This window comes from Melanerpes formicivorus, unplaced genomic scaffold, assembly GCF_026170545.1.
Source record: "Melanerpes formicivorus ecotype bairdi unplaced genomic scaffold, bMelFor1.0.p_v2 SCAF_100, whole genome shotgun sequence".
Lineage (NCBI taxonomy): Eukaryota > Metazoa > Chordata > Aves > Piciformes > Picidae > Melanerpes > Melanerpes formicivorus.
Genome location: NW_027142452.1, coordinates 27,062 through 91,466, shown reverse-complemented (window position 1 = coordinate 91,466; position 64,405 = coordinate 27,062). Strand labels below are relative to the sequence as shown.

At 65.6% G+C, this 64,405-nt stretch overlaps 6 protein-coding genes across 10 annotated transcripts in view; 2 read left to right on the top strand and 4 right to left on the bottom strand.

Moving 5' to 3' along the window:
• Positions 1-8,027, bottom strand: part of NFE2L1 (NFE2 like bZIP transcription factor 1) — a 15,564-nt gene extending 7,537 nt beyond the window's left edge. The window contains exons 1-4 of one of the 4 annotated variants that reach the window (XM_068166340.1): positions 7,948-8,027; positions 7,394-7,549; positions 2,901-3,098; positions 1,953-2,464 (exon numbers count right to left, since the gene is read on the bottom strand). In XM_068166340.1, the coding sequence (XP_068022441.1) occupies positions 1,953-2,462 (510 nt within the window). In that variant the 5' untranslated portion in view covers positions 2,463-2,464; positions 2,901-3,098; positions 7,394-7,549; positions 7,948-8,027. Of the gene's footprint in view, positions 1-1,952; positions 2,465-2,900; positions 3,099-3,421; positions 3,503-3,548; positions 3,651-3,806; positions 3,902-7,393; positions 7,550-7,947 lie in introns of those variants that run through there. The other 3 variants (XM_068166339.1, XM_068166341.1, XM_068166342.1) reach the window with 3 other exon arrangements.
• Positions 8,028-18,816: 10,789 nt separating this feature from the next.
• On the bottom strand, positions 18,817-26,333 carry CDK5RAP3 (CDK5 regulatory subunit associated protein 3). Its single transcript, XM_068166306.1, has 14 exons — positions 26,278-26,333; positions 26,025-26,082; positions 25,499-25,630; positions 25,183-25,283; positions 25,041-25,089; positions 23,894-24,072; positions 22,376-22,512; positions 22,064-22,214; positions 21,751-21,867; positions 21,079-21,154; positions 20,705-20,793; positions 20,398-20,603; positions 19,177-19,348; positions 18,817-19,058 (listed from the first exon to the last, which is right to left on the bottom strand). The coding sequence occupies exons 1-14, from the start codon at positions 26,281-26,283 to the stop codon at positions 18,993-18,995; spliced, it is 1,539 nt and encodes a 512-aa protein (XP_068022407.1). The 5' UTR covers positions 26,284-26,333; the 3' UTR covers positions 18,817-18,992.
• A 1,460-nt stretch (positions 26,334-27,793) lies between these two features.
• Positions 27,794-29,963, top strand: PRR15L (proline rich 15 like). The gene is made up of 2 exons (XM_068166307.1): positions 27,794-27,949; positions 28,903-29,963. The coding sequence occupies exon 2, from the start codon at positions 28,915-28,917 to the stop codon at positions 29,212-29,214; it is 300 nt and encodes a 99-aa protein (XP_068022408.1). The 5' UTR covers positions 27,794-27,949; positions 28,903-28,914; the 3' UTR covers positions 29,215-29,963.
• Positions 29,964-31,166: 1,203 nt separating this feature from the next.
• Positions 31,167-35,675, bottom strand: PNPO (pyridoxamine 5'-phosphate oxidase). Of its 2 annotated transcripts, none has more exons than XM_068166330.1 (7): positions 35,568-35,675; positions 34,758-34,882; positions 34,562-34,661; positions 33,746-33,799; positions 32,987-33,044; positions 32,119-32,189; positions 31,167-32,031 (listed from the first exon to the last, which is right to left on the bottom strand). In XM_068166330.1, exons 1-7 carry the CDS (start codon positions 35,610-35,612, stop codon positions 31,633-31,635), a joined length of 852 nt encoding a protein of 283 aa, XP_068022431.1. In that variant the 5' UTR covers positions 35,613-35,675; the 3' UTR covers positions 31,167-31,632. The 2 variants fall into 2 exon arrangements, with proteins under 2 accessions (XP_068022431.1, XP_068022432.1); XM_068166331.1 differs by having other exon boundaries at positions 31,774-32,031; positions 32,987-33,115.
• Positions 35,676-35,808: 133 nt separating this feature from the next.
• Positions 35,809-42,333, top strand: LOC137455530 (uncharacterized). The gene is made up of 7 exons (XM_068166472.1): positions 35,809-35,869; positions 36,295-36,445; positions 36,558-36,970; positions 37,500-37,570; positions 37,714-37,959; positions 38,735-38,981; positions 40,418-42,333. Exons 2-7 carry the CDS (start codon positions 36,351-36,353, stop codon positions 40,525-40,527), a joined length of 1,182 nt encoding a protein of 393 aa, XP_068022573.1. The 5' UTR covers positions 35,809-35,869; positions 36,295-36,350; the 3' UTR covers positions 40,528-42,333.
• Positions 42,334-42,622: 289 nt separating this feature from the next.
• SP2 (Sp2 transcription factor) lies at positions 42,623-61,617 on the bottom strand. The gene is made up of 7 exons (XM_068166473.1): positions 61,603-61,617; positions 56,344-56,419; positions 54,315-55,277; positions 53,442-53,790; positions 48,854-49,028; positions 46,655-46,848; positions 42,623-45,155 (listed from the first exon to the last, which is right to left on the bottom strand). The coding sequence occupies exons 2-7, from the start codon at positions 56,404-56,406 to the stop codon at positions 45,055-45,057; spliced, it is 1,845 nt and encodes a 614-aa protein (XP_068022574.1). The 5' UTR covers positions 56,407-56,419; positions 61,603-61,617; the 3' UTR covers positions 42,623-45,054.
• Positions 61,618-64,405: the final 2,788 nt, after the last annotated feature.

The window sequence follows — 64,405 nt, the reverse complement described above, 5'->3', positions numbered from 1 at the left end:
TGCAAGAACTGCCCCCCTCCCAGCCCCCCAATCCTGCCCCAAGCAGCATTTGGGAGAGAAAAAGCCAGAGAAAAGCCCAGAAGCTGCCCCCTGTGTCTGCTTGACCAGCTGGGACGAGGGATGGTGCAGCCCTCCCTCTCCTCTCCCCACCCTTCCCTGAAGGAGTGAAACTGCAGCGTGGAAGGGAGCTTCTCCCCACCTGGCAGCACCCAAGGAGTTTGGCTCCCAGCTAAGCCCAGTCCGGGCTGGCTGGGCTGGCAGCTGCTGGCCGGGGCTTGCCGGTCGGGTTTGCAGCTGCGCAGGGGCAGCAGCAGCCATGGCATCTACTGCAGGGCTGGCTTTTAACAGACAGAAATAAACAGGCCTCTGGAGATCAGCAGCGTCCTGGGCCTCCTGCCACTGCGAGCTGCAGCATTTGCCTCTCCCCAGAAGCTGCTTTCTCTCCCCAGAAGCTGCTTTCTCTCCCCCCCTTAAGATTCCCTCAAGGTTTCTCTTCCCCCTTTCTCTTCCTGGTTTCTCCACGCTGCCCTGGAAAGGGCTTCCTCAAGACCCAACACCCTCGGCTGTCAGCCACCAGACTTGGGGGAGGAGGAGGACGAGGAGGAGGAGGAGGGCAAGAGAGTCTTCCACAAGCTGTGCATGACCTTGTCCGTGGCGTTTTTTCCATCACATCCTTCCCCGTTCCCAAGCCAGGGAACTGCCTCTCTGATTTCTCAGGGAAGAAGCTGCCTGTGTGAACATTTCTCCTGCCCCTGGCACCCTCACACCAAAGCTCCTCTCGCTGACACCTTCCAAGGTCGCTGCCTGCAAACCCAGAGCGAGGGTTCCCATCCCTCGGGACCCCACATCCCTCGACACCTCCAGAGCCGGGCAGGGCAGGGAGGGGGTGGAAAAAAACGCTGCCCGCCGGTAAAGCCGAAGCACCACCATCCCCCACCGTCCATCCATCCATCCATCCATCCATCCCAGCCCTGAAACTCATTGTCACCTTTGTCACTCCGCCGTGCACGCCTTCACACCGCCTTCCTCACCCCATTCCCTGCCCACCGCCGCCGCCGCGCCGAAGCCGCATGACAAAAGCCCCAGGCTCCGGTGCCAGCTGCCTGCCAAACCGCCCACCCCTCGCTGCCGCCGGGGGGGAACGCTCCTCGATTCGGCTGTCCCCATGCCTCAAGGCAAAAACGGACTGTGGGAAGGACCCCCCCCACCCCCCCCCAGTCCCGACGCTGGCAAACCGGCACAAAACGTTCCCGGGTGTTCCCTTCCCCCCCCAGCCCCCGGCCGGTTACACCGCGGCGACGCCGAACATGCCGTGACAAAGAGAACGGTGCCAAGAAGGACACACACACACACACACATATATATATATATAGGCAGGGGGGAAAGAGCAGCAGCTCATGGGGACCAGGGTTGCATCACAGCCTGCCGACAGGAGAACATAAACCTCTTTCCAGTTCACCTCTCCCCACCCGCCTGTGATGAAAAGCCCAGCAATAAACATCGCCACTGGATGAACTCCAGAGCCAAGTAACCCAACCGCCTCGCTCGCTCGACACCTGGGACCGCAGGCTGTTACCCAACGCCCCCTTGTTGATCACCCGGCCTGGTTTCAGCGGTTTCACAACCACCAAAGCTATGTGCACAGGTTGAAACGTTGACCCCGACAGCCCTTTCCTTTCCCCCACCCCCCATCCCTCACCCCGTCTCCTCCTTTCACTGTTAGGTTCAGGCTAAGAAGCAAACAAACAGAAAGCAAAAGCCACCGCACACATCCCCCCCGCGCCGTGCAGCACCCACCCTCGAAAACAAAGCCGAGCTTTACACCGTTCCCAAGCAGGGATCCACTTCCCCCAAGCGCTGAGCACACTGCTCCCAAAGGCCAAAAGACCCCAAAGCAGAGGCTGCCTTCCCTCCCACTCCCCAACCCGCGGCAAAAAGAAGCTCTTGCCTACCTCTTTGGTCAGGTCTCCGTTCGCAGGGGCAGCCACCGCTCCCAAATCTTCCAGTTCTTCCCCAAATCCCTGCTCAGCTCCGCTCTCCCTCACCCCATTGTCAGGGCTGTTGCCATCCTGCAGGCCGCCGCCGTTCTCTAGGGCGATGCCAGCGCTGGGCTGGTTCCCGGCCACGGAGCCCTCGGGGTCCCTGTGCACCAACCAGGCGCTGACCTCGGTGGTGGGCACCTGAAACCTGTCCAGGGCCCTCACTTGGTTGAGCAACCTGCGAGCAGTGAAGTAATAGTCCAGGTCTACGCTTTTTGGGTGGATGCCATATCCATCCAAGGTGTTCCTCAGGTTGTGAAACTGGGTCTGGGTGTAAGCAGAGCTCTGGCCAAGAATGATCTCCCGGAGAGGGGGGAGCTGGGAGGTCAGGTAGGTGTCCACGTCCACGCGAACGCCGATCAAGCTGAGCAGGATGGTGAACTGGATGAGGCCTTCAGTGAAGTATTTCTTCAGAGAGAGCATTTCTGGCAAGAGTGGGGGGGGGAACAAAAAAAACAAACAAAGAGAAAGAAGAGAGAGAAGAAGAGGTGGAGGGTGTTTGGGAAGAGCAACCCAACAAGCCCAGCGTCAGACAGATTCTCCACACAACAGGTTGGTTGGGTTTGGCTTTTCCTCTGCCCCACTTTCACACAAACAAAGCAACAGGCTCCAGCCTTGGTAAACAAACCACGGGGAGGGGAGGGGGGGGGGGGTGTAAAAAAAAGTTTGAAGCAGAAGGTGGCTCAAGAGAGCTTTGTTTTTCCTGGTAAAAAGCCCTGGGACTCCACGGCCCAGGGTAATTGAAGATGGGAAGGTTGAGAGGCACCGAAGTCTCCTCAAGCACACAGCCTCCCCTGCCCTTTCCCCCTCTCTCCAGAGCTGTATTTATAACAGAGCTACACGAGCCCCCATGTGACTTACTGTCCACAAACTCCACATACAGCTGCTTCCTCTCACCCCCCCCCCAGCTCCCCACGCTGCAGGACAGGGGGCTGCTCCCTCCGATTCGGCTCCTTTCTCCTTCCGCTCTTTGAAGCTTCCTGAGGCAACCGTTCACGAGTCAAAGGTCCCGACCACGGAAAGGTCCAAAGAGTCTTCTGGTTGCAATTTCATCAGCAGCTGAAAACAGAAGCAGAGCGAAGGCGATAACGCACCCGAGCGGGCACCACCCTCTCTCTCAGCGTCCCACATGGACCCACTACGGCGGCACACGGCGGCTTTTCAAGGAGCTGTGGCAATCGGCCCTCCAAGGGCTGATTTTTCCCGACCCGGGCCCGGGCACCCAGGCCGCGGAGGCTCCCCCTGGGGACCACCCCGGCCACGCTTCCCCTCCCAGAGCTATTCTTAGGCCGGTGCGTCAACTTCCCCTCTCTGAAGGAATCCAGCCCCGACTCCTTTCACTCCTTAACGCTGTTCCCAGCGCCTCTGCAAAACCTCCTCACCGGATTCCCACCGGCGACCGAGCGCTCCCGAGCCCGTCCGGGCACTGCCGGCCTCGCCCGCCCCTCCCGCCCCGACCTTCCCGGGCCACCCGCCCCCAGCCGTCCGGGGCGGCTCCCTAGCTCTCACCAGGTTCCGGCGCTCCCCGTTCTCCCCTCCCCAGCATGGTGGAGGCGGAGGAGGGGAAGAGGTCTCGGCGCTACCGAGCGGGGGCCATGTGCCTCCACCCCCCCCCTCAGCTTGGCCGCCGCCCCGGGGCCCTTTCAAGACCCGCCCCGGAGCCTCGTGACTCGCGTCCCCGCCGTGGCCCCGCCGTGGCCCCGCCGGCCCCTCAGCACCGCCCGACCCTACCCGCACCCCCCACCGTGACCACGACCCCTCCGCTACCCGCTGGCCGCCGGCCCCTCCGCCGCCGCCGGCCCCGCTCCCGCTCCCCGCCCTGGCCTGGCCTGGCCCTCCCGCTCCCCTCCCGCCTCAAGCGGCCCCGCGGCCAATCAACGCCCTGCGAGAGGGAGGAAGGACGAAGCGGCGGCCCAATGGAAAGAGGAGATGAGGTGTTTGCTCCCGCCCCCGTCGCCGCCCGGATTGGCAGACCGAGTGACCAATCGGAGCGTGGCTAGCGCAGCTATACCCGGTGTTTGGCCCGGCGGCCGCGGGATGAACCAATCGAAGAGGAGAAACACGACAACACGGCCCGCTCCCCGCAGCGATGGAGCGACAAGGTGCCCGTCCAATGGAGTGCGGGAACTCCGCCGAACGGCAGCAGCAGCCACCAATGAGACGACGCGTAGGAGCCAGACGGCCGTCTGGGCGCTTGACTGGCAGCGGCGCGCACCAATCGCTGCGACGCGCGGACCCCGCCCCTTCGCCCCGCAGCTGTTGCCATAGCAGCGGCAGCAGGCAGCCCCAGACCCCCGGCGCAGGGCGAGGCCCGGGGCGGCCGTGGACGGCGGCTCCGGCGCCCTGCAGGTCCCGGCATCTCCCCCTGCCGGAGGTCTCCTGTGTCGCGACACCCTCAGGGGCCATAGAGGAGTTTTGGGCCTCCTCCCCGCACAGCGGGGCGATGCCTTCTCGGCCTTGCTCCCCGCTTCCAGGGCGGCCCAGGGGCCTCCCCCGCGCCGCCGCAGCCCCTCGGGCTGATAACGCTGTGCAAACACAGCCCTGCCCTCACCCGCGCAGGCCCCCGGCCCTCGGCCCAGCCACGGGCGGCTGGAAGGAGTGAGTCAAAGGCAGGGCCGGAGCTTCGCCCCGGGCGCTGCAGCGAGTCAGGGGCAGGGCCGGGAGCGCAGCCAGGGCATCGCCTGCTCGCCCTGCGCTTTGCTTGCTTCCTTACTTCAGCCCTTCCCCTAATTAAAAGGTCTTTAATTTCACGCTCAGGCAGCTGCCCGGCCGCCAGGCCCCTGCTGGTTACAGCCAGGCAACAAAAGCGCTGCTGCCCGGCTGCGGCCGAGGGAGCCGCTGGAGCTGTGCCCCAGAGAGAGGGCTCCCAGCCCCGGGCAGCCTGAGAGCTGCGGGGAAGAGGCAAAAGCCATGCAGGGGGGCACCGTGCCCCCCAGGGTGCTGGTGCTAGGAGCAGGATGGGGTCGTCCCCCACCCCAAACCACAGAGCTGCTGCCTTTGGGGCTGCCCTGCTCCGCAGCCACCTGCAGCTTGTGCTGTCTGTCTGTCTGTCTCCCCTCAGCCTGAGCCGGTTGTGCTGTCTGTCTGTCTCCCCTCAGCCTGAGCCGGTTGTGCTGTCCTTGGGTCATCCCCACGACACCTCGTGGGGGAGCCCAGCAGCCGGTTTGAGCTTGACCAAGCAACCCAAGTCTGAGCCTTCAGTGCCTCCTGAGGCAGTCACCACCCAGGGGAGCAGAGGGAAAGGCCACAAACAGCTCACCCCCAGCACCCCACCCCTGCCTGGGGGTCCTGTCGTGCAGCTGGGTGGCTCTGAAGCCACTCCACAGAACACCCCAGGATCTCCTGTGAGAGCTGCAGGGGGCAGGGCTGGCAGCAGGCACACATCCCATCCATGCCTCCCCAGCCAGCAAACCCCAGGTGGGAGCTCCACAGGCTTGAAATAAGCAGAGGGCAGGCTCGGTGTCAAACCTGCCCCCTCTGAGCAGGCTGCTGCTGCTCCCACACCCACCCAAAACCCAGCGCTGGCGCCCGTGGGGTGCTGGGCAGGTAGGAGGGAAGGGCAAGGCGGGCAGCACCACCCCCTGCCTGCCTGCTATTCCTGCCGGGGCTGCAGCTGCCAAACCCTGACACCCTCTGCCCTCGCCCCAGAAACGCAAACAGGATGCCAGAGACAACAGTTCACCCGCGGAAAGACCTGTGGAAAACGAGCGTGGGGCTCGCTCCGGCGCCTCGCAGCACGGCAGAGGTTCGCCAGCTGGGAGGGGGCTTCTGCCCAGGGCAGCAGAGTCCCCTCCCCCGTCCCCTCCCCCTCCTTCTCGATGGCAAGCACGGAGCAGGGCTGAGCGATGGGGCAATCAGCTGCTTGTCCCCCCCAAAAGATGGGCAGCCCCGACGCTGGGGTGCTCCAGAGCAGCGGGGAGCAGCCGAGGGGAGAAGCTGAGCAAGGGAAAGGGACGGAAGCAGCCAGCGGGAGGGTGGGGAGGAGATTGCAAGCTCCCAGCTCCGAGGGATTTGGGGGGGTGGCTCCGCTCCGCCCCCGCTGCTCCTGCTCTCCAATCTCGTCCTGCAAAAACAAAGCAACCAAACACCCGCGGAGCTCGGCGGCGCGGCCGCAGCCGGCTCTGTGCCACCCTGCCGAGGGGAGGGCAGGCGGACGGCGCCGGCCCCACCGCCAGCGGTGTCCCCTCCGTGCCCACAGCACATGGCACCCCGCGGAGGGGGAGGAATTTGGGGGGTGCTGCCAACCCCGAGGGCCGGCAGTGGGGCTGCCTGGCTGCGGAGCTTCGCCCAGGCACCCTCTCTCCCATCTGCCCACTGCACCCCGCTGGGAAAACTCCCCCCAGGGCTGCGGTCAGCAACCCGAGCCGGGCTGCCCCCTCCTGGGGTTATTTTTAGTGTGTGTTTCCCGTCCCCCCCCCCCGACAACTCCCCGGGGACTATTTGGAGGGCTGGCAGGCGTCCCTGCACCCAGCCCTGGCAAGGAAGGCACAGAGCCCCTTCCCCAGGGCTCCCAGGGGACGGGATCAGGACTGTGCCCCACACCTGGCGTCACCTGTGATGGCACTTAGGGGGGCACCGACCCTTCCCCCCCCCCCCCCAGCAAAGGCCACATCCTGCATCAGGGATGTGCTTGCCCCCCACTGCCAGGACCCTCCACCCACCTCCTCGGGGTCACGCCAGGCGGGGGGCGACCCCCACATCAAATGCAGAAGGGATTAGGTGAGGTGTGACACCACACAGCCCCCAGCCCCACTGCTGAGCCTTGCTCCCCCCAGGGACTTCTCTCGACCCCGCAATTCGGGGTGGGTGAGGGTCCCAAGTTCCATCCCACCCCCCACTGCTACCCCCCCCGAGGTGCAGGAGGGAGCAGCCCCCCCCCCCCCCCCGCGACCCCACCTATCGCCCTCCTCGTTTCCACCCTGGGGTGCGGGACCCCCGCTGCGGGACCCTCCTCCACTCCCTCCCCTTGCTAAGGCAGGGTGGGGATGGTCCTGATCCTTACGGGAGCGGAGCCCGGCGAGGAGTCGGGGTGCGGAGTGGGGAGGGTCCGAGGCGGAGCGGAGCGGGGTCGGAACGGGCACGGCCGAGGAGGGGGAGCCCGGGGCGGCGGAGTGATGGAGCCCGCGGGGCCGGGACGGCCGGGAAAGAACCGGGACAAGACCGGGAACAGGACGCTCCGGCAGGACACAAGGACCTTCCCTGGCACCTCCCAGCCCCACTCCAGCCAGGATCGCCAGGCTGCCTCCTCGCCAGCCACCGCCTCGCCAGCAGCTCCTCGTCAGGTCTTGTGTCCGCCCCCGTCGTTAATAATATCGAGGAATAAATTGAGCACTAATGAAGGAGAATTGCTTCACCCTTCCCACTCGCTCCCAGCCACAGCTGGCTCCCGATGGAAGTTTTCCTCCCTGCTTCGGGGTCCTCTCTCCATCAGCCGCCCTGGGACGGTCCCCAGGGGTCTGTCATCCATCGAGGCCAGGCTCTGGGGGCTCCCTCGCTCCTCGCCGCGTTTCCTGTGGAGGCAAAGGTGACATTCGGAGACTCCCTTAGAGGCCACTCGCCTCCCTTCAAGCCACCGCAGCCAGCTGGGGGCTGGCAGAGGGGGGGCTGGGGCTGGTGGGGGGCTTACAGCGCCCCACACTTGCGTGGGGCTGGGGAAAGGGGAGTGGAAGCTCCCAGCCCAGTCCCTGGCCGTGCCCAGGCTGGGGAGGGGTGCGTGCAGCCGGGCACTCAAACCTTGCCCAGGTGTGGGGCAGCGGTGGGGCCAGCACCCGCAGGTGCCCACAGTCTGCTCTACCACAGCAGCCCAGGGACCTCTCCATCTCGGCATCGCCTTTCCCGGGATCTTCGCACCTTACAGGGGACACCCAGCCCAGGGACCTCCCCCCTCCCGCCCCCTGTTTAACCCTACCGTGGGGGCTCCGCCGCCTCCTGCGCGACGCTCCCTGACCGCCGCGGCCGCAGCGCAGCTCTTGCTCGACGCTCCCTGGCGGGGACACGAGGCGGCCCCCGGCCACGGCCCCACCCCTCGCGGGACGCGCACCTCATTGGCACAGGGACACGCCAATCGCTGGTGAAACGCCTTACATGGGTAGTGACCACGCCCCTTCCTGTATTGCTCACGCCCTTCAATGGCTGGCCCGCCCACCCGGCGGGCTGCGTATTCGCGGTCCTGCAGTGCCATCTGCTGGCGGCCGCGGGGAACTGGCAGGACCCCCCCCGCCGATTGGGTGTCCTCGTCCTGAGACCACTCCCTACTGACGACCATCCCTCCTGGGGACCCTCCCCTGCACAGGGAATGCCCTACCCCAGCTCGAACACCCCTGGACCAGGTCACCGATCCTGAGACTATGCCCCCAGCCCGGGATCACCCCTCCCAGAGACCCCCACCCCAGCCCGGGCAGCCCTGGACCCTCCCAGTCACACCCTCCCCACCCCCCCCACCCCGCCCCCTTCTCTGTGAGCGCCGCCAAATCCGAATGATCCTCCCCTTGAGGACCCCTCCCGCCCCGAGTTCCAACGCCCCCCTCTCACCAATACTAAGGACACCTCTCCCCTGGGACCAGCCCCCCTCCCGCGACACCCACCCACCCACGCCGCTCCCCATTCCTTTCCCCTCCCTCTTTTGGGACCTCCACGCAGGGTTTCCTACCAGCCTGAAGCCCCCCACCCGGGACAGCCCAGCCCGCGGACCCCTCCCTTCCCAATATCCCCCTTTTCCTCCCCCCCTTCCTCCTGGATGCCCCTTCCCCACTCCCCTCTTCAAAACCCCTCTCCCCACCTTCCCCAGCCCCCCCACATCCTGCAGCCACCTGAACCCCAAAGGCGCATGCCCCCACCCCCAAATACAACCACGAGCGACACCCCAAAGTCTCCCCCCGATGCCTGTCCCCACCCAGCCCAGCCCAGCTGCGGGGGATCCGAGGGGGGCGCGGGGGAGGGGGTGGGGGGCAGACATTGATGGATGTTGTCCCCCTCCCAGCCTGGGACCCACCCCCCGCCGGAGGGCCGGGCAGGGCCGGCAGCTGGCAAAGCTGCCCTTGTCTCCCCCGGGGGGGGGGGGGTCCAGGCAGATGTCCCCACAGCTGGGACCCCCCCCTTCCTGCCCCGGCTTCTTTACTGTGCCTCCCACCCAGCCCCGCGCCCCCAAAGCCTCTCCGCTCCTCTGGGCTGGGGGGAGCCCCTTTGGTGTCCCCAGGGAGGGGACAGTCCCGGCCGTACACCCTCACAACCCCCCCCGCGGCCCTCCCAGGAACCCACAGCTCGCCCCCTCCCCCAGCTGTCCCCCAAAATAGACAACAAAGACCCAACCCCACCCCCCCCCCCAGTCTGTTATTTCCCACCCTGGGGACCCCCAGACCTAGGGACTCCCCCACAAAGCCTTGGGCACCCCAAGTCTGCACAACAAAAGGCAGAGCTCCGCGGGACCCCCGCCCCAAAACTTGGGGGGCAGTGAGACCCGGGGAGGGGAGGAGGGGGGAGTTGATTTCCCACCCATGGGGACACCCAGCCCCAGAGACACCTCCCCCCCAAGCCCGGGGTCCCCAATCAGGGAGGGACCCCAGGTCCCCTCCTCCCTCCCCCAGTGCCGGAGCAGAGAACAAAGAGGAGGAGGAGGAGCAGGAAGGCTCCAGGGTCCCGGCCGACAGCTGGTGCCCCCCCAAGTGACACGGGGACAAAGGCACCGCTGCAGGCCCCGGGGACAAAGGGGCTCCGGCCCCCCGGGGGGCTGCGGGGGGGCACGAGTTGTCACTCAGAGAGGGCACAGCGCACAGGGACTGAGCCGACCCACAGCTGGGGGGGGGGGGAGGAGTACCAGCCCCATCCCCCCCCCCACTGACACACCCACAGCCCCCCCACCCCCCAAGCAGCTCTGCCAGCCCCGTGTGACACCCCCAAAACGGCCACGACACCCCCAAAACGGCCACGACACCCCCCAAACCCCCCCCCGACCCCACAGCCGTGAGCCCCCCAAACCCTGGCAGCTGGCAGCTGTGCCACCCTGAACCCCAGACCCCTGCCGGGCTGGAGGGGGGGGGGAACATCACCTCCAAACCTTTGCCACCCCCAAACCTTTGCCAGTCACCCCAAATCCTGAAGCCATGCCCAACTGCCTGCCACCCCCCAAAACTGTGACCCCGACCCCTCCCCAAACCTTGGCACCCCCAAACCCCTGCCAAGCCCTTCTCACCCTCCCATCCCAGCTCACACTCAGTACTGGCACCCCCCCCCCGAACCTCTGTCACCCCCAAATCCCTCCTCACCCCCAATCCCATGGCACCCTCCACCCCCAAACCCCCTCACCCCCAACCCCACAGCACTCCCAAGCCTGCATCCCCCCCAATTCCACCTCACCCCAACCCCCCCCAGGCTCATCTCACCCCCACCCCCCTTCTCACCCCCAATCCCGTGTCACCCCCCCACACACCCCCTTGTCACCCCCCACCCCATTCCTAACCCATTCCACCCCCCCCCAAGCCTCTGCCACCTCCAAACCCTCGGCACCCCCAGCCCCTCACACCCCCCCCCAGCCCCTCACCACCCCAGCCCCACACCACCCTCCACTCAGGGTCACCTTGTCATGTCCCCCCCCCCCGCCCCTTACTCCATCCCCGCCCCATCTGGGACCCCCAGCTCCGTGGGGGAGCTGCTGGGGGGGTCTGGGGGTGCAGGGTTTGGAGGGGGGGGGGGTCACAGACAGAGCCGTGCTAAGGGGGGGGGGGTGGCAGTGCCGGGGTGGCCGTGCTGGGGGGTGACAGTGGGGGGGGGTGGCCCTGTCGGGGGGCTGGGTGGCAGGGGGCTGGGGACTCATTATCTTGGGGGGGGGGGAGGGAGGGGAGGTGGTTCCGGCGGCCGCCTTGATTGATGGCTTGGCCTCCATCCTGTCAGGAAGGCTTTTGTCTGCTGCCCGGGGGGGGGGGGACAGGGAAAAGAAAAGGGGGGAGGGGGGAAAAAAAAAGCCCCCGAGGCTGGGTGGGGACGCGGGGGGGGGGACACACACAGAGACAGAGGCTGGGGTGGGGGTGCTGAGGGAGGGGCTCCCTCCTTGCCTGTCCCTGGGCTGTCGTGGTGATGGATGGGCCCCGGCTGGCCCCCGTCCTGCTGCAGCATCCCTGCCCTGCGGGGGGGGGGGGGACACACACACACGCAAGACCCTCCCCTGCTCCTCCCTGCTCCCCCTCCCCCCCTCCCCCCCCCAATCTGGCCGTGCTGAGGGGGTTTGGGTCTACAATGAACCCCCAAAACCCCCTGGCTGAGCTTCCCCCCCCCCCAACTCATCACACCTATGGCTGCTGCTGGGGTGGGGGGGTGGGGGGAGGGCTGCAGGCAGAATTCCTCCCCCCCCCCCCCCCCCCCCAAAATCGACTCCCAGAGGTTTGCTCTCTTCCCTTCTTTTTCCTGCTGCTGCCAAGGTTCTGGATGAGCCTCCAGGACCCCATAAACCCCCCCGGGGAGGGGGCAGAGGGGGGGCACTGGACAGCCATTCCCACCCCAAATCTGACCCCCCCAGCCCCAGGGTGGTTCATTTGTCCCCCGGGGCTCCGGGGGGGGGCTGTTTGAACAGGGACATTTGGAGCCCCTTCAGCTGCTGCAGCCTCTGCCCCTAGGGGAGAGCAGGGTGGGGGAGGCTCAGGTGGGGGGCTTGGGAAGGGGGGAGGGGGGGGGCATGGGGGGCAGGAGGTGCCCCTCTGCCCTCTTCATCCTCTGGAGACCTCGGGAACTGCTGCTGCACCCTAAACATTGGCTGGGAGGGGAGGGAGAGGGTGAGGAGAGAGGGGAGAAGGAGGGAAGGATGCCAAGGAGGGATGGATGCAGGGAAGGATGCAGGGATAGGCAGAGGGAGGCAGGAATGGAGGAGGGAAAGATGGAGGGACAAGTATGCAGGGAAGGGTGCAGGGAAGGAGGGAAGGATGCCAAGGAGGGATGGATGCAGGGAAGGAGGGATGGAAGGAAGGATGCCAAGGAGAGATGCAGAGAAGGATGCAGGGATAGGTAGAAGGAGGCAGGAATGGGGGATGGAAGGATGCAGGAAAGGATGCAGGGAGAGATGGAGGGACAAGGATGCAGGGATGGATGGAGGGAAGGATGGAGGGAAGGATGCCAAGGAGGGATGGATGCAGGGAAGGAGGGATGGAAGGAAGGATGCCAAGGAGGGATGCAGGGAAGGATGCAGGGATAGATAGAGGGAGGAAGGAATGGAGGATGGAAGGATGCAGGAAAGGATGCAGGGAGAGATGGAGGGAAGGATGCCAAGGAGGGATGGATGCAGGGAGAGATGGAGGGACAAGGATGCAGGGAGGCAGGAAACAATGCAAGGAGAGAGGAAGGGAGGGACAGAAGGATGGAAGGAAAGATGGAGTGATACAGGAAAGGATGCAGGGATGGAGGGATGGATGCAGGGACAGATGGACAGAGGGATGGAGGGAGGGACAGAGGGATGCTGGAGGGAGGCATGGAGGGAAGGAGGCAGGAATGGATGGAGGGATAGATTGAGAGGTGCAGGGATGGACAGAGGGATGCAAAGATCAGGGACAGAGAGATGGATGCAGGGACACAGGAAGGGATGCAGGGACAGCTGGAGGGAGAGAAGGATGCAGGGATGGACAGAGGGATGGATGCAGGGACAGAGGGATGGATGCAGGGACAGAGGGATGGATGCAGGGACAGACAGAGGGATGGATGCAGGGACAGACAGAGGGATGGATGCAGGGACAGAGGGATGGATGCAGGGACAGACAGAGGGATGGATGCAGGGACAGACAGAGGGATGGATGCAGGGATCCAGGAAGGGATGCAGGGATCCAGGAAGGGATGCAGGGCCAGCTGGAGGGACAGAAGGATGCAGGGATGGACAGAAGGATACAGGAAACAGTGCAAGGACAGAGGGAGGGACAGAGGGACGCAGGGATGGATGGAGAGGGAGGGAGGGGACAGGCAAGGGCGCCGGGACCGGATGGCCCGGGGAGAGCTGTGGGGAGGGCTGGGGACAGAGGGATTGGCGGGGGGGTAGGTGGGTGGATGCCCCCCTCCCACCCCCCGGAGCTGGTGGGGCCGGGAGCTGCCCTCCCCCCGCCCCGGCCGCGCTGTGCTTGGCAGCTAATTGAGCGGAATGGCTGCCAGGGCTGCGCGGGGAGTGCTGGGGCTGGCCCCGACCAGATGGAAGGGTCCTTAATTGGTAATTAAATTCCTCCCTGGCAGGTGAGATGGAGCAGCAGCCGCCCCCCCGCCCCTTCCCCAAGCCGTGGAAAGGGAGGGGGCAAAGCGGCTCCCCAGCCCCACCGGAGCCCAGGAGGAGGATGAGAGAGTTGTGGGGCTGGGGAGGGTCCCTGTCCCTAGCTCCACCAGAGCCCAGGAGGGGCATGAGAGAGCTGTGGGTCTGGGGGGGGTCCCTGTCCCCGGCTCTGCCTCTTCCCTTTGTCTGCTGCTTTCTGGAGTAACTTCGGTCCTGAGCCCCCCCCTAGGGCTCTGATCCTCCCAGTCCCACAGCCCCACTGGTGGCCCCCCCCCCACCTGGCAAGGGGGACAGGCAGGGATCCACAGGGGACCCCAATATTTTGGGGGGGGGGTCCTGGGCTGAGATTTCAGGCCCCATGGAGCCAGCCACACATCCCCCTGGTCTGTGTCCTCCCTATCCATGAGCCCACCCGGTTCCCTGTCCCCCCCCCCCGGTTTCTGGCCTCTCTGGCTGTGTGTCCCCCCCCCACAAACCTCCCCCTGACCCTCCCCCCATCCCTTCCACCCACACCTCCCCCTGACCCTCCCCCCATCCCCTCCACCCACACCTCCCCAAGCCCAGGAGACACAGACATTGGGTGCAAGGGGGCTCTAACCCCCTCCCCCCCCCCCGAACCTGCTGCTACCACCACCCCCCCACCCCCCCGGAGCCCCCCCGGCCAGGACATCGTCCCCCACTAATGGGAACAGCGAGTGGCCCCCACATTTCATGTCTGATGGGGATGGAGGGGACCCCCCCCCCCCCCCGCCCCCCAGGCAGTGACATCGATAATGGCCACACCACAGCCTAAACAAAGCCCCTAACGGGGGGGGACGGACACCCTGCGGGGGGGGGCACCCTCTGTGGAGGGGTGCAATGGGGGCCCCTTGAGTTCTTCACCCCCCAACCCCCCCGGACTCATTTAATTCTCCTTAAAGCCTCCACGGTGCCCCCCAGCTCCCCCCCTCCCAGTCCCGGCCAGCTGTGACCCCCCCGGCCCCTGCCCCCCCAACCCCAGTGGCCTGTGGGGCTGGCTGGGGGTGGAAGGGTCTGGGGTCAGAGTCTGGGGGCTGGGGGTGGGAGAGTCTGGGGTCAGAGGCTGGGGGCTGGGGGTGGGAGGGGCTGGGGTCAGAGGCTGGGGGTGGAAGGGTCTGGGGTCAGAGGCTGGGGGCTGGGAGGGAGCCCCGCAGCGCGGGGTGGGGGTGGGGCATTAGTTCCGGTGGGGTGGGTGGATAAAAGGGGGCTTTATGGTTGGGGACACCCCCCCCCTTCACCCCACACCCCCCCGCTGGATGCCTTCCTCACCACTCGCTATGGCGACGATGGTGACCCCACAGCTGCCCCCGGGTCCCCTCCAGACCTGTGGGGCCCCCTGCTCCCCAGCGCCCACCCCGTCTGGGGAGGGAGGGGGGGAGGCAGAGACCCTTCACGGTTCCCAGCTCCGTCCCCCCCCCCGCCCCGGGCGCTGAGGAGTGGCAGGCGCGGGTTAATTGCTGCGTTAATCACCGTTAGCAGCGTAATGAGCGGCGGCCGGCGGCCGCGCTGCCTCCCGGTGACCTTCACCCACGGCACCGCCGCGAGTGGGAGGGCGGCTGCGTGGCTGCCGGGGCGGCGGGATGGGGCTGGGGGCGGCGGGATGGGGCTGGGGGCGGCGGGGGGAGCCGGGACGGAGCCGGGACGGAGCCGGGACACCCCCGGGATGCACCCAGGGAGCTGCCCCCCGTTGTCCCACGGAGCCACAGTGCGTGGGGACAGGGAGCGGGGACAGGATCCCCCCCAGCCCCACGTCTCGGTGGGTTTTGGTCCTGCCGTGGGATCTTTCGTGACCCCCGGGTGGGTGAGATCCTTCCAACCCTATGGGACAAGAGCTCCCCCAGCCCCACAGCTGCACCCCACGGAGCAACAATCCCCCAGACCCTATGGGACAAGAGCTCCCCCAGCCCCACAGCTGCACCCCACGGAGCCACAATCCCCCAGACCCCATGGGATAGGAGCTCCCCCAGCCCCACAACTGGATCCTGTGAGCCACAATCCCCCAGACCCTATGGGATAGGAGCTCCCCCAGCCCCACAGCTGCACCCCACAGAGCCACAATCCCCCAGACCCTATGGGACAGGAGCTCCCCCAGCCCCACAACTGCACCCCACGGAGCCACAATCCCCCAGACCCTATGGGATAGGAGCTCCCCCAGCCCCACAACTGGGCCCCATGGAGCCACAATCCCCCAGACCCTATGGGACAAGAGCTCCCCCAGCCCCACAACTGCACCCCATGGAGCCACAATCCCCCAGACCCTATGGGACAAGAGCTCCCCCAGCCCCACAGCTGCACCCCACAGAGCCATAATCCCCCAGACCCTATGGGACAGGAGCTCCCCCAGCCCCACAACTGCACCCCATGGAGCCACAATCCCCCAGACCCTATGGGACAAGAGCTCCCCCAGCCCCACAACTGCACCCCACAGAGCCACAATCCCCCAGACCCTATGGGACAAGAGCTCCCCCAGCCCCACAGCTGCATCCCACAGAGCCACAATCCCCCAGACCCTATGGGACAAGAGCTCCCCCAGCCCCACAGCTGCACCCCACGGAGCCACAATCCCCCAGACCCTATGGGACAAGAGCTCCCCCAGCCCCACAGCTGCATCCCACAGAGCCACAATCCCCCAGACCCTATGGGACAAGAGCTCCCCCAGCCCCACAGCTGCATCCTGTGAGCCACAATCCCCCAGACCCTATGGGACAAGAGCTCCCCCAGCCCCACAACTGCACCCCACGGAGCCAGAATCCCCCAGACCCTATGGGACAAGAGCTCCCCCAGCCCCACAGCTGCACCCCACAGAGCCACAATCCCCCAGACCCTATGGGACAAGAGCTCCCCCAGCCCCACAACTGCACCCCACGGAGCCACAATCCCCCAGACCCTATGGGACAGGAGCTCCCCCAGCCCCACAGCTGCATCCTGGGAGCCAGAATCCCTCCGCCCCACAGCTGGACCCCACAGGGCTGGGATCCCCCAGCTCCAGCGGGGCAGGAGCTCTCTCTCGGCCCCACAACTTGATCCCATAGGGCTTGGAGCCCCCCCCACAGACCCCACCGGGCTGAGGTGCCCCACGCCCCCCCCCCGCTGGGGACAAACCAGCCCCCAGCTGCTGGTGATGCTGCCCCCCCCCCCGGCCCCCAGCAGCAGCAGATCCACGGCGGGGACCCCACTGGAGGACCCAGCCCTGGCTTGGGTGGGGGGCGGCGGGGGGCAGCCCCCGACCAATGAGCAGCGGGAAGGTGGCAGGGGACGGGACAAGAGAGGCGGAGGGACCAATAACCCCGCGTGGAGGGGGGGGGGGTTTGAGGGCGTGACAAACTCATGACATCAATGGGGTGGGGAAGACCCCTCCCAGATGATGCTGGGGAGACGGAGGGGGGGGCTCTAACCACGCCCAGCACAGACCAGGATATTAAAGGGGATTGGGGGGAGGGGGGGGGAAGGTTTTTTTGCCCTCCCACCGGCTGATGTAAATAGATTGAGGGGGGGGAAGGGGAGGGTCGGGGGGGGGGGGCATGATAGGGGGAGAGGGGAGGGGGTTTTTTGCCTTCCCACCGGCTGATGGGAATGGATGGGGGGGGGTGGGATGGGGAGGGTCGAGAGTGGGGGGGTATGATGGGGGGGTGGGGGTCGGGGGTTTTTGCCCTCCCACCGGCTGATGGGAATGGATGGAGGGGATAAGGGGAGGGTCGGGGGGTATGATGGGGGAGGAGGGGGTTTTTGCCCTCCCCCCCGGCTGATCGGAATGGATGGAGGGGGTGGGATGGACAGGGTCGGGGGAAGGGGGGGGGGAGAAGGGGGTTTTTGCCCTCCCACCGGCTGATGGGAATGGATTGAGGGGGAGAAGGGGAGGGTCGGGGGGGGTATGATAGGGGGAGAGGGGAGAGGGTTTTGCCCTCCCACCGGCTGATGGGAATGGACTGGGGGGGTGGGATGGAGAGGGTCGGGGGTGGGGGGGGAGAAGGAGGTTTTTGCCCTCCCACTGGCTGATGTGAACGGATGGAGGGGGTGGGATGGGGGTATGATAGTGGGAGAGGGGAGGGGGTTTTTGCCCTCCCCCCGGCTGATGGGAATGGATGGGGGGGGTGGGATGGGGAGGGGCGGAGGCGGGCGGGGGGGTGTGATTAATGGGGGGGCCATCGCTCACTGTCCGGCGGGGGGCTCGGGGCGGGGGGGGGGGTCTCCCCCCGCCCCCCCTGCGCGGCGCTAACGAGCGGCAGGAATAATGAGCGGTGTCACTCCGCTTTTCACGGGGATGGAAAGCCATTAAGCGGCGTCACCGCCGGCGACAAGCGCCCATGAATCAACTGCTCTGCTATGAAATTAAACTCGAATCACCACCCCCCAACCCCCCCAGACCCCCCCGACCCCCCCTCCCCTTCCAACAGGGGGCGGCGCCGCCCGCCCCGCTGCGCTCCATCCCACCGGGCTCGCCCCCCGCCAAGGAACCGCCCCCCGAGGGCCGCACGCGGAGGGGGGTGAGGGGCTTCTCTCTGCCCTCCCCCCCCAGCCCCCCACCCCCCCGAGTTCACATGGATGAGTGGGGGAAGGGTTTCACCCTCCCCCCCCCAATAAAGCAAAGATTTAGGGGGTCCCCACCCCCCCACATTCACACTGAGTAGGTGAAAGGTTTCACCCCCCCCCCCCACCAAAGCAGAGATTTAGGGGGTCCCCTTCCCCCCCCCAAGTTCACATAGATGAAAGGTTTCACCCTCCCCCCCCCCCTCCAATAAAGCAAAGATTTAGGGGGTCCCCTTCCCCCCCCACCCAAATTCACATTGAGTAGGTGAAAGGTTTCACTCTCCCCCCCCTCTAACAAAGCAGAGATTTAGGGGGTCCCCTTCCCCCCCCCCCCAAATTCGGATTAATGAGTGGGGGAAGGGTTTCACTACCCCCCCCAAAGTCAAGCAGAGAGTTAGGGGTTCCTCTCCCCCCTCCCCAAAGGTGAAGGATTTTGGCTTCATTCATCACCCAGCAGAGATCTGGGGGCTCCTCTCTGCCCCCCCAAGTCCAGCTCCATGCTGGTGAAGGAGTTTGGCTTCATTCAGCCCCCCCCCAGCAGAGAGTTTGGGGCTCCTCTCTGCCCCCCCAAGCCCAGATCCATGGTGAAGGGTTTTGGCTTCATTCAGCCCCCCCCCGAGAGATTTTGGGGTTCCTCTCTGCCCCCCCAAGCCCAGCTCCATGCTGGTGAAGGAGTTTGGTTTCATTCAGCCCTCCCCCAGCAGAGATTTGGGGGCTCCTCTCTGCCCCCCCAGGTCCAGGTTGATGTTGGTGAAAGGTTTTGGCTTCATTCAGCCCCCCCCAGCAGAGAGTTTAGGGCTCCTCTCTGCCCCCCCAAGCCCAGATCCATGCTGGTGAAGGAGTGTGGCTTCATTCAGCACCCCCCCAGCAGAGATTTGGGGTTCCTCTCAGGCCCCCCAAGCCCAGCTCCATGCTGGTGAAGGAGTTTGGTTTCATTCAGCCCCCCCCAGCAGAGATTTGGGGGGGCTCCTCTCTGCCTCCCCCACTCCAACTCCAGGCTGCTGTGGGTGACGGCTTTGTCTTTATTCCGCACCATCCAACCCCCCTCCTGCCAGGCAAGCCCCAGCCACGCTCCCAGCAGCCCAGGGCTGGGCCTGGGAGGGGGCTGGGCAGCAGGAGCAGCCCCTGTGCCCCCTCCCCCCGGGGGTCTCCAGGCTGGGGGGGGGGAGGGGAGGGGGTCAGAAGGAGACTCCCATCAGGTTCACCGGGCGCCCCCCGTAGCGCTTGGAGAGGTCAGCCTCGATCTGCAGGGCAGAGCCAAGGAGGGGCAGGGGGTGGTGGTGAGGGGGAGAGGGGGGAGAGCAGAAGGTGGGGGGGACACCCCCATCCCCCCCGTGCCCTCTCCCTTCCTCCCTCCCTCACCAGCCTCTGCAGCTCCTTGGTCTTCTGCAGCAGGCGGTCGAGCTTGGGCTCCAGGGCAGCCTGCTCGGCCAGGGCCTCCTCCCCCTTCTGCCTCATCAGCTCCTTCTTGGCCAGCAGCAGCTCTGCCTGCCTCAGCTTCTGCCCCAGCAGCTCGCTCACACGGTCCACATACCTGCTTGGGGGGAGGGACAAGACAGGCTCCCTGTCACCCCCACCCCCTCCCCAGGCTGCCACCCCCAGCCCAGGACACCTCCCTGCTGCAGGTCAGCTCCTCTCCTCCAGGGACAGGCTGAGGGAGCTGGGTGGTGCAGGCTGGAGAGGAGAAGGCTCCCAGGAGACCTTCTGGTGGCCTTCCAGGATCTGCAGAGGGCTCCAAGAAAGCTGGGGAGGGGCTTCTGAGGGGGTCAGGGAGGGATAGGACTGGGGGGGATGGAGCAGAACTAGCAGTGGGGAGATTCAGATTGGTTGTGAGGAAGAAGTTGTTCCCCAGGAGGGTGGTGAGAGCCTGGCCCAGGCTGCCCAGGGAGGTGGTGGAAGCCTCCTGCCTGGAGGTGTTTGCAGCCAGGCTGGAGGTGGCTGTGAGCAACCTGCTGTGGTGTGAGGTGTCCCTGCCCATGGCAGGGGGGGTTGGAAGTGGCTGAGCCTTGAGGTCCCTTCCAGCCCTGACACTGCTGTGAGGGCAAGGTCCTGCAGTGCAGGAGGAGTAACCTCCAGCAGCAGCAGAGCTGAGAGGGTGAGGGGCTGGGAGGCAGCTCCACAGAGAAGGGTCCTGGGAGTGCTGGGGGGGGGACAGCAAGGTGCCCAGGAGCCAGCAAGGTGCCCTCGTGGCCAAGAAGGCCAAGGGGCTCCTGGGGGGCAGGGAGAAGAGTGTGGCCAGCAGGTTCTCCTCCCCCTCCAGTGTGCCCTAAGTCCACATCTGGAAGAAGGGCTCAGGCTGTGGGCTCCCCACCTCACGAGGGGCAGGGAACTCCTGGAGGGAGGCTGCAGGGATGCAGAGCCCTGGAGCAGAGCTTCCAACCCCCCCTGGGCCATTGTGCTGCTGGGCAAGCTGCTGGGGGGGCCCTGCTGGGAGCCCGGGGGGGGGTTAGGGTTAGCTGCAGAGGTCCCTTCCAGCCCCCACCCCAGCTCAGGGATCTCCTCCTGCTCCCACTCTATGCCCACGGCGCGGTGCCCCCCAGCCCAGCCCAGCCCAGCCCAGCCCTGAGCAGCCCAAGGGAGGACCTGGGGGAAGCAAGGATCATGAAGAGGTGCTGCATGCTCTGGGTGCAGAGCTGGCCCAGCAGAGCCCTGGTGGTGGCCAGCATGGTGCTGATGTGGGCACTGCTCTGGCCCTGCAGCACGGCAGGGGCCAGCTGGAACTGGCTGACGGCCACGATGTCTGCCTCCTCCTGCAGCTCCACCAGGTGCTGGCACAGGAACAGCTCCAGCTGCGGGGGGACAGGGCAGAGGGGAGGCCCTGGGAGTGCCATCCCCGGGGGGGGGCAGGCTGGCAGAGCTGCTTGGCAGGCAGCCGGCCCCTGGCACCCACCTCCATCAGCTCGTCGATGAACTGGCCGCGGGTCGGGGCGTGCTCCAGCAGCGTCAGGGCATCGGCGCCACAGGCCACCCCCTCGGGCACTGCGGGTGGGAGGGGGCAGGGAAAGGACGCTCACAGCTCACAGAGTCTGGGCACAACCCCAGCCCCACCCCCAGCCCCAGCAGGCTGCTCAGCACCACCCCCCTGGCGTCCTGCAGGGGGGTTCTGTCCGCCCAAGCAGCCGGGGGGAGCCTGCCCGGCGCTGTGCTGCCCTTCTGCTGTGCCCAGCAGGGGCCCCAGGGCCACTGCAGGCAGGGAGGAGGCAGGGAGGGTGCTGCCTGCCACCCTTTGGGACCCCCCTTGTGTCCCTTTGCAGCCATGCTCACCCTCAGTGCCAGCCTCCAGCACTGTGATCTGTACCTCCGGGCTGTCCCCATCTCCCCAGTCAATGCCATCTCCCTGCTGCAGAGGAAAGCTCACTCCCTGAGATGGGGGTGCCTGGGACACCCCCAGGGGCCCAGCCTGGCTCTGGAGCAGGGCCAGCCCCCATGGGGGTGCCTGGGACACCCCCAGGGGCCCAGCCTGGCTCTGCAGCAGGGCCAGCCCCCATGGGGGTGCCTGGGACGCCCCCAGGTGCCCAGCCTGGCTCTGGAGCAGGGCCAGCCCCCATGGGGGTGCCTGGGACACCCCCCAGGTGCCCAGCCTGGCTCTGGAGCAGGGCCAGCCCCCATGGGGGTGCCTGGGACGCCCCCAGGTGCCCAGCCTGGCTCTGGAGCAGGGCCAGCCCCCATGGGGGTGCCTGGGATGCCCCCAGGTGCCCAGCCTGGCTCTGGAGCAGGGCCAGCCCCCATGGGGGTGCCTGGGATGCCCCCAGGTGCCCAGCCTGGCTCTGGAGCAGGGCCAGCCCCCATGGGGGTGCCTGGGATGCCCCCAGGTGCCCAGCCTGGCTCTGGAGCAGGGCCAGCCCCCATGGGGGTGCCTGGGACACCCCCCAGGGGCCCAGCCTGGCTCTGGAGCAGGGCCAGCCCCCCAGAAGCCCACAGCCAGGGGTCCCCCACCTGGGGCTCAGGCTCTGCTGTGATCCCCCAGTCGATCTCCTCGCTCTGGGCTGCCCCACTGGCAGTGCCACCTTCACCCCCCTGGGCTGGCTGCAGGGTAAAGTCTCCCCAGTCAATCTGTGGGGAGAAGGACCAAAGAGACCTCCTGAAGCCCTGGGGTGGGGGACACACACACACACAAACAGCCTGACCCCAACCAAACAGAGGGGCAGAAGCAGAGGGGGGCATTACCAGCCCCTGCCCCAGGGCTTGGCATTGCCCCCAGGACATGGAAGTGGGGGGCAGGGGGAGCCAGGACCTGGCCAGGACCTACTGTGTCCTCCTTGGGCTGCTCTGGCACCACCTCCTCCTGCACCTGAGGCCTCTCCACCCTCAGGGGCTGCAGCCCTGTCCTCCACTCGTAGACAGTTGTGTTGCCCTTCCTCCCCACGTGGCGCAGCATGGGCACCACCACCTCTGTGGAGCTGGCAGCCACCCCCAGGCACATCACTGCCAGGTGGAAGGGCTGGCACCTCCCCTCCCTGCCCCCCCAGCAGCAGCAACAACCCAGCACCCCCCAAACCTCCCCAGCCCCCCAGCTGTGGGGAGGGGGTTTGGTTTGCTGCCTGTGTGCCCCCACGCCCACCTCTCACACACGAACTCCACACAGGCCTGGTACAGCTCAATGGCCTCAGAGAGGGCACTGGCTCCTGCTCCCACGGCAGCCAGCAGGGAGGGCAGGTCCTGCACCAAGGCCAGCAGCTCCTGGCGCACGTTCTGGCCCTGGGCACACAGCAGGGGCATGGCAGGGAGGGCAGGGAGTGCAGCCCCGGGGTGGGGGCTGCAGCCTCTGCTTGCACTGAGACACAGGCAGGAAGGGAGACACAAAGGGTTGTGGAGTGACCTTACAGACCCCCCCCCCGACCCCCCCCCCCAGCTTCTCCCACCTGGAAGGTGGCACAGGGAGGGCAGCAGGCCAGAGGCACAGAGCTGCTGGGCTTGGGGAAGCCTTCTGAGCTCACCCAGGCCAAGAGCAACCCCCCAGCACCACACCACACCCCCTGGGCCTGTCCCCAGCCCCCCTCAGCAAAAGCCTCTCGCAGCCTCCCTGCAGGATCCCTTCAGGCCCTGGCAGGCAGCTGGGGGGCGGGGAGGGAGAGGTGCTGGGGGGAGGGAGAGGTGCTGGGGGGAGGGAGAGGTGCTGGGGGGAGGGAGAGGTGCTCCGAGGAGGGGAGGGAGAGGTGCTCCGAGGAGGGGAGGGAGAGGTGCTCCGAGGAGGGGAGGGAGAGGTGCTCCGAGGAGGGGAGGGGAGGCGCTCAGAGAGAGGAAGGTGCTGGGGGCGGGGAGGGGGTTGGGGGCAGGGAGTGGGAGGCATTGGGGGCAGGGAGGGGAAGTGCTCTGAGGAGGGGAAGGGAGATGCTCTGAGGGAGGGAGGTGCTGGGGGCGGGGAGGGGAGGCGTTAGGGGCGGGGAGATGCTCTGAGGGGGGCAGGGGAGATGCTCTGAGGGGGGCAGGGGAGATGCTCTGAGGGGGGCAGGGGAGATGTTGGGGGCGGGGAGGGGAGGCGTTGGGGGCCGGGAGGGGAGGGGAGATGCTCTGAGGAGGGGAAGGCATTGGGGGCGAGGAAGGGAGGTGCTCTAGGGCAGGGAGGGGGAGGCGTTGGGGGCAGGGAGGGGAGGTGTTCTGAGGGAGGGAGGGGAGGGGAGGCGCTCTGATGAGGGGAGGGGAGGGGCTCTGAGGGGGGGAGGGGAAATGCTCTGAGGGGGGGAAGGCATTGGGGGCGGGGAGGGGAAGCGCTCTGAGGAGGGGAGGGGAGGCGCTCTGAGGGAGGGAGGTGCTGGGGGCAGGGAGGGGAGGCGAAGTGCTCTGAGGAGGGGAGGGGAAGTGCTCTGAGGAGGGGAGGGGAAGTGCTCTGAGGAGGGGAGGGGAAGTGCTCTGAGGAGGGGAGGGGAGGGGAAGTGCTCTGAGGAGGGGAGGGGAGGGGAAGTGCTCTGAGGAGGGGAGGGGAGGGGAAGTGCTCTGAGGCGGGGAGGGGAAGGCGCTCTGAGGAGGGGAGGGGAGGCGCTGGGGGGCAGGCACTCTGAGGAGGGGAGGGGAAGGCGCTCTGAGGAGGGGAGGGGCGGCACGGCCCCGGGCGGGGGCCGAGGGGTGGGGGCAGACTCACAGCGATGCCATACTGGCGGCAGGAGCCCAGGAAGCGCTCCCGCAGCTGGGCCGCCCGCAGCTGGCACTCCTCCTGGCGCCGGCAGCAGTCCTGCTGGGCCTGCTGGCACCTGCTCAGCTGCCTCCTCAGCGAGGGGATCTCGTAGCTGATGCTGCGCACCAGCAGGCTGGAGAGCTCGGCTGGGGGGTGGGGGGCAGGGGGTGCTGGGAGCCTGTGCCAGCCCCCAGCCCGGCGCCCCCACCCCAGGGCGTCCTAACCCCCAGCAGCTCAGCAGAGCACAGGGCAGGCTGGAAGGGACCTCTGGAGCTTCCCCCAGTCCAAGCCCACTCCTGAAGCAGGGCCCCCTCCCCCCAGCAGCTTGCCCAGCAGCACAGTGCCCAGGGGGGGTTGGAAGCTCTCCACAAGCTCTCTGGGCAGCCTGCTCCAGGGCTCTGCATCCCTGCAGCCTCCCTCCAGGAGTTCCCTGCCCCTCGTGAGGTGGGGAGCCCACAGCCTGAGCCCTTCTTCCAGATGTGGACTTAGGGCACACTGGAGGGGGAGGAGAACCTGCTGGCCACACTCTTCTCCCTGCCCCCCCAGGAGCCCCTTGGCCTTCTTGGCCACGAGGGCACCTTGCTGGCTCCTGGGCACCTTGCTGTCCCTCCCCAGCACTCCCAGGACCCTTCTCTGTGAAGCTCTGCACAACCTCTCTGGGCAGCCTGCTCCAGGCCTCCAGCACCCTCACACCAAACAGCTTTCTCCTCCTGATCAAATGGAACCTCCTGGCCTCCACTTTGTGCCCCTTGTGCTGTCCCTGGGCACCCCTGAGCAGAGCCTGCCCCCAGCCTCTTGCCCCCCAGCCTTTAGCTCTTGCTGAGCACTGCTCAGCTCCCCTCTGGGGCTGCTCTGCTCCAGGCTCCACAGCCCCAGGGGCTCTCAGCAAGATGTTGCAGTCCCTTCATCATCCTCATAGCCTCTGCTGGGACACTCTCCACCCTTCTCTCTCTGGAACTGGGGAGCCCAGAGCTGGGCTTAGCTGGGGAGCTGAGCTGAGCTGGCCACCCTTTGCCTGTCCACCTCAACCCCACCCCACTTTGGAGACACAAAGCCACCCACTGACACCTGCCCAGGGCTCTCCAGAGCTTGCCCACAGCCAGAGCTGCCTTACCCAGGTAGGTGTTCTCCTTCTCATAGAGGGCTACAATCTCCTGCCAGTCCTGAGGAAGGAGCAGAGGGTTAAGAGTGGGGAGGGGGCTGCAGAAGATGCCAGCCCCCCACCTGCTGCACCTCCCCCCCCAGCCCCACCTCACCTTCATGCGCTGGGATGAGTAACGTCCAAAGAGGTTCTTGGTGGAGGCCTCAGTGCCTTTGAGGATCTCCACAATCCTCAGGCAGTGGAAGTAGTGCAGGTCTGCAGTGGAGGGAGGGGATGTGGTCAGCAGGAGGGCTGCTGGGGACAACCTTCTCCCCATCTGCTCCTCAGCCAGGGGGATAGTTGGCACAACCAAAACCTCAGGCTCCCAGTGCAACGCCCACCCCCACCATGCCCCAGCCCCCCTGGGGTTTCCCAGCCCCCCTGGGGTGTCCCAGCCCCCCTGGGGTGTCCCAGCCCCCAGCTCCACTCACAAGCCCCTGCCAGCAGCTGCTTGATCTCCTCGTTCTCCGGCATGTCCTGGATGGCCACATTGATCTTCTCACGGATGGCCAGCACCTGGCTCTGCCATTTCAGGTTGCAGTGCCTCCTGTCCACCAGCCAGTCTGAGAGGCAGGGGGGAAGGAGGGAAACTGGGGGGTCAGCTGGGAGAAGGACCCAGGAGGGGGTCGCCCCAGCCTGGGCTGCTCTGTGATGCCAGATGGAGGCGGGGAGCAAAGCCCTGGTGGCCAAGCTCGCCCTGAGTCCTGTCCCCACTGAGCAAAGGGATGAAAGCCCAGGTCCCGCCCCAGGGCTGGAGGGGAAGGAGAGGGACGTGGAGGTGAGGGGGTCACCTCCCTGCTGCGTGCTGGGACAACCCAACACGACCCCCAGCACTGGGCTCCTAGGCTGCCACGTGGCCAGGTGACAAAACCTCCCGGGGCAGAAGGACACGCGTGACGGGGGCCACCTTCCCTCCGTGGAGTCACCCTGCTGGGGGCCGGGTCAGACGTGCCGTACCCAGGAGCTTGCTGGTCTGGATGTCGATGGGCACATTCTGGTAGTCCTGGGGAGAGACCTGTGGGGAGTGCAGGGATGGAGGGGCACGGCGGAGCCCAACCGGGGGCAGGAGCCGCCTTACTGCGGCGCCCGGGTCCAGTCGGTGCCCGCTCCCTGCTCCTCCCGCCCAGCCTCCGTCCCTTCCCCGCTCCCCCTGCCCGGACACGACCTGGTCTCGCTCCTCCAAGCTGCGATCTCAACCCCCGGCCCCTACCTGCATCCCTGCCGCGGCCGCCTCTCCTCTTCCGCCTTCTCCCGCCCCGCCCCACCTCAGCCAATACCCTGCCTCAGCTCCCGCACCTTATCCAATCAAAACGCCCTCAGCCCAACAAGCCCCGCCTTCCCACAAATCAGAAGCTAGCAGCGTAGAGGCAGAGCCACGTGCCGGGGTTTCGGTTGGCTGGGAGGAGGTAGGGGGCGGAGACAGCGCTCACCAATCGGAACGGGCCTTGGGGGAAATACGGTGGGGGCTGCGATGTACGCATGCGCAGTGAGGCAGAGCGCGGGGCGCGCCGGCAGGGGTCCCCGGGGGGGTTTCGCGGTCCCATCACCGCCGATGCCCCAGCATGGAGCCAGCAGCCTCCCCCCGCCCAGCGATACTCAGCACCCCTGAGACGATCCCGGGGCCCCCAGGGATCCTTGCGAGGCTCCCAAGCAGCCCTCAGATCCTATGAGGATCCCCAGTTGCCCCCAGACGTATCTCTGGGTACCCCAGCACGAAGCCAGGAGTCCCCTGGAATCCTCAGCCACTGCTAAGGGATTCTCAGGTCCCTTGGGGGATTGCTGGGAGGACCCCAAGCAGAACCGATAGTCTTTGGTGGTCCCCAGATACTCACAGAACAGATCTCTCATCCCTCTTGGATCACCGGGTTACCCCATCGCAGAGTCAGAAGCCCCCTCTCGTCCTCACCTGCTCCCAGAGGGGTTCCCAGATCGTTTGGGAACTGATGGATGCCCCAGCATTGACCCAGGCTCACCCCGGTGTCCCCAGCCACCCCAAAGCACCCCAGCCGGGATCCCATATCCCTTGGGGATGCCCACTCGCCCGCAGAGCAGATCCCAGATCTCTCTGGGATCCCCAGCACGGAGCCAGGATCCCGCGGGGATCTCCCTTCTGGGAGCAGCCTCTCTGGGTCGCCTTGGGGAGGGCAGCTGCCGCCAACACCCAGGAACGTCGTGGCCGCGGGGGCACCGATCGGTGCCACCCATCCCCGAGCCAACACGTCCCCGTGGGACACGTCCTGGCGTGAGGGCGAGACGGTGTCTGTCCCGTGTGCCTCCCAGCGCCACCGTGTCCCCAGGCTGCCCGTGACCGAGAGCGGGGCGGCGGCAGCGTGGGGACGAGCCCGGCGCGGGCCGGCAGGTGCCCGCGGGGCAGCAGGAGCCAGCGGGGAGAAGCGGGAGCAGGAACCGGTCTGGCAGCCCCACCACGCCAGCCGCTGGTTTCGGTTAGAGCCGCCGAAAGCCACCGGAGCCACGTTCCCCCCGGCTGCCCTTAACTCCTGGCTGCCCAAACGCGTGCCCTGTGCCAGCGCCCGCTGCCCACCCTGCCCTCCAGCCCGACGGGACGGACGGGCACCGAACCGGGGGCCCGGTGCCGCGGTCGGTGTCATCACCCCGCAGCCCGTCGCGGCCCGGTGGCCGCGGTTGGGGCTCAGCCCCGGGTTCCCCCCTCGTCATGAATATTCAGGCGAGCCCTGGCCCGGCCCCGCTGTTTGCTCAGGCGAGGAGGGGTTTGCGGAGGGTTCACCTTGACGGCAGGGAGCGAACCGGGCAGCCGCAGGTAGACGGCACCTGCCCGCGCACGGCAGCCACCCCGGCGCCCCCGGGACGACCACCCCCACACCCCGGGCTGGGCGGCCGCAGCGGAGGCGTGGGAGGTGAAGGTACACGGAGGGGGTGTCCGTGGTGGGGAGTGGGACGTGGCAAGTCCCTTTTGGCAGCTCGGTGGCACGGCGTGGCACGGCACGGCTGTGGTTTGGTGATGGGCGCCGAGAGGGCAGGTGGGGACATGGTTTTGAGGGTGGGGGACACGGCAAACCTGCCCAGGGGTCACCAGCTATCCTCCCTAAGGGGGTTGGCACCAGTCTTGGTGGTCTTGTCGTGTTCCCCACCCCCCCGCCCCGGCACCCAAAAGCAATGCCAGAGGCACCGTCCAGGAAGAGCTGGGCAGAGCTTGGTCACGGCTGAGTGGTGTGGGAATATGGAGCTGGCTCTCGGGACATGGAGCTCGCTCCCGGGATGGGGACAAGGTGCTGGGAATCCCCTCCCTGCTGGCTGCCAGGGAAATGTTTGGTTCCAGCACCCAGGAGTCGCCTTCCCTGTCCCTGCCCTGGAGCCACGCTCGGTACCGAAGCCTTCCCGGAGCTTTCCCAAGCAGTGGTGGGTCCCCCACGACGTTCCCGAAGGGACAGGCAAGAGGAAAACCCCAGCCTCGGGGTGCAGCGGGCATTGACACCTTGGTCAGGACCTCGACACCTCCCTGGCTCCCACCTGCTTCCCAGTTCCTGTTTCTGTTTGCTTACCGGGCTCCCTCCCTGCCCTGCTGCATGCAGCTAACGCGGCAGCTCCTGGCAGCGCCCGCAGCCTTTCCCTGGGGCTCAGCAATCCTGATGTCACCCCAAGTGTCCCCTCGGGGTCCTCCTGCCCCGGCACCCCCGCCCCGTGCAGGTCCTCCACGAACATCCCAGCAGAGACGGTGGAAGGACTCCCGGAGCCACCCTTGGCAAACACATCACCGAGCCCGCGTCCCTTGTCCCCGTTGGCAGGGGGATGGCAGGACTTAGGGGGACTGAGGGACCCCCTCCCGAAGTTATTCTGACCCCCACCTCTATTTCAGGGGCTGGTGGCGATGGCCGACAGCCACGGCTGGTGGAAATTGACCTTCCTGCGGAAGCGCCGCTCGGTGCCCCCGGTGCTGTACGAGAGCCCCGACGGCCCCGCGGCCGCCGGCGGGGAGAGCCAGGAGGGGGCGGGTGAGGAGGGGCCGCCAGGCTTCACGGCCCGCCTGGAGAAGATCGTGGACAAGAGCACCAAGGGCAAACACGTCAAGGTCTCCAACTCGGGGCGCTTCAAGGAGAAGAAGAAAGTGAGGGCGACCCTGGCTGACAATCCCAACCTCTGTGCTGCCGGGGAGAGGGAGGAGAAATGACACACCACCACCACCCCCCCCGGCTGTCACCCTCTGGCCACCACCACTGGCTGCCCAGCCCACCTTGGCTCTGCCCCTCCTGGGGACGCTGGACCATGGAGCTTCAGGAGGAGAATGGACTCAGACTGGAGCTTATTCGAGGGAGAAGCAAAGACTCTGTTTAATTGCAGCCATCCCTCCCCGCCCCGGGCTTGCAGCCCCCCAGGGGCAGAGGGAGGATTGTCCCTTTCACTCCCCCACGGGCAGCAGGAGCCCCCCGAGGCTGACTGGTTCTGTACTGGGACGAGGATGCTCAACCCACCTTAGCTGCTTGCCACAGGCCGCTGGAGCTCATCGTCCACCCAGCTCTGCCCTGAGCACCACGGCCCCGATCCTAGCCCCCACCGTGGGAAGGGAGGCTTGGGAGAGACCCCCAGCCCGTGCGGCTGCTTGGCACCACGTCCTCAGCAGCGCTCACCCTCAGACCAGGGGGTGCGACGCTTCCCTGCCCCGAGGGAACAACCCTGCAGGGCTGCGGAGGGCTCCAGGCTCCCCAGCAGCTGCCCTGATCCCACTCACGTCCAGGAATCGCTCCTGGAGCAGGGAAAAAAATCAACCACGGAGCGCAGCGCCGGAGCCGATTCCAGGGGAAGCCACCGCGGCCGATCTGGGAGCTCCAGGATTTGTTGGGACTGTTGGAAGCTGAGCCTCCATCAGCCCTCCCCACCGCTGATAATTAACTGTTGTTAATAAACCAGGTCTGGAATCAACAGCAGCTCGGGGGGAGGGGGGGAGAGCTCAGTGGAGCCTCCAGCCCCAGCTGAAGGGCTGTGGATCCCTCCTGGGGGGATCCTTCCGGGACCGGTGCCGGCCACCAGCCACGCCAAGAGTCCCCAAGCCCGCGGAGGCGGTGGGGGACACGCAGGGGGTGGCCACCACCAGCGCTGGCAGCCCCGGGGGTGCCCTCCCTGTGGGGCAGGGTGCGGCTGTGCCTCGAGTCAACAGCAGCAGCCACTTCCCGGCTGTGACAAAAGCGGGACGGTGCCAAGCGCCGGAGTCCAACCCCCTGCTCCCTGGCACAAACGCTGTGCCAGGGCTGCCTCCCCCACCACCACCACGGCCCCCGCCCTCGGCTCTGTTTGCTCTGCTGGCTCACAGGCTGCTCTTTGTCCCGGGCTGGCAGCGCCGGATGGATCCTGCCTGGCAGGGAAGGGAGGGAGAGAGTGGGGAGGAGGAGAGGTCAGCTGGTGCCAGTCGGCTCGTTGATGCCCACGGTGGTGGTACCTGGGCTCCCATGTGGGAAGGGGAGGAGGGACCAGGGAGGAGGAGAGGTCAGCTGGTGCCAATCGGCTCGTTGATGCCCACGGTGGTGGTACCTGGGCTCCCACCGTGCTCCAAATGCCAGGACGGGTGAGAGCCCCATCAGAGCAGACCATGGTGGGCTAATTTATGCCCATTCTGGTAGTACCCAGCCTCCTGTCATGTTCTTGATGCCAGGGTGGGTGGGAGACCTGGCTGTATGGTGCTGCTAGCCCCAGCAAAGCCCCCTCCAAGCTGCCCCCTCCTTCCATCCCCCCTCAAAGCAATGCCAGAAGCCTCCTGTCCCACCCCATGGGCACCAAGGGCACCCAGCGAGCCTGCAAGAGTGGCACAAGGTGTGTGCCACCCCCCCAGGGCCACCCAGCCCAGCTCCCCTCATCCCAGTGCCACCCTCCCCTCCCTCTGCCACCCACCGCAGGGCTTTGCCAGGCCTGGCAGAGCTGGGAACCCACCCGGGGAGCCCTCAGCGTGCTGGGGCAGGATCCTGCCCCAGGATCCAGCAACTGCCAGAGCAAAGACAAGAGCCAGGGAGGGCAAAGGTTATCAGGGACTGGTTTCACTGCCCAGGGCAGCGAGGGTTGCCAGCCACCCTCTGCCAGGGCCGCCCCAGCTGGCACCCCTTGGCCCCACACCGGTAAACATTAACCCAGACCCACTGTGCCCATCAGGGTTTATTGCATCCATGCAGGGACAGGCAGCTGCAAGGGGATGGGGAGGGAGGGAGGGGGGAGAGGGGGTGCTGTGCCACCTCCCACTCAAAAGGAGCAGGGTGAGGGTTAGGGATGCCAGAGCCCCCGGGGGGGGTGGTGCTGGTGGCAACAGGCAAAGCCAGCCACGAACACTGGTGGCACAAACACTGGAGGCACAAAAGCTGCAGGGAAACAAATTCTTGCACAGAGTGGTGGTGGCAAAGCCACAGCTGAAGGAGGTCTGCCCCGGGGGGTGTGTGTGGGGGGGGCCATGCTGCATGGCTCAGGCCAAAACCCAGGGCAGGAGAGGTGGCAGCGGCAGGGCACAGCCAAGGGTAAGGGGAGGGGGGGGGCTGGCTGGCTGGGGGCTTTCTTGGTCCTTCCATTATCATCACCATGATTAATTAACCACCAGCAGCACTGGGAGAGGTCACAAAGAAGCCAAGGGACTCAGGGCCCCCCACCTGCTGCTCTCACCCACCCCAGGGAGAAGCCAAAAGGGGCTGAGGGCCTTTGGGGGCCAAAGCTCAGCGCCCAGCGCCCAGGGGAGAGCAGAGCCAGGCCGGCCCCGCTCCCGGGGGGCGAGGGGGGCACGAGGGGCACGCTCTGGTGGCACAGGAGCTGCTCCTGAGTGGGTGAAGGAGGCCAGAGGCAGCGGTGGCCTCAGGGGGCGAGGCGCTGGAAGATCCAATCCCCCTCCCCCCGGTGGGTCATGGCCCCCAGGGGGGCTGAGCTGTCCCGCAGGCGGCGGAAGACGATGCGGTCGTGCAGGCGGTTGGTTTGGCCCTGCCAGAACTCCACCACCTCTGGCTGCAGGATGTATCCCCCCCTGGCAGAGGAAACATCAAGCTTTAGAGGGGGTGGGGAGGGGTGGGGGGGCGCTGGGGGGAGGTCCCACGGCCCCCCAGGGACTCACCAGTACGCCGGCTTGGGCACCGTGCTCTCCCGGTACTGCTCCTCCAGCTCCGCGTTCTTCTTCCTCAGGTACTTGGGGAGGGGGCAAAGGGGATGGTGGGCAGTGAGGGGGCAGCCAGGGCAGCCCCAGGGGCCTCACAAATGCAGGCTGGGTGAGGAGTGACTGCAGAGCAGCCTTGAGGAGAAGGGCTTGGGGGTGGCAGTGGATGGAAAGCTCAGCACGAAGGGGAAGTGCTCGCTGGCAGCCCAGCAGGCAGCCAGGGGCTGAGCTGCAGCCAGGGCAGGGAGAGAGCAGCACAGGGAGGGGATTCTGCCCCTCTGCTCTGCTCTGCTCTGCTCAGCCCCCACCTGCAGCACTGCCTCCAGCTCTGGGGCCCCCAGCATGAAAAGGACCTGGAGCTGCTGGAGTGGCTCCAGAGGAGGCCACAGAGATGATCAGAGGGTGGGAGAGCCTTCCCTGTGGGGACAGGCTGGGAGAGTTGGGGCAGCTGAGCCTGGAGGAGGCTCCAGGGAGACCTCAGAGCAGCCTTCCAGTGCCTGAAGGGCTCCAGGACAGCTGGGGAGGGACTGCAGACAAGGGCTGAGAGTGCCAGGACAAGGGGGAATGGCTTCGAGCTGGGAGAGGGGAGACTGAGAGTGGAGAGGAGGAAGGAATTCTTGCCAGTGAGGGTGGGGAGGGCCTGGCACAGGCTGCCCAGGGGAGGCTGTGGCTGCCTCCTGCCTGGAGGTGCTCAGGGCCAGGCTGGATGAGGCCCTGGGCACCTCGTGGGAGGTGTCCCTGCCCCTGGCAGAGGTGCTGGAACCGGCTGAGCTCGGAGCTCCCTTCCTGCCTCCCGCCCCGTGCGGCTCTGTGGGTGTGCTGGGCTCACCTCCCTGTCTGGAATGATGCTGCTCTGCCTGCTGACCACGGCCCCGATCTGGCTGCTCCTGGGGCGGGAGTGGAAGTAGCGCTCCGCCTCCTCCTCCGGCAGGCGCCGCACCGAGCCCTCCACCCGCACCTGGGCCAGGCCCCCCCGCGGCTCGGGAGGGCTCCAGGCAAGGAGCACCCCCACCCCCCCGCGACCCCCCCCCCACAGCATGGCCACAGCTCGGCCTGTCTCATCCTGGGATCCATCCCAGCGGGACCCCCAGGCAGTATGACCCCCCCCAGGCAGAGTGGGACCACCCCCCCTAGCCAGAGTGGGACCCCCCAGGCAGAGTGGGACCCCCAGGCAGAGTGGCACCCCCCCAGCCAAATGTGTGGGACCCCCCAGGCAAGAATGGGACACCCCCCAGCCAAATGTGTGGGACCTCCCAGGCAAGAGTGGGACCCCCCCCAGTCAAATGTGTGGGAGCCCCAGCCAGAGTGGGACCCCACCCCAGGCAGAGGGACCTCCCCCCCCAGCTGGAGTGTGACCTCAGCCAAAGGGTGACCCCAGCCAAAGGGTGACCCCCAGCCAGATGCATGACCCACAACCAAATGCATGACCCCCCCCAGCCAAGTGTGACCCCCCCACACCCAAATGTGTGACCTCCACCACCCCTGCCCCAGGAGCTGCTGGGCACCATGCTGAAGGTCCAGCCCTGCTCCCTGTGCTTCCTCTGCTCCCCCCCTGCTCCCCCCACGTCCCTGAGGGACCTCAGCTCACCTGCCTGTTAAGGGGCTCCCAGTAAAAGACGAGAGAAGCGAAGGGGTTTGTGTCCTGGGGAGGGGAGAGCGAGCTGTCAGCAGCCCAGCACTGCCCCCAGCTTAGAGACAACTCCCCCCCAGCCCCCCACTCTCTGTGCACCCACAGCAGGTTTGCAGATGGCACCAAGCTGAGCGGGGTGGGTGATGTGCCTGCAGGGTGGGATCCACCCAGGAGGACCTGGACCCACAACAGCTTCGTGAGGTTCAACAAAGCCATTGCCAAGCCAAGCCCCAAGCACAGGGTGGGGGTGAAAGGCTGGGGGCTTGGGGTGCTGAGGGGGTGAGAATCACAGAGCTGATAGAACCAGAGAGCTGTCAGGGTTGGAAGGGACCCCAAGGCTCAGCCAGCTCCAACCCCCCTGCCACGGGCAGGGACACCTCACACCACAGCAGGTTGCTCACAGCCACCTCCAGCCTGGCTGCAAACACCTCCAGGCAGGAGGCTTCCTTCCAGCACCTCCCTGGGCAACCCGTGGGCAGGAAGCTGGACAGGAGCTGGTACTGAGTGCTGCCAGCCCAGAGCCAGCCCTGTCCTGGGCTGAGCCCCAGCAGGGTGGGCAGCAGGGGCTGGGAGGGGATTCTGCCCCTCTGCTGGGCTCTGCTCAGACCTCCCCCGCAGCGCTGGGGCAGCTCTGGAGCCCTCAGCACAGCCACAGGCAGGGACCTGGTGGAGCGGGGCCAGAGGAAGCCACAGCAGGAGGAGGAGGAGGAGGCTGGAAAGTTGCCGTCCCCCGACCAGGGACCACCCCCAGGACCCCCCGGCCGCAGCCCTCACCAGCTCCTTCCCCTTCCGGCTCTCGTGGTTGGTGAAGAAGCGAAAGCCATCAGGCCCAAAGCCCTTCAGCAGCACCATGCGGGCCGAGGGCTTCCCGTCCCTGCGGCGGCAGAGGGGAGGCCATGACAGGGAGGGGGTCATAGGCACCCCCCGCCCCCCCCCTCCCCCTCCCGTGGCATCCCCCCAACAGCCTCACCGGGTGCAGGTGGCCAAGCACATGGCGTTGGCCTCCCCAATGTCCGGGCAGCCCACAGCATCCTTGAACCAGACCTCGAACTGCTGGATGGGGTCACGGGAGGCCAGGTGCTGCTCCTCGAAGGCCTAGGGACACGGGGTGGGGATAGGGGGGCGCGGTAAGGGGGGGCGGGCACCCCGGCGTCTGGGCACACAGCGGGCACCGGTGGGGGTCGGACCTGACTCGAGGGCACAGGGGACAAGGCTACCCCAGCCCTAGGGGTGCAGAAGGTGCAAGGAGGGTTGGGGATACAGCCGGGGGGAAGGGGAAGGGGGGCGGTCAAGCCAAGTCTTTGGGACACTCTGGGGGAGGTCACCCCAAAAGCTGGGGCACAGCCAGCACGAGAAGGGGACCGCCCTGGTTCCAGGGTCAAGGGGAGAGTCCCCTGGGGACAAGGTGGGGAGGTCACCCCCGTTCCAGGGGCTAAAGGCAGCATGAGGAGGAGGAGAGCCAGCGCAGGTGCAGGGTCCCGACCAGCGCAGGTGCAGGGTCCCAGCCAGCGCAGGTGCAGGGTCCCGACCAGCGCAGGTGCAGGGTCCCAGCCAGCGCAGGTGCAGGGTCCCGACCAGGGCAGGTGCAGGGTCCCGACCAGGGCAGGTGCAGGGTCCCGACCAGCACCGCGAGCGGTCCTGGGGACACCCTGCGCAGGGTCATCCCACTTCCAGTGTCCCCACCGGCACGATGAGGTCCTTGGGGGGCATCCTGAAGGGCCCTTCCGGGGCCAGGAGAGTTGTCCCCACGCCCGCCCCAATCCCATCACCCCCTCCCCACCTCCTCGTCCCCCAGGTAGCTCTTCCGCAGCGGCCCCAGGTCCATCCCGGCGCAGCCGACGGTAGCCGAGCGGGGCCAACCCGCGCGGTACCCCAGGTCTGCGCCACGGCCGCTGCCCCGCCCCCAGGGGCGTGACCAAATCTAACCACGCCTTTCTCTCGTCCCCATCCCGGCCAATAGGAAAGGGGCAAGCCCCCCTCCGCAGGAACGGCGTGAGCCAATTGGAGGGGGCGAAGGGGGCGGGAGGCGGGAACCCGGAAGTGGTGCAGGGAGTGAGGAGGCGCATGGAGGGGCCCTTAAAGGTACAGAGACCCCCCCCAGGGCGGGGGGCGAGCGGCCCCAGGCGCCGGGACGGGGCCGGAGGTGGTCGGGGATAGGGAGAGGGGACGCTGAGGGGTGAGGGAATGGGGGACAGGCTGAGGAGATGGGGAAACAGTGCAGGGATGGTGGAGGGGGACATGGAAGTGGGAAGGGGTTTGGGGACGTCGGGGAGAAGGGAGCTGGGAGCAGGATGTTTGGGCCTGGGGGGGCACTGTGGGATGGTGACAACAGACAGGGGCTGGGAAATGGGAGCCAGGGGTAGGCAGGACGTGGGGCTGGGGGATAGTGGGAACAGGCAGGGCCCTGGTGCCGGAGAGGTGACATTGCAGGGATGAAGGGAGGGGAGCATGGGGTGGGCAGGGGGCACAGGAGGCTGCTGGGGAGCCACCCCACGTCCCCTCGTCAGGTCCCCTCCAAGCAGGCTCGGGGTCCGGGGGCCGCTGTGCCCTGACCCTGGCACCAATGGCCGACGGCGGGGCCGAGCCTTGGAACGAGGACAAGCACCCAGAGGACCCCACAGCCCCCCAGCCCCCCACAACCAGCCCGGGCCACGGCAGGTATGGGGCGGGAACAGGTGCCGGTGCCGGTGGCACCCTCCCGCCCTCAAACCGAGGAGAGGGCTGCGACCCCCGAGGGCCAGCGCCGAGCCTCTTCCCTTGCCGCCACCAGGACCCCGCAGCGCCCCGAGGACACCTCCGCCAGGAAGAGACCTCGGCTGTGCCCGGGCACCCCCCCGGAGAGCCCGCGGGTGCCAGGGGGTGCCAGGGCAGGCTGGGGGCCGCGGGCAGGCAGGGTGACAGGGCTGTACGCCCGGCTGCTGCGGGAGCTGGAGGCAGAGGTGGCCGAGCTGCAGCGGGCGCTGGCGGCCCGGGACGAAGCCGTCCTGCACCGGGACCGCCGCATCCGGCAGCTGGAGCTGGAGAACCGGCAGCTGCGGAGCCACGTCCGGAGCCTGGAGGAGGAGAACGATCTGCTGTCCTCCGGGGACGGGCAGGGGGCGGCCGTGACCACCGCTCCCGCTGCTGCCACCGCTCCCGCTGCTGCCGCCAGGACCTTGCTGACTTCGGGCAGCGGCTGCCTCGGTGAGGACAGGAGGGCAGGGGGGCAGCTGGGAGCCCCAGCCATGGGCACGCAGGGGGGCAGCTGGGAGCCCCAGCCATGGGCACCCAGGGGGGCAGCTGGTGCCCCAGCCATGGGCACCCAGGGGGGCAGCTGGGAGCCCCAGCCATGGGCACGCAGGGGGGCAGCTGGGAGCCCCAGCCATGGGCACCCAGGGTGGCAGCTGGGAGCCCCAGCCATGGGCACCCAGGGGGGCAGCTGGGAGCCCCAGCCATGAGGACCCAGTTTATGGGGTGGCACTGGGACAGAAGAGGGCAAATAGGGCCAGAGGGATGGAAGGGGACAGGGATAGAAGAGGCTGGATGAGGACAGAGGGATGGAAAGGGACAGGGTCAAGCAGGTGGCACTGGGGCAGAAGAGGCTGGAGGAGGACAGAGGCTTGGGCCACGGAGAGGCCAGCAGGGCTGCAGGGGCCAGAGGGGAGCTGCCAGGCCCTCCTGTGCCCAGGGACAGGATCTGTCCCACAGCTGAGCCCCCTCCTTGTCCCCACAGGTGTCAGTGACAGCAACATTCAGTTCCTCAAAGGCCTCTTGGGGCTGCTGGAGAGTGACAGCACAGCTCAGGTGGGTGCTGCTCCCACGGGCTGGGGGGGGGGTTGGGGACAGCAGTGTCCCCCAGCAGTGCTGGGGCTGGCAGGACAGCACTGCCCTGCCCTGCCCCTGCCCTGCCCCTGCCCTGCCCTGCCCAGCCTGCTCTGTCCCCACAGGTTGGGGGGCTCCAGCCCTTCTCTGCTGCCAGCCCTGGGGAGCAGGGCTGTGCCCCAGCCGACGTCCCCAGGAGTCCCCTGGCCTGGCAGCTGCGGGCAGGGCTGCCTGCTGGCTTCCCCCCGCCCCTGGGCACTGAGGAGAGGGCTGGCAGCCCGACCCTGCTCACCAACAGCAGCTGCCTCTGGGAGGAGAGCGTTGGGGACACGCTGCCCGATGGCACCCCGCTCTGGGCATCGCCCATCGAGGTGGGTGCTGCTTGGGGGGGGCAGCAAAGCTCCTGGGGGCCCACCCGAGATCCAGCTGAGGCTCCTGGGGTGCTAGTAAGGACCTGGGGTGCCCCTGGAGACCTGGGGTCCCACCAGAGCTCCTGGGGGTCCCAGCAGGGACCTAGGGTCCTGCCAAAGCTCCTGGGGTCCCACCAAGGCTCCTGGGGTCCCAGCAGGGACCTAAGCTCCCACCCAAGCTCCTGGGGTCCCACCAAGGCTCCTGGGGTCCCAGCAGGGACCTAAGCTTCCACCCAAGCTCCTGGGGTCCCACCAAGGCTCCTGGGGTCCCACCCAAGCTCCTGGGGTCCCAGCAGGGACCTAAGCTCCCACCCAAGCTCCTGGGGTCCCACCAAGGACCTAAGCTCCCACCAAGCTCCTGGGGTCCCAGCAGGGACCTAAGCTCCCACCCAAGCTCCTGGGGTCCCACCAAGGACCTAAGCTCCCACCAAGGTTCCTGGGGTCCCAGCAGGGACCTAAGCTCCCACCCAAGCCCCTGGGGTCCCACCAAGGCTCCTGGGGTCCCACCAAGGCTCCTGGGGTCCCACCAAGGCTCCTGGGCTGCCGCTGGTCACAGGGCTGTGGTTGGAACAGAGTGGATCAAGGAAGGAGGCTCCTTCAGGACCTGGGACAGGTGGCCCAGGAGGGTGCCCAAGGCAGGGAGGAGCTCAGGAGACCCCGAAGGGGCCTGGGGGCAGGAGGGAGCTCCCCAGCGCCCCCCCCAGGCCCCCGCCAAGAGCTGCGCCTCTCGCCGCAGGAGAACGGGAGACCCAAACTGGAGCTGGTGCCCAACTCGGGGGTCTACATCACCCACCCCCAGCTGGATGACCTCTCCCAGGTGTCCACTGAGAAGCCCAAGCTGATGACCAGGCGCCTGCTGGGTTACTTCTTCTCCCGGGAGACGCTGGCGCGCTCCTCGGCCGCGGGGCAGCGCACTGCCCACAACAACCCCAGCATGGAGCGGCCCCTGCGCCTGCCCGTGCCCGTGGTCACTGCCATCAAAGGTGGGCCGCGGGGGGGGGGTGCCAGGGGGTGGGAGAGCACCAGGGAGGGCTGCCAGGGGGCAGGGGGGCACCAGGGAGGGCTGCCAGGGGGTGGTGAGGCACCAGGGAGGGCTGCCAGGGGGTGGTGAGGCACCAGGGAGGGCTGTAAGGGGGTAGGAGGGCACCAGGGAGGGCTGTAAGGGGGTAGGAGGGCACCAGGGAGGGCTGCCAGGGGGTGGTAAGGCACCAGGGAGGGCTGCCAGGGGGGTGGGAGAGCACCAGAGTGGGCTGCCAGGGGGTGGTAAGGCACCAGGGAGGGCTGCCAGGCAGCAGGAGAGCAGCAAGGAGAGCTGCCAGGAACCGGGAAGGGCTGCCAGGGGGCAGGAGGGCACCAGGGAGGGCTGCCAGGGGGCGGGAGAGCACCAGGGAGGGCTGCCAGGCACCAGGGAGGGCTGCTGGGGGGGTGGTAAGGCACCAGGGAGGGCTGCCAGGGGGGTAGGAGGGCACCAGGGAGGGCTGCAAGGGGGTGGGAGAGCACCAGGGAGGGCTGCGAGGCACCAGGGAGGGCTGCCAGGGGGTGGTAAGGCACCAGGGAGGGCTGCCAGGGGGGTAGGAGGGCACCAGGGAGGGCTGCAAGGGGGTGGTGAGGCATGAGAGAAGGCTGCCAGGCAGCAGGAGGGCAGCAAGGAGAGCTGCCAGGCACCAGGAAGGGCTGCCAGAGGGCAGGAGGGCACCAGGGAGGGCTGCCAGGGGGGTGGGAGAGCACCAGAGTGGGCTGCCAGGGTGGTGGGAGGGCTGCCAGGGGGGTGGGAGAGCACCAGAGTGGGCTGCCAGGGGGTGGTAAGGCACCAAAGAGGGCTGTAAGGGGGCAAGAGGGCACCAGGGAGGGCTGTAAGGGGGTGGTGGGGCATGAGAGAAGGCTGCCAGGCAGCAGGAGGGCAGCAAGGAGAGCTGCCAGGCACCAGGGAGGGCTGCCAGGGGGGCGGGAGGGCACCAGGGAGGGCTGCCAGGGGGCAGGGGGGGCACCAGGGAGGGCTGCCAGGGGGGCACTTGGCCTCTCAGCTTTAGTGCATGGACCTGAGGATCTCAAAGGGCTCTTCTGGCCTCAACAGTTCAGTGCCACTGTGGGGGGGTCAGGAGAGGTCCTGGTGCCATGGTGGTCACTCGGGGGGGCAGGCAGGGTCCTGGTGCCATGGTGGTCACTGGGGGGGGGTCAGGAAGGGTCCTGGTGCCATGGTGGTCACTGGGGGGGGGGTCAGGAGAGGTCCTGGTGCCATGGTGGTCACTGGGGGGGGGGTCAGGAAGGGGCCTGGTGCCATGGTGGTCACTGGGGGGGGGGGTCAGGAGAGGTCCTGGTGCCATGGTGGTCACTGGGGGGGGGGTCAGGAAGGGGCCTGGTGCCATGGTGGCCACAGGGTCAGCTGGTGCTGGGGCTGGGTGCCCCTCTGCCCCCCCAGAGTACGTCACCAAGATGTGTGGCCGTGGCTGCAACTTCAACGCCGTCATCAACAGCAAGTGCGGCACCTCCCGGCGGGCTGTCAGGAAGAGGGTGGTGAAGATGGAGTGAGCTGAGCCCCCACAGCATGGCCACAGCCCTTGGGCCACAGGGTAGGGACAAGCCCAGAGCCTGGAGGAGCTCTCCAGTGCTGCAGCCTGGCAGAAGGGAGGAGGAAGGCCCCAGCAGGGCTGGGAGGATCATCCCCATCCTCCCCCCCGGGGAGCAGAGCCCTTGGGCAGGCGTCCTGCAGGGGCAGGACAGGAGCCAGGGAGCTGCCAGTGGCCTGGGGGCAGTGTTGTGGTGCCAGAGGGGCAGAGCTGCTCCCTCACACACAGCCACAGAAGGGTAGGGGCTGGAAGGGACCCTCTGGAGAGCAGCCAGCCCAAGCCCCCTGCCCAGGGAAGGTCACTCAGGAGCACATCCAGGGGGGGTTGGAAGCTCTCTCCAGCACCTCCCTGGGCAGCCTGCTCCAGGCCTCCAGCAGCCTCCAGCTCAGGAAGTTCCTCCTCATGTTCAGGTGGAGCTTCTCCTGGGCCACTTTGTGCCCACTGCCAACAGCCTGGCCCTAGCCTCCTGCCCCCCACCCTTGAGGTATTGATCAGCATTGATCAGGTCCCTGCCCCAGGCTGCTCTTCTCCACGCTCAGCCTCTCCTCCCCTCAGAGCTGTTCCAGTCCCTCACCACAGCCCCCCCCAGCAGGTCACAGCCCCCAGCAGCTCAGGGCTTCCAGCTCCAGCAGACCACAGCCCAGGGCCTGTTCTTTCCTCTCCCTTCCAGCAATTTGCCATCATTTGGACTCCTGGCAAGAAAGGTTTGGTGGCCAGTGGGGAGGCTTAGGTTGGAGGTTGGACTCTTCCAACCCACACAGCACAGAGGCCATGGAGCAGCTGGAGCAGGTCCAGCTGAAGATGAGCCAAGCACCTCTGCTGTGGGGAGAGGCTGGGAGAGTGGAGGTTGGTCAGCCTGGAGAAGAGGAGGCTCCAGGGAGACCTCAGAGCAGCCTTCCAGTCCCTGGGAAGGGGCTCCAGGAGAGCTGGGGAGGGACTTTGGGACAAGGGCTTGGGAGGGCCAGGCCCAGGGGCAATGGTTGGAAATGAGAGCAGAGCAGATGTGAGGAACAAGGTCTGCAGCAGGAGGCTGCTGCCACACTGCCACAGGTCGCCCAGGGAGGGGGTTGAGATCCTCCAGGGGAGGCTCAAAAGGCTCTGAGCAACCTGCTCTAGGGCAGGACTTCCCTGCTGGCTGCAGGGGAGGGGTTGGGAGTTGGTCTGGGTGGATCCCTTCCAACCCAAACCACTGCAGGATTCTCTCCCCTCCCATTTCCCTTCCTGCCCAAGAAGGCCCCCAGCAACCTCCCCTCCTTCCCCACTGCTTCCAGCACCACCACTCAGGAGAGGAAAGGACCCTTTGGGGGGGTGGAGGAGTGGTGGTGGTGGAGGGGGGGCAGCCTCTGCCCTGGGTTTGCCTTTGGCTAACTGAACTTTGTTTGAAGCAAGGAGAAGCTCCCAGCAAGGAGAAGCTCCCAGCAAGGGAAACCTCTCCCCCAAAAGGTTCCAAAGCAGCTCCAGGGCAGCAAAAAACCCCCAAAGCTGTCAAAGAGAGAAACCCAGGGAAGCCAAAACCTTGTGGGGAGGGAGGGGAAGTTAACAACTAAATCATCATCATCATTAATACTAATTAAAGGGGGGGAGGGGGATCCCAAACCCTCAAAGTGGATTTACTTTAAAAGCCCCAAAAGAGACAATAAACAAAAGAGACCAAAGCCAAGGCAGGAGGTTTTGCTTGGAGTTGTTTCTTTTTCCTCTTCTCCTTTTCTTTTAACCATGTAAAGTAAACCACAAAAAGCAATAGAATCTATGGTACAATGTACACTATACACAGGGGGAGGAGGAGGAGGAGGAGGAGGAGGAGGGAGGGCAGCACAGGGAGGAGGGAGAAGGGGAGGGGGGGGGAAAAAAAGTCCCTAAAAAGAAAAGGAAATGGAAATTCCAGGGGCTGGGGGAGAGGGAGAAGGCAGCTGAGAGGCATAGGGAAGGGTTTTGGGAGAGAAGTAAGCAGAGAGAGGGGAAAGAAGTCTTGGTAGTGGGAAAGAAAAGGCAGAAGGGGGAAAAAAAAGGGATTGAAGCCCCCAAAATCCCAAAGGGAATTCCCTGGCAGGTGGGAAGGGGGAGAGGGAGAAGGTAGCTGAGAGGCATAGAAAAGCCTTTTGGTAGTGGGAGAGAGAGAAGTAAGCAGAGAGAGGGGAAAGAAGTCTTTGTAATGGCAAAGAAGTGGCAGGAGGGGGGGAAAAAGGGGATGGAGTCCTCAAGATTCCAAAGGGAATTCCCTGGCAGGTGGGAATGGGGAAGTGAGAGAGGGAGAAGGCAGCTGAGAGGCATAGGGAAGGGTTTTGGGAGAGAAGTAAGCAGAGAGAGGGAAAAGAAGTCTTGGTAGTGGGAAAGAAAAGGCAGAAGGGGGAAAAAAAAGGGATTGAAGCCCCCAAAATCCCAAAGGGAATTCCCTGGCAGGTGGGAATGGGGAAGGGGGAGAGGGAGAAGGTAGCTGAGAGGCATAGAAAAGCTTTTTGGTACTGGGAGAGAGAGAAGTAAGCAGAGAGAGAAGGAAGAAAGTCGTCTTGGTAGGGGGAAAGAAAAGGCAGGAGGGGGGAAAAAGGGTTGGGGAAAGAAGTCAGGATGGAAAAAAGGGATTGAAGTCCCCAGAATTCCAAAGGGAATTCCATGGCAGGTGGGAATGGGGAAGTGGGAGAGGGAGAAGGTCGCTGAGAGGCATAGAAAAGCCTTTTGGTAGTGGGAGAGAGAAGTAAGCAGAGAGAGGGGAAAGAAGTCTTTGTAATGGCAAAGAGGTGGCAGGAGTGGGGAAAGGGGTTGGGAAAGAAGTCAGGATGGAAAAAAGGGGATGGAGTCCTCAAAATTCCAAAGGGAATTCCCTGGCAGGTGGGAATGGGGAAGTGGGAGAGGGAGAAGGCAGCTGAGAGGCATAGGGAAGGGTTTTGGGAGAGAAGTAAGCAGAGAGAGGGAAAAGAAGTCTTGGTAGTGGGAAAGAAAAGGCAGGAGGGGAAAAAAGGGTTGGGGAAAGAAGTCAGGATGGAAAAAAGGGATTGAAGTCCCCAGAATTCCAAAGGGAACTCCATGGCAGGTGGGAATGGGGAAGGAGGGGGAGAGAGAATTCAACAGAGAGACAAACATCCTTCAGGATTGGGAAAGAGATGGCAGGAGGGGGGAAAACCAAAGGGGGGAGGAAGAGGCAAGGGGCAGGGCAGGGCAGGGGAGCTGCAAAGCAGCGCTCAGGACCCAGGGTGCTGGTTCGGGGGGGGGTTGGGGAAGCATAAGGCAACGATCTCCATAGAAAACCTGGGACCTTCCCAAGGGATTGGGAGCTACTTAGAGACTTTAAATAGAAAGTTAGGAATGTGCTGTGCAGCCTCTCCCAGGCCAAGTCCCCTCCAGCCCCAGCTCCTGGCAGGCTCTGGGCTGTTCCACCGAGGAGCTGCAGGATCAACCTCCTGCATCCATGCTCCAAGGAGCTGCAGGATCAAACCTCCTGCATCCATGCTCCAAGGAGCTGCAGATCCATGCTCCAAGGAGCTTCAGGATCAAACCTCCTGCATCCATGCTCCAAGGAGCTGCAGATCCATGCTCTGAGGAGCTGCAGGATCAAACCTCCTGCATCCATGCTCCAAGGAGCTTTAGGATCAACCTCCTGCATCCATGCTCCAAGGAGCTGCAGATCCATGCTCCAAGGACCTTCAGGATCAAACCTCCTGCATCCATGCTGCAAGGACCTTCAGGATCAAACCCTTGAATGCACATTCCAAGGATCTTCAGGATCAACCTCCTGCATCCATGTTCCAAGGATCTTCAGGATCAACCTCCTGCATCCATGCTCCAAGGAGCTGCAGATCCATGCTCCAAGGAGCTTCAGGATCAACCTCCTGCATCCATGCTGCAAGGAACTTCAGGACCAAACCCCTGAATCCACATTCCAAGGATCTTCAGGATCAACCTCCTGCATCCATGCTCCATGGACCTTCAGGATCAAACCCTTGCACCCTTCATAAAGAAGCTTCTCCTTCCTTGGAAGAGCTTTGGGTTGTTCCACCAAGGAGCTGCAGGTCCATGCTGCCAGGACCTTCAGGATCAAACCCTTGAATCCACATTCCAAGGATCTTCAGGATCAACCTCCTGCATCCATGCTCCAAGGACCTTCAGGATCAAACCCTTGCACCCTTCCTAAAGAGGCTTCTCCTTCCTTGGAGCAGCTCTGGGTTCTTCCACTGAGGATCTGCAGGTCCATGCTGCAAGGACCTTCAGGATCAAACCCTTGCATCCATGCTCCAAGGACCTTCAGGGTCAAACCCTTACACCCTCCATAAAGAGGCTTCTCCTTCCTTGGGGGCTGCCCAAGGGGCAGCAGAAGGAAAGGGCAGGAAGCTGTTCCCCCCAGCCCAGCTCAGAGGCCTTCCTCTCCTTAGCCAGGGCCGCCGGGAGCGCTGCAGGGGCGGTGGGCTCGGTGGCCCAGCAGGGCTGGGGGGGAGGAGGAGGTCGGTGGGGCTTCTTTTCTCCTGTGTCCACAGAGGTGGGGGGGCAGCTCCTGGCCCTACAAGTTCTTGGTGACCAGGTGAGTTTTGTAGTGCTTGGTGAGGTGGTCGCTGCGCATGAAGCGCTTCTGGCACTGGGCGCACTCGAACCGCTTGTCGCCTGCGGGGGGCACAGCACGGGGGCGGTCAGGGCGGGAAGAGGTCAGGGCGGGGGGGAGGGCGGGGCAGGGGGAGGTCAGGGCGGGAAGAGGTCAGGGCGGGGCTGGGCAGGGGCGGTCAGGGTGGGGGGCGGTCAGGGTGGGGGGCGGTCAGGGCGGGGGCACTCAAGGCAGGGGCAGTCAGGGCAGGGGCAGTCAGGGCGGGGCTGGGCGGGGGAAGGTCAGGGCGGGGGCGGTCAGGGTGGGGGGAAGGTCAGGGCGGGGGGCGGTCAGGGCGGGGGCAGTCAGGGAGGGGAGAGGTCGGGGCAGGGGCAGTCAGGGCGGGGGCAGTCAGGGCGGGGGCAGTCAGGGCGGGGGCAGTCAGGGCGGGGCTGGACGGGGGCGGTCAGGGTGGGGGCGGTCAAGGCAGGGGCAGTCAGGGCAGGGGCAGTCAGGGCAGGGCTGGGCGGGGTGAGGTCAGGGCGGGGCGAGGTCAGAGCAGGGGCAGTCAGGGCGGGGGCAGTCAGGGCGGGGGCAGTCAGGGCGGGGAGAGGTCGGGGCGAGGGCAGTCAGGGCAGGGGCAGGCAAGGAGGGGCAGTCAGGGCAGGGGCAGTCAGGGCAGGGGCAGTCAGGGCGGGGCTGGGCGGGGCTGGGCGGGGGGCGGTCAGGGCGGGGGGAGGTCAGGGCAGGGGCGGTCAGGGCGGGGGCGGTCAGGGCGAGTCTGGACGGGGGCGGTCAGGGTGGAGGCGGTCAAGGCAGGGGCAGTCAGGGTGGAGGCGGTCAAGGCAGGGGCAGTCAGGGTGGGGGCAGTCAGGGCGGGGGCAGTCAGGGCGGGGGCAGTCTGGGCGGGGGCAGTCTGGGCAGGGGCAGTCTGGGCGGGGGCAGTCAGGGCGGGGGGCGGTCAGGGCGGGGCGGTCAGGGCGGGGCGGTCAGGGCGGGGCGGTCAGGGCGGGGCGAGGTCAGGGCGAGGGGCTGGTCAAGGTGGGGGGCAGCTGGTGCCACCGCCCTGCTTTTGGCCCTCCTGGAGCATCACAGTAACACATTAGGGGTTGGAAGGGGCTGCAGCGGGGTCTGGGGCAGGGTGAGGGGGCGCAGGGCTGGGTTTGGGGGTGCAGGGTAGGGTCTGGGGGCACGGGGCAGACCTGTGTGGGTGCGGGCGTGCCGCTGCAGCTCGTCGCTGCGCGTGAAGCGCTTGCCGCAGAACACCCAGTTGCAGACGAAGGGTCGCTGCGCGGGGTGCAGGGCAGGGTGTGGGGGCACAGGGCAGGGTCTGGGGGCGCGGGGCAGGGCCTGGGGGCGCGGGGCAGGGTGTGGGGGCGCGGGGCAGGGCCTGGGGGCGCGGGGCAGACCTGTGTGGGTGCGGGCGTGCCGCTGCAGCTCGTCGCTGCGCGTGAAGCGCTTGCCGCAGAACACCCAGTTGCAGACGAAGGGTCGCTGCGTGGGTCTGGGGGCTCAGGGCAGGTGTGGGGGCGCGGGGCAGGGTCCGGGGGCTCGGGGCAGGGCCTGGGGGCGCGGGGCAGACCTGTGTGGGTGCGGGCGTGCCGCTGCAGCTCGTCGCTGCGCGTGAAGCGCTTGCCGCAGAACACCCAGTTGCAGACGAAGGGTCGCTCGCCGGTGTGCAGCCGGACGTGGGCCCGCAGCAGGGAGGTCTTCCGGAAGGTTCTGCCGCACTCGGGGATGTGGCAGATGTGCTTCTTCTTCCCAGGGTCGCCAGGCCTGAGGGGGGAGGCAGCAGGACAGGGGTTGGGCTGGGAAAGGAACTCCCAAGGTGTGGAGGGTGGGACCTTGCAAAGGGTCATCCAGCTGCAGCCTTCCCGGCCCTGGGAAGGGACATCTGGCACCGGCCGCAGGCTGCTCCAGGTTGGACTTGAGGATCTCTGAGGTCCTTCCCAACCTGGTCAATGGTTCTGTGAGGGTCCCATCCAGCCTGGCTTGGAGCACTTCCAGGCTAGGAGCCTCCACAACATCTCTGGGCAACCTGCTCCAGAGTCTCACCACCCCGGGCAAGAGTTCCACAGAATGGGTTGGGTTGGGAGGGAGCTTCAAGCTCAGCCAGTTCCAACCCCCCTGCCATGCCCAGGGACACCTCCCACCAGCCCAAGGCTGCTCAAGGCCTCACCCAGCCTGGCCTTGAATAACTCCAGGGAGGGGGCAGCCATAACCTCCCCTGGGCAGCCTGTGCCAGGCTCTCCCCACCCTCACTGGAAAGATTTTCCTGATCTCCAGTCTCAATCTGCCCTCTTCCAGCTCAAAGCCACTGCCCCTGGGCCTGGCAGTGGCACCGTTAGAGGCACACAATGGGTTGGGTTGGGAGGGAGCTTAAAGGTTATCCAGTTCCAACCCCCCTGCCATGGGCAGGGACCCCTCCCACCAGCCCAAGGCTGCTCAAGGCCTCATCCAGCCTGGCCTTGAACACCTCCAGGGAGGGCACAGCCACAGCCTCCCCTGGGCAACCTGTGCCAGTGTCTCAAACCCTCAGAGTAAAGAAGCTCCTCCCAGTGTCCAACCTAAATCCATCCTGCTCCAGGCTCAAACCACTGCCCCTGGGCCTGGCAGGGCCACCATCAGAAGCACAGAATGGGTTGGGTTGGAAGGGACCTTCAAGATCAGCCAATTCCAACCTCCCCTGCCATGGGCAGGGACACCTCCCACAGGCAGGGACACCTCCCAGCAGCCCAAGGCTGCTCAAGGCCTCATCCAGCCTGGCCTTGAACACCTCCAAGGAGGGCACAGCCACAGCCTCCCCTGGGCAGCCTGTGCCAGCACCTTGGAATAAAGACCTTCCTAACCCAGTCTGGACCTCCCCTGCTCTGCTTTCAAACCTGTGTCCTATCAATGCCACCAGCAGCCCTGGGGAGGAAGGGGAAGGTATCAGTCTCACAGTATCACTTAGGTTGGAAAGGACCTCGAGGATCATTGAGTCCAACCTATCAACACAGACCCCATGACTAGACCATGGCACCAAGTGCCACATCCAATCCCCTCTTGAACACCTCCAGGGATGGGGACTCCACCACCTCCCTGGGCAGCACATTCCAATGGTGAATGACTCTCTCAGTGAAGAACTTCCTCCTCACCTCGAGTCTAAACCTCCCCTGGCACAGCTTGAGACTGTGTCCTCTTGTTCTGGTGCCTGGGAGAAGAGACCAATCCCTTCCCAGCCACAATCACCCTTCAGGTAGTTGTAGAGGGCAATGAGGTCTCCCCTGAGCCTCCTCTTCTCCAGGCTAAGCAACCCCAGGCTAAGCAACCCCAGCTCCCTCAGCCTCTCCTCCCAGGGCTGTGCTCAAGGCCTCTCCCCAGCCTTGTTGCCCTTCTCTGGACACCTTCAAGTCTCTCAATGTCCTTCTTAAACTGAGGGGCCCAGAACTGGACACAGGACTCAAGGTGAGGCCTAACCAGTGCAGAGTCCAGGGGCACAATGACTTCCCTGCTCCTGCTGGCCACACTATTCCTGCTGCAGGCCAGGATGCCCTTGGCCTTCTTGGCCCCCTGGGCACGCTGCTGGCTCATGTTCAGGCAGCTGTCAATCAGCACCCCCAGGTCCCTCTCTGTTTGGCAGCTCTCAGCCACTCCGACCCCAGCCTGTAGCTCTGCCTGGGATTGCCATAGCCAAAGTGCAGCACTCAGCACTTGGACCTGTTGAATGCCATCCTGTTGGCCTCTGCCCATCTGTCCAGTCGGTCCCCCAGGGCTGCTCTCTCCCCCCCTGCATGCTCACCTCTTCTCCCCATCCTTGCAGTTGGGGCAGGTGCAGGCCATGCGCCTCCTCTTCTCCCCTGGCTGAACCTCCCCGGCCAGCGCCTGCTCCATCTGCAGCTGGATCTGGGTCGGGCTCAGGCCGCTGATGGTCAGGTTGTTGCCAGACACGTTCTGCACTGTCAGCTGCTGCTGGCCTGGGATGGGAAGAGCCAGGAGAGGGAGGTGGGGGGGGGGTGGGGGGAAGGAGGGGAAAGAAAAGAGAAAGAGGGAGTCAGGTTGTGCCCCTGCAGCTCCAGGCTGGCTCCAGGCTGCAGCTCCTCCGCAGGTGGCGAGGAGAGGAAGGAAGCTCAGCTGGCTCCAGGCCACCTCAGGGTCTTGCTGGGCACCCTCTCAAGGCCCACATGCAGCCCCTCACCCACCAGGTGCTGGTGCCCAGAGGGGGGGGTTGGTAAGTCCCTTTTTTCTGAATATACTGTGCGGTTTTTCAAAGTTTTCAGGTTGGGGGGGGGGCTTTGGGGCTTTTTTTTGGGGGGGGGAGGTCTCTTTTCTCTGCTTTTGCTTTTGGTTTTGGTTTGGTTTTGATTGATTTTTTTTGGTTTGGTTTGGTTTGGTTTTGGTTTTGGTTTTTGGTTTTGAAGCCTTTGGGGGTGGGGACCAAAGAAGGAGGAGGGGGGGGGCCACGAAAAAGAAACTTTGAAAAAACGTGCAATATATTGATGAAAAAAATGGGACTTACCCCAGCACCCCCAGGGACCTCTCCAGCTCCTCAGAGGGGGCAGCAGCACCCAGCAGCTGGGACAGGGGCTGGAAAGAAGAAGATGGGGGTCAGCATCAGCAAGCGGGGGAGGAGGAGGAGGAGGAGGAGGAGGTGAAGGAGGAGGAGGAGGTGGAGAAGGAGGAGGAGGAGGTGGAGAAGGAGGAGGAGGAGGAGGTGGAGAAGGAGGAGAAGGAGGAGGTGGAGAAGGAGGAGGAGGAGGAGGTGGAGAAGGAGGAGGAGGAGGAGGTGGAGAAGGAGGAGGAGGAGGAGGTGGAGAAGGAGGAGGAGGAGGAGGTGGAGAAGGAGGAGGAGGAGGAGGTGGAGAAGGAGGAGGAGGAGGAGGTGGAGGAGGAGGAGGAGGAGGAGGTGAAGAAGGAGGAGGAGGAGGAGGTGGAGAAGGAGGAGGAGGAGGAGGTGGAGAAGGAGGAGGAGGAGGAGGTGGAGAAGGAGGAGGAGGAGGAGGTGGAGAAGGAGGAGGAGGAGGAGGTGGAGAAGGAGGAGGAGAAGGAGGTGGAGAAGGAGGAGGAGAAGGAGGTGGAGAAGGAGGAGGAGGAGGAGGTGGAGGAGGTGGAGGAGGAGGAGGAGGTGGAGGAGGAGGAGGAGGTGGAGAAGGAGGAGGAGGAGGTGGAGAAGGAGGAGGAGGAAGAGGTGGAGAAGGAGGAGGAGGAGGTGGAGGAGGAGGAGGTGGAGAAGGAGGAGGAGGAGGTGGAGAAGGAGGAGGTGGAGAAGGAGGAGGAGGAGGTGGAGGAGGAGGTGGAGAAGGAGGAGGAGGAGGTGGAGAAGGAGGAGGAGGTGGAGAAGGAGGAGGAGGTGGAGAAGGAGGAGGAGGTGGAGAAGGAGGAGGAGGAGGTGGAGAAGGAGGAGGAGGAGGTGGAGAAGGAGGAGGAGGAGGTGGAGAAGGAGGAGGAGGAAGAGGTGGAGAAGGAGGAGGAGGAGGTGGAGGAGGAGGAGGTGGAGAAGGAGGAGGAGGAGGTGGAGAAGGAGGAGGTGGAGAAGGAGGAGGAGGAGGTGGAGGAGGAGGTGGAGAAGGAGGAGGAGGAGGTGGAGAAGGAGGAGGAGGAGGTGGAGAAGGAGGAGGAGGAGGTGGAGAAGGAGGAGGAGGAGGTGGTGAAGGAGGAGGAGGAGGTGGTGAAGGAGGAGGAGGAGAGATGTAAGGGTGGAGTGAAGAAGGAGGTGGAGCTAGAGAGGGAGGAAGGGGCCGGGGGTGCAGGCCAAGCAGATGCCACTAGGAGGGAAAGCACAAAGCCAGGGCAGCACTGCAGGACACACTCGGGGTGGGCATGGCCTGGAGGAAGCCAGGCTGAGACCAGCCTTGATCTGTTTCATCCCTGGGCAGCAGGGCAGAGAATCAGGGAGTTCTTTAAGCTGGAAAAGGCCTTGAGGATCCTCCAGCCCAACCATGACCCAGCTCCACCCAGCCTGGTGCTGAACCACGGCCCTCAGCACCACAGCTCTGGGCTGGGAGGCCTCGCTGCTCTCTGCACCTGACTCCCTGGCAGGAGGTTGGAGTGAGCTGGGGGCTGGTCTCCTCTCCCTAGGGTGAGGAGGAGAGGAAATGGCCTGAAACTGTGCCTGGGGAGGCTGAGGTTGGACCTGAGGAACAGTTTCTGTCCTGCCAGAGCAGTCAGGCACAGGCACAGGCTGCCCAGGGAGGTGGTGGAGTCCCCAGCCCTGGAGGGGCTCCAGAAATGTGTGGCCATGGCACTTGGGGGCATGGTTTGGTGGCCTGGTCTGGTGGCCATGGTTTGGTGGCCTGGCCTGGTGGCCATGGTTTGGTGGCCATGGTTTGGTGGCCATGGTTTGGTGGCCTGGCCTGGTGGCCTGGTCTGGTGGCCATGGTGGTGCTGGGCTGCTGGTTGGACTGGATGACCTCAGAGGCCTTTCCCCAACCCAACCAACTTCCCCATCCTATGATTCTGCCTCCTTTGAAACACCTCCAGGGATGGGGATTCAACCCCCTCCCCAGGGCAGCCTGCTCCAGGGTGGTTCCTCCCAGGCCCCTTCCCCAGGGGGCTGCCCTCTGGCACCCCAACCACACCCTGCCAGGGGCAGACAGCAGCCAACATCTCCCTCTGGCATCTCCTCTGCTGCTCAGGGCTGGGCCCCATGCTTAGGGGCAAAGCAGCAATTAAACCCCCCCCCCTTTGAAGCAAGCCCAGAGGGGCTGGTGGCCCAGCTGGGGAGGACAAAAACCACAGCAGGCTGAGTTTTCTGCTGACATGGTTGGGACAGGCAAGGAGGAGGCAGCTGCTGAGTGCAAAGCAAAGATCTGCTGAGAGAGAGAAACCAACCCCTGGCAGCAGGTCTTGCTGGATCAGGAGAGAAGATAAAACCTCCCTCAGAGATGGCTTCCTACCCTTGGTGACAGCCCACAGCAGCAGCACTGGGCTGGGGAAGGGCTGGTGGGCAGGAGGAGGGGACACAGGACAGGGACAGACCTGCACCAGGCCTGGCTGAGGCTCACAGATTGCTCCAGGGCCATGTCTGGGCTGGGGGTGGCTTGAAGAAGGCATTTGTCCCACAGAGGCTGGGGGTTGGGTTGACTCTCAGGGTGCTCAGGTATTGGAAGAGGTTGCCCAGGGAGGTGGTGGAGCCATCAAGGTTGGGTTTGATGATCCCTGAGGTCTTTTTGCAACCTGGCTGGGTCTGTGAGGATCCCTGGAGGTGTTCTAGAAACATGGGGCCGTGGCACCTGGGGCCATGCTTTGGTGGCCATGCTGCTGTTGGGCTGCTGGGCAGACTGGAGGGGCTTAGAGAGCTCTTCCAACCCAAACAATCCTCTGCTTCCATGAGGAGAGAGCTGCAGGAGCACAGAACCTTTGTGGTTTGGCTACTGGAAGCCCAAGCCAGCAGCCAGTGGATGTGAGGAGATGGCCCAACCCCAGGACCTGGCAGTGTGCTGGGGCTGCTGCAGCAGGGAAAGCCTCAGGGCCCCAGGGCAGAACAGAGGCAGAAGTGAGGAGATTCAGACTGGATGTCAGGAAGTTCTTCCCCAGGAGGGTGGTGAGAGCCTGGCACAGGCTGCCCAGGGAGGTGGTGGAAGCCTCCTGCCTGGAGGTGTTTGCAGCCAGGCTGAAGGTGGCTGTGAGCAACCTGCTGTGGTGTGAGGTGTCCCTGCCCATGGCAGGGGGTTGGAGCTGGCTGAGCCTTGAGCTCCCTTCCAGCCCTGACCATTCTCTCATTCTAGGTCCCTCTCCCTGGCTGGTGCCTCTTGTCCCCACTCTCAGGTGACAGAGCAAGTGGAAAGGGCCTCAAGCTGGGGCAGCAGTGGGACACCCTCAGGAGGTGAGCATGGCCTGGAGGAAGCCAGGCTGAGACCAGCCTTGATTCAGACTTTCATCTGTGGGCAGCAGCCAGCAGGTCAGAGAGTGAGAACCATTGGAACAGATCCTGAGGCTCCTCCAGTCCAACCAGGACCTAACTCTGCCAAGCCTGGTGCTCAGCCATGTCCCTCAGCACCACACCTCTGGGGTGGGAGACCTCCTTGCTCTCTACAGCTCCATGAAAGGAGGTTGGAGTCAGGTGGGAGTTGGTCTCTTCTGCCCAGCATCAGGTGACAGAAGGAGAGGAACTGAGCTGAAGTCATGCCAGGGGAGGCTGAGGTTGGCCACGAGGAACAACCTCTGTGCTGCCAGAGTGGTCAGGCACTGGCACAGGCTGCCCAGGGAGGTGCTGGAGTCCCCATCCCTGGAGGTGCTCTGGAAGCCTTGGGGCCATGGCTTGGTGGCCACGGTGCTGCTGGGTTGCTGGTTGGGACTGGATGACCTCGGAGGTCTTTCCCCACCCCCAAGCCCAATTCCCATCCCTCCTCTACCCTCCCAGCCCGCTGCAGAGCAGGACAGCAGCCTACCTCCAGTGTTGGTGATGGTGACAGGGACGCCCTGGACCTGCACCCCGTTGATGTTGATGGTCTGCATGGCCTGGGCAGCAGCTGCCAGCTGGGCAGCGTTGAGGCTGATGATGCCCCCGGCCGGGGCGATCTTGGGCAGGGTGCGCTCCTTGCGCGCGGCTGCTGCCTTCCTGCTGCTGCTGCTGCTGCTGCTGCTGCCCACGGGGACAGCACTGCTGCTGCTGCTGCTGCTGCTGCTGCTGCGAGGCACTGGGCTGCTGCAGGAGGTCCCAGATGGAGTTAAGGGAATGCCTGAAGGGTCCTGGAGTACCACTGTCTGCAGCTCGCCCGAGGGGGATTTGAAGTAGATCTGCCGGGAGGAGAGGAAAGGAATGAGAGCAGCCAAGGGCTCCAGGGGACCCCCACCCCCCCCAGCCCCTCTCTGGCCACCATGGTGGTGACCCTGCCCACACCACCCGGGGTGCTGAGCCTGCCCACACCAACCCAGGGCTGCCCACACCAACCCAGGGTGCCCACACCACCCAGGGGTGCTGAGCCTGCCCACACCAACCCAGCCCTGCCCACACCAACCCAGGGGTGCTGAGCCTGCCCACACCAACCCAGGGGGCCCACACCACCCAGGGGTGCTGAGCCTGCCCACACCAACCCAGCCCTGCCCACACCACCCAGGGGTGCTGAGCCTGCCCACACCACCCAGGGGTGCTGAGCCTGCCCACACCAACCCAGGGGTGCCCACAACACCCAGGGGTGCTGAGCCTGCCCACACCAACCCAGCCCTGCTGACCCTGCCCACACCAACCCAGGGGTGCCCACACCAACCCAGGGATGCTGACCCTGCCCACACCAACCCAGCCCTGCTGACCCTGCCCACACCTGGGTCGGGACAGGCTCGGTGGTCTGGATCTGGAAGTTCTGGGAGGCCTTCTGGGGGACGGTTGGGAGGGTGGCGGAGGCAGCCTGCACCACACGCAGGGCCTGCTGCGGGATCTGCACCACCTGCGGCTCCTGCTTGGGCTGCACCACCTGCACCTGCTGCACCACAGCCGGCTGCCCCGCGCCCGGGCTCTGCACGATCAGCAGGTTGCTGCCCGCCTGGATGATGTTCTCCGCCGTGGTCTCGATCAGCACCGTCTCCACCTGCTCGGCCAGGGCCACCGCCTGGGCGGGGGAGGCCGCCTTCTTCCGCGGCTTTTTGCTGGGCTTGGAGGGGCTCTCCGCCATGGCCTGAGCCTGGCTGCCCTGCTCAGCGCCGCCCCCCAGGCTGTTGACCGGGAGGGTGAGGGTCACGTTGCCGCCGCTGCCGCCGCCGCCGCCGGCCAGCTTGACCACGCCGCCGGCGCCCTGCGGTGGGGCCGCGCCGGCCTTCTGCGCCGGGGCCGGCTTGATGGGCACGGGCTTGTGAGAGGAAGAGGAAGGAGCGAGGATGGCTTGGTTGGTGCCAGGGATGATTTGGATCTGGTTGGTGAGGTTGGGCTGGACCTGGATGGTCTGCCCCCCCGCGGCCTGCAGCTGGGGCACCGCCTGGTACTGGATGTTGGCGCCCGCCCGCGCGCCCTTGTTGACGACGGCCGGGTTCTGGATGGCGAAGACCAGCTGCCCCCCGGGGTAGGAGGTGCCAACCTGAGAGCCCTGGATCTGGAATAGGTTGCCTTTGGAGGAGAGGATGCCAAAGCTGTTCTTGCCAGAGCCCAGAGGGAGAGGGGCGGGCTTGATGGGGACGAGCTTGCGAGGCGTGGGCTGCGGCGGGGCGGGAGGGGTCACGGCGGCTTCCACGGCGGGGGGCCCGATCTTGCTACATGTCGCTGCCAGCAGGGCCAGAGGGGATGGCTGGGAGTCCTGGGGAGCCAGGGAGGAGAGGGGTGAGAGGGAGAGACACACAGGGCTCTGTGCCCAGCAGCTGGAGATGGCAGGCAGCAAAGGGCACAGGCTGCCCAGAGCCACCCACGCCGCCGAGGCAGCCCCGATGGAGGGAGCTGCTTCCTGACCCTGCCCCAGCTCTGCCTTCAGCTCAGCCTCCTCACTCTGCTTTCAGCCAGCAGGGTGCTCACTGCCTTGTAATTGTGTCCTGCTGCTCCCTCAACCTCAACCAAGCTGCAACCCCCCCTGCAAGCCCCCTGGCATCCACACCCAGGGTGCCACAGGCAGTTTTAAGCCCGAGGCCTGGATGTGCTGCTGTGTGATCTGCTTTGGGTGACCCTGCTCTGGCCAGGGGGGTTGGACTGGATGATCTCCAGAGGTCCCTTCCAACCCCTACCCTTCTGTGACCACCTTGTGGTATCAGCTGCTGATGGGAGCCTGAAGGAAAGGATCCTTAAAGGAGGCTCCTGGGAGACCTCAGAGCAGCCTTCCAGTGCCTGGAGGGGGCTGCAGGAGAGCTGGGGAGGGACTTCCACTTTGTAGGGACAGGACAAGGGGCAATGGCTTTGAGCTGGAAGAGGGCAGATTGAGAGTGGAGATGAGGAAGAGATTCTTTCCAGTGAGGGTGGGGAGACACTGGAACAGGTTCCCAGGGTAGGCTGTGGCTGTCCCCTCCCTGGAGGTGTTCAAGGCCAGGCTGGAGGGGGCCCTCAGCAACCTGGGCTGGTGGGAGGTGTCCCTGCCCACAGCAGCAGGGATGGAACTGGCTGATCTTGAAGGTCCCTTCCAACCCAACCCATTCTGTGAACCTCTGAAAACATAGCAAGGGGAGGAGAAGCAACAGCCCAGAGGAGCTGGGGCTGGGAGTGAGTCCAGAGTGTGGCTCCCCAGCCTGTCCTGCAACCAACCCTTCTCCTGACACAGCACTGCTGGCTAAGGCAGAGGCAGGAGGGGCCAAAGGATGTGGCATTTGCTGTCCTGCACCCAGGACACATCACCCTGTCCCCATGGGGAGCTGGGAGGCCACTGCTGCCCCAGAGCTCACCTGGGCAGTGGAGGCAGCTGGCTGAAGGTATTCACTGGGGCTGACAGCAGCAGTGGCAGCCATGCTGTCCCTGGATCTGTGAGGAGGAAGCAGAGAGAAGGAGGAGTAAGCCCAGCAGCAAGAGCAGAGACTGCAGCAAGGTGATCCCAAGGCCCTCAGTGCCTGAGGAACTCTCTTAGTGTCCCCCCTGCACCACCCCAAAGGTCACAGCTCACCCACAGGCCTTCAGTGAGGGGGTTCCAGAGAGGGCCAAGAGGAATCCCAGCAGCTCAGCACCTTCCCCCTGCCCTTTCCTTTGACCTCTGTTGGCCACACCTGACAGCAGCCAACCCCAGGAAGGGCAAACCTGACCTCCTCTGAAGCAGCACCCACCCCCAGGCCTGTGGCTGCAGGAGCCCCTGGGCAGAAGGCAAATCTGCACTGGGGTAAGAAGGGGTTCTTCTGGCTTGGAACTGGGGGGGTGGGCACAGGAGCTGCTGCCCACACCAGGCTTGGTTAAGCTTAAAGCTGAGAGAAAAGTCCTGCAGGCCACGGAGCCAACGACCACCTACAACCAGGGGTGAGGGCCCCCAGCCCCCCACTCCTGCACCCCTTGGCTGCCCAGGAGACAGCCATCTCCTCCCTGGGAATGTGAAGCCTCTCACCAAAGAGCAAGCACCAAGCAAAGAGAGTGCCCAGGCCCTGGGCCAGGTCACCAGGGAGCTCAGCTGGCAGCTCGGCCTCCGCCGAGGCCCTGCCGGGACCCAGGCCACAAACCCCCAGGGGAGAGGCAGGGCAGGGGCCCAGGAGCCAGGGCTGGCTGGGCCCTTTGCTGAGCAGCACGGCCCAGGGGTGCCAGCACGCTGTGGGCACTGCTGGCCCCCTTCCTGAGCAAAGGGCAACCCTTTCCCTTGCAGCTGCTGGTGGGGGGCAGCCCCCTGGGGGTGCCAGCATCAGCTGGGCGCAGGCAGCGAGCTGGCTGCTGAGCAAAGGAAGCTTCCTTCCTCCTTCAGCAGGGAGCTGGCAGCTTGTCCTGGTGCCCAGGCTGGGGCTGCACCCTCCCTTTCAGCAGAATTAGGGCACTGCTGAGGATTAACAGCCCTGACTACAAATAGGAGCAACGCTGAGTTGGCCAGAAGAGGAGCCACGGAGCAGGAGAGATCTCATTAGCCCGAGCAAATGAATCAGGATAATGATGGTTGGGGGGGGAGGGGGGGAGGAGGAAGCTTTGTGTCACTGCTGGGTGACCCCCTCCACGAGGCTGTCACTTGGCTAAGCCCCATCTGAGGCCAGCAGGGGTCAGTTCCACACCTGAAGGGTGGGAGGTGGGACAAAGCCACTCAGCCAAGCAGAGAACCCAAGCAGCAGGTGGCAAAGCCTCTCCCTGCCCAGGCCAGGGGCAGGAGCGGAGCTGGCCCTGCCCTGCCCTGGCAGGGGAAGGTTTCTGGAGCTGAGCTGGGATGTGCACAGGCAGCAGGTGCCCTTCAGCAGCCTCTCACACAGCTGTGCAGCAGGAAAATTCAGCCACCCTGCTTGAAACACTGAACAAGGAACCTGCTGGGTGGCTCAGGTCCACTTTGCCCTCCTGTGAACCCCTAACCACGGCTGGAGAGGAAGAGGACTCTCCCTTAGCAGAGCAGTGACTCATGAAACTCATTCTCCTCTGGCCACCTCCTCTTCCTCTGCTGCTCAAAGAGCAGTTTGGTATGGCAACCATCTCCCTGCAGCCTGGAAGCAGCAGCTTCCTCACCCCTGTGCCCTGGGAAAGGGCAGGATGACCAAAGCTCAGCCAGTTCTGCCTCAAGAATCACTTCCCCTGTGGCATTCTCCACTCCTGTCCCAGGAAACATGGATCAAGCACCTCACATCCCAACCAGCTGGAGCTCTGAGGAGCTGCTGCTGCTGGGGCCCTGACTGAGGAGCTGCTGCTGCTGGAGCCCTGACTGAGGAGCTGCTGCTGCTGCTGCAGCCCTGACTGAGGAGCTGCTGCTGCTGCTGCAGCCCTGACTGAGGAGCTGCTGCTGCTGCTGGAGCCCTGACTGAGGAGCTGCTGCTGCTGCTGGAGCCCTGACTGAGGAGCTGCTGCTGCTGCTGGAGCCCTGACTGAGGAGCTGCTGCTGCTGGAGCCCTGACTGAGGAGCTGCTGCTGCTGCTGGAGCCCTGAATGAGCTGCTGCTGCTGGAGCCCTGACTGAGCAGCTGCTGCTGCTGCAGCCCTGACTGAGGAGCTGCTGCTGCTGCTGCAGCCCTGACTGAGGAGCTGCTGCTGCTGCAGCCCTGACTGAGGAGCTGCTGCTGCTGCTGGAGCCCTGACTGAGGAGCTGCTGCTGCTGCTGGAGCCCTGACTGAGGAGCTGCTGCTGCTGGAGCCCTGACTGAGGAGCTGCTGCTGCTGCTGGAGCCCTGACTGAGGAGCTGCTGCTGCTGCTGGAGCCCTGACTGAGGAGCTGCTGCTGCTGGAGCCCTGACTGAGGAGCTGCTGCTGCTGCAGCCCTGACTGAGGAGCTGCTGCTGCTGCTGGAGCCCTGACTGAGGAGCTGCTGCTGCTGGAGCCCTGACTGAGGAGCTGCTGCTGCTGCTGCAGCCCTGACTGAGGAGCTGCTGCTGCTGCTGGAGCCCTGAGGTGGAGCTGCTGAAGCTGAAGCCCTGACTGAGGAGCTGCTGCTGCTGGAGCCCTGACTGAGGAGCTGCTCCTGCTGCAGCCCTGACTGAGGAGCTGCTGCTGCTGGAGCTCTGACTGAGGAGCTGCTGCTGCTGCTGCAGCCCTGACTGAGGAGCTGCTGCTGCAGCCCTGACTGAGGAGCTGCTGCTGCTGGAGCTCTGACTGAGGAGCTGCTGCTGCAGCCCTGACTGAGGAGCTGCTGCTGCAGCCCTGACTGAGGAGCTGCTGCTGGAGCTCTGACTGAGGAGCTGCTGCTGGAGCTCTGACTGAGGAGCTGCTGCTGGAGCTCTGACTGAGGAGCTGCTGCTGCTGCAGCCCTGACTGAGGAGCTGCTGCTGCTGCTGCAGCCCTGACTGAGGAGCTGCTGCTGCTGCTGCAGCCCTGACTGAGGAGCTGCTGCTGCTGCTGCAGCCCTGACTGAGCAGCTGCTGCTGCTGGAGCCCTGACTGAGCAGCTGCTGCTGCTGCTGCAGCCCTGACTGAGGAGCTGCTGCTGCTGGAGCCCACCCATGCCCAGGGAGACCTCACAGCCAGGCTCAGCTGCTCAAGGCCTCACCCAGCCTGGCCTGGAACACCCCAAGGGAGGAGGCAGCCACAGCCTCCCTGGGCAGCCTGGGCCAGAGCCTCAGCAGCCTCAGACTGAAGAACTTCTTCCTCAGCTCCCCTCTGCCCCTGCCCTGCCTCAGCTCCAAACCCTTCCCCCTGGGGCTGGCTCCAGACCCCCTCAGCAGAAGTCTCTCTGCAGCCTCCCTGCAGGATCCCTTCAGCAGCTCTGACCTCCCCCTGGAGCCTTCTCCTCCCCAGGCTACCCAGCCCCAGCTCCCTCAGCCTGTGCTCGGAGCAGCCCTTGGCTCATCTTTGTGGCCTCCCCTGGGCTCACTCCAAGTCCCCCTGCCACCCACCCTTGAAGTATTGATCAGCACTGATCAGATCTCCCCTCAGGCTGCCCTTCTCCAGACCAGACAGAGCCAACTCCCTCAACCTTTCCTCATCTCAGAGCTGTTCCAGCCCATCACCACACACCCCACACCAGCCCACAGACACCATCACCTCAGCTCTGTGGGTGTGTGTGTGTGGGGGGAACTCTTTGCTCCCAGAAGACCCTTCCCCACCTTGCCTGGTGGAGAGTTTTTCTCTTGAGGGGAGGGCTATGAACACAATCCCAGCTCTCAGCCCTGCCTTTGAGCCAGCTGCCAGCCCTGACCTCAGTTAGCAGAGGGTTTAATTAACACCTCGAGCCTGCAGGTGACTCAGAGCTCCCTAAAAATCCAGGAAAAGGACCTCGGTGACCTGCTGCTCAGGGCTGATGAAGCTGAGCAGAGTCATAGGGGGGGGGGGAAACAAAGCAACCAACCCCTCCCCCAACGGTGGCAACCTGCTTTGCTTGTTGTCATGGCCAGGAGCAAACAGGTTCCAAGCTGGGCACAGAGATGGAGCTCAACCCCCCTGCACTATTTGCATCTCAAGAGCAGGAAAACCAAGCAACCTCCTCAGAGTAAAGCAGCCAGGATTTTATTGCCCTCCTTGCCTGTTTTTACCTCCTGCTCTGAGCACAGCCCAGGCAGCTCAGAGCCACTTTGGGGCCAGCACCAAGAGATCTGAGGGTGGGGGTGGTTTGGGTTTTTTTGGTTCCTCCCCTCCTCCTTCCTTAAAGCTGGAAGGGGAAACTCCCTGAAGCTGTGGTGGGGAGTGGGTGAAAGAAAGGAGCAGCTAAAATGAAGCCAGGATGCATAAGGGGGTGGTGTGGAAGTGGCAGCCTGGGGGTGCGGGGTGGGGGGAAGGGAAGCAGCTTCTCGCTCTGCACAGAGAAGGAAGGAGAAGTTTTCGAGGAGCTGGAGCAAGCAGAAGGTGGGCAGCTCCCCCCAGAACAACCAGAGACACAACCCCCCCACCCCCAGTGGAAACTTCCAGCAGCATCAATCCCTTCGTGGCTGCCTAAGCAGCCTGCTCCAGCTCGGACCTGGGCTCCCCTGCTGCAGCCCCAGCTCCGGGGGGGGGCTCCTCCATACCCCGTGTCCGGCAGCAACGAGAGCCCCCGTCCCTACCCACAGCCCAAGGGCCACAACGGGACGGAGCTGAGACGTCCAACCCCACAGAGACCCCGACCCCGACCCCGGCCCCGGCCCCGGCCCCGGCCCCGGCCCGCTCCTCCCGGCCCCAAGGACCCCCCCGGCAGCTCGGACACCCTCACTACAGGCACCTCCACCCCCCCAGACCGGCGCCGCAGCCCGGACACAGCCGGTACAGCCGCACGCCTCCGCCAGGAAGCCCTCGGCGCACCGCGCGGCCCCAGGGGACCCCCAGCGCCCCCCCAGCTCCTTCCGCCGCGTACCGGGACACCCCCCCCGCATGCCACGGGACCCACCCAGGCCACGGGAACGCCCCGCCCAGCCCCTCCCGGTAGCGGCGGCGGTCCCCGGGGAGGCGGGCCGAGGTGACGGGCCCGCCTCCGACCGGGCCCCGGCCCCGGAAGCGCCGCCTGTCCGCCCGCCCGGCGCTCGGGGAGGGCGGGCCGCGAAGGCCTCACGCCCCTTCCGGGCCCGCCGACACCGCCGCTGCCGCCCCCCGCGCCTCCGTCCCCCGCCCCAGCGCGCCCGCCCCTGCCGCGGGCCCACACAGACCGGCCGGAGCGGCGGCGGCGGCTCCGACCCCCTCACGGCGCCATCTTCCTCCTCCGGGGCCGCCCGGGCACCGCCCTGGGTGACCCTCCCCTCGGAGACCTCTTGACCAATCTCCACCCGGCTTTCCGGAGCTCTGGCCAGTAGGCGACGAGGTGTTTGATCGCTGGCCAATCTGCTGCGGCTAGCGTCTTGATGAGCAGCTCCTCCGAGCAATGGGACACGTGATGGAGTGACTGCTCGGCCAATAGCTGTGGACCTCCACGCTGACGGACGGAAGCGAAGACCCAATGGGAGGGTGGATTTCTGATCGACAGCGCGACTGGCTAATGGCAGGGAGGTCAGCCTGTAGCCGTCCGCTGATTGATTGACAAGCCTTGGCAGCGGAGGGGGCGGACTCCCCCGTGGGCGGGAGCCGTCCAAACTCCTCCTTCGCATTGATTGACAGACACGCAAGGCAATGGAAGACAGGAGGCAGAGGCGCTCAGCTTGTGATTGGCAGCGCGCCTGGAAGGGGGCGAGGTCTGAAGCGCTCGGACCTGATGACGGCGGCGGGGTCCCCGCCGGGGCGGAGAGTCCCGGGGATCCCCAGTAGGGTCCTGGCCATCACCGCAGGCGCCGGCCCGACTGCTCCAGGACTCCTCCGGCCCCGTGTTGCTGCCCGGGCAGGGACATTCCCTCCCTTCCATGTGGTGCCAGGGGAGTCTCTGCTGCTGCCGTGCCTCCAAACGCTCCCCCGAATCCGGGATGAAGTGAAGCAGCCTTCCGGGGCTCCACGATTAAGCTCAGGCTCATCCTCCTCCTGTCGCCCGTCACCGTCCCCTCGGGGCAGTCTTGGACACTCCGCGCTCCTGGCCGGGCACTGCCGGGTGCGGGGGGCAGCCTGCAGGGAATAAAAACGGGGGAACCCCGAGGGGACCCCCGAGCCTGGTGACACCCAGCCGCACGGCTCCTGAAGGGCCTCATCTTCCCCAGGAGTTGGGGTTCCCGGGGGTGTTGGGGTGCCTGGAAGGGTTTGGGATGTTCAGGGGGAGTCGGGGTTCCCAGTCCCCTCATAGGAGTTGGGGTGGATGGGTCAAGGTCCTTGGAGGGTGTTAGGGTGCCCAGTCCCTTGCATGGATCAGGGTATAAAAGGGGATTGGTACCTCCAGTCCCCTCACAGGAGTTGGGGTGCTTCGGGAGGGTGTCAGGGTCCTTTGAGGGGTTTTAGGGTGCCCAGTCCCCTTGGCGGGGGTTGGGGTGCACAGGGCTGTCACCATCCTCAACTGCCTCATAGCAGTTGGGGTGCTCGGTGGGGATACAGGGTGCTTGGAGGCACCTTGCAGGGGTCAGAGTGCCCAGCACCTGTGAGCCCCACATCTCCATCCTGCCTACCTTAGAGCCACCCACCCTGCCACTTGCTTGTGACCAAGAGGCCACCAGCCACCCCCATGACCAGCTGGGGGCTTCCCCGGTGCTTCCTGACCCCTTCTACCTCCCATCCATGCCAGGTCTGTCAGGCCCTGGGGTGCCCAGCTGGCTCCAGCCCTCATGGGACCAGCACCTCCCACTGGAGCCAAATAATTGCTCGGTGCTTTGTTGTGCAGTGTCTATGGCCCCGGGGCCTTCATTTGTGGGAACTTGCTGTGGCGAGTGCCTCCCTTTTAATTACCTCCCCTCCTCATGCTCCTGCTTACTCACCGCCTGGCACCGGCGCCTCTGACCCCCGCCTCGGCCCCCGGCCCCCCACCGGCCCCAGCTTCATGCCGGGGTCCCGGTGGCACACGCTGGGGTGCTGGTGTCGTGCCTGGACGGACAGAGCATCCCTCACACGCCTCAAGCCTTGCCCTGCCACAGAGTGACGGCAGGTGGGTGCCCAGCCCCAGCGTGGCAGGTGGAAGGGGAGGGTTGAGGCTGGGTGCCCAGCGGGGTCCCTCGGGTGGGGACTGCCCACAACTGCCCCCAGGACCCAGCTGTGGCTGAGCTCAGAAGGCACCAGAGCCACCAACACTCTCGACGCCCTGGCGTCACCTTCTGTGCACCAGGGGCACTGGGGCAGGTGTGTGTGGGACGTGTGGTGCTGCCCGCTCCGTCCCCCACTTCTGACCCCACACTCCGGCAGTGGGACCCCACAGCCCAGCACTGGGATCCCCGCCTGGCATCCCCGCTCTCCAGGGAGAGCATCCCAGGGTGGGGGTCCCCGCGGGCTCAGCCCGGAGCAGGATGCACCCCAGCCATGCTGGGGCGAGGGAAGGGAGCGGGGCCAGCCCTGCGGTGGGACCCCGGGGGAGCCGGGGGTTGGCAGCGGTGCCCAAGGGTGACTGCCTGGCTGGGTGCCCACACGGCCTCGGCGCTGCTCCCGGCATTCCCGTCCCGGCTGCTCGGGCAAGTCCCAGCCTGCCACTCCCTGCCTCAGTTTCCCCAGGCGGGCAGTGACGCCGGCTCTGGGCTGCGAGCCCGGCGCAGACGCGGGCACGATCGCTGTCACCGTCCCTGGCAGAGGGGACATCCCTCTGGCCCTCACCGTGGCACCTCCGTGCAGCGAGCTGGGCACTGGCACACGGACTGGGATGGGGGACAGGGGTCTGTGTGGTGAGGAACACACAGGTTGGCAGGGCAAGGCTGGGACGGGGACACGGGGACAGGGGGACAAGAGTCTGTGTGGTGAGGCAGGGGGTGGGGGCACAGAGGTTGGCAGGGCAAGGCTGGGACAGGGACATGGGGACACAGGGGCAAAGGCTGGCATGTCAAGGCTGGGACAAGGACATGGGGACACAGGGACAGGGGGTGGCATGTCAAGGCTGGGACAAGGACATGGGGACCCAGC

What these genes read in the sequence shown, in the direction of transcription:
- CDK5RAP3 (XM_068166306.1), bottom strand. An exon ending in GCAGCTGCTGGCAGGGGCTT is followed by an intron (nt 25,284 to 25,498) that starts GTGAGTGGAGCT and finishes CCTCCACTGCAG; the next exon opens with ACCTGCACTACTTCCACTGC. An exon ending in CCAAGGAGCTGCAGAGGCTG is followed by an intron (nt 19,059 to 19,176) that starts GTGAGGGAGGGA and finishes TCTGCCCTGCAG; the next exon opens with ATCGAGGCTGACCTCTCCAA.
- PRR15L (XM_068166307.1), top strand. Translation starts at nt 28,915, where the DNA reads ATGGCCGACAGCCACGGCTGGTGGAAATTGACCTTCCTGCGGAAGCGC.
- PNPO (XM_068166330.1), bottom strand. Translation starts at nt 35,612, where the DNA reads ATGGACCTGGGGCCGCTGCGGAAGAGCTACCTGGGGGACGAGGAG. An exon ending in GCTACCTGGGGGACGAGGAG is followed by an intron (nt 34,883 to 35,567) that starts GTGGGGAGGGGG and finishes CCGTGTCCCTAG; the next exon opens with GCCTTCGAGGAGCAGCACCT. An exon ending in GGGAGCCCCTTAACAGGCAG is followed by an intron (nt 33,045 to 33,745) that starts GTGAGCTGAGGT and finishes CTCCCGCCCCAG; the next exon opens with GAGCAGCCAGATCGGGGCCG.
- LOC137455530 (XM_068166472.1), top strand. Translation starts at nt 36,351, where the DNA reads ATGGCCGACGGCGGGGCCGAGCCTTGGAACGAGGACAAGCACCCAGAG. An exon ending in TTCGGGCAGCGGCTGCCTCG is followed by an intron (nt 36,971 to 37,499) that starts GTGAGGACAGGA and finishes TTGTCCCCACAG; the next exon opens with GTGTCAGTGACAGCAACATT. An exon ending in TCTGGGCATCGCCCATCGAG is followed by an intron (nt 37,960 to 38,734) that starts GTGGGTGCTGCT and finishes CTCTCGCCGCAG; the next exon opens with GAGAACGGGAGACCCAAACT.
- SP2 (XM_068166473.1), bottom strand. Translation starts at nt 56,406, where the DNA reads ATGGCTGCCACTGCTGCTGTCAGCCCCAGTGAATACCTTCAGCCAGCT. An exon ending in CAGCTGCCTCCACTGCCCAG is followed by an intron (nt 55,278 to 56,343) that starts GTGAGCTCTGGG and finishes CTGGCTCCCCAG; the next exon opens with GACTCCCAGCCATCCCCTCT. An exon ending in CACCATCACCAACACTGGAG is followed by an intron (nt 49,029 to 53,441) that starts GTAGGCTGCTGT and finishes TTCCCATCCCAG; the next exon opens with GCCAGCAGCAGCTGACAGTG.